We start from the raw sequence: 72089 nt of genomic DNA on the forward strand, positions 1-72089 counted from the left end.
AGCCCTACGCAAATAAGTGGGGAGCTAAGAAGAACTTTTTGTATATGTTTTTGAAAACTCGAAAACTTACAGGCATCATGTTTGATGTACTTAGTATGGACCATAGTAATTAATTTAAGTGCTTATGAACCCAAACTATTGAATTGCCTCGCCTACTGTCCCAAATAAATCCCATAGCACCTGTCACACATAAGTGGTAAATCCTGTGCAAATAAGTGGGGAGCGGAGAATAGTTTTTTGTACAGGTAATCAAAAATTTCAAAAATTACGCACACCGTGTTTGATGTACTTGATTTCGACCATATAAACATTTATAGATATTTTAAATATAGAAAAATAGTGAAATTTTTAATAGAATTAAAAAAAAATAGAGAAAGTATAAAATATTGTTAAAAAATAAGTTGAAGATGAATACAAAGAAATGAACATGCATGCATTAAATACATTAAGTAATGGTACATGGAACACACTTTGTTAAATGAAACATAATTAACAGTGAGAAGTGGATGCCCCAACATTGTTCGAACATGCTCTTTTGGTGTGTCCTAGTGTTTAGTAGTATGAACAATTTTTGGATCGATCATGTTGCTCCCTTAAGTCTATCTCTGTTCTTATCCTACTTGACTTAGGTCTACCCTTTGATGTTCTTTTCAGTTGTGGATTTGGACGTAGTTTTTGGACAGTGTAAGGAGGCCAATAATCTTCATTTCTTAGTTCACCAAACAAGCCTTTGTATACTTGAGCCACTTGGTCCAATCAATACACAGGTGCAATGTACTTTTAAAAATCGTGGTGTGCATATTTGCATGCAACAAGCACATGTGAGCATGGTAAGTGTAGTTTTTGGAATTTACCACAGTACACCATAATTAATCTAAGCGGATTGTAAATCTTCCTTGGATGTTTCTACTATAAAAAATATGGTGCTCCTTCTGTCAAAAGAAAGCATTGTATGAGTGTTTGCCTTAGATTGTGCATCATCCAATGTCTATGCTACAACTATCATGGTTGTGACTTGTCTACCTCTATTGGTGAAGATTTTGTTGCAACGGGTGTATGTTGTGATCATAACCAACATTCCCAGATGTAGCTAATTATTATCATCCAGAACAACAACCACAAAGAACAAAAAAACCATCACCACAAACCACATTCACAGATGGAAGTAGTCATTATAATCCACACCATGAACAATACATGACACTTTAACACAACCTACGATGGCCAACCCAAGACAATTATTTACATCGAGTTCAATTGATTTCGTACGTAACTTGTTTGTTGTTGATCTTAACACCCCACCTTCTACCAACACTTACATGCAATATATGCATCCAACAAACTTTGATAATGGGGTTGGGAGTACGTATGTTCCATTTCAAACCACTTCACAACCATTGTATTTTTATAATGATGCAGGTTCATTATTTTATGCATATTAGGGTGAATAAGGTGAACAACAACAGGAACCACCTTCAGAGGAAGAAGCACAAACACACCTCAAACAAGGGAGGAACCCCACTCGAAACAGGCAGTGACCCCGATGTGGAACTGGACACCATTATTGGATTGAATTACAAACATTAAATTTTAGTGTTTAATGTTGTTATCTAGCCAATGATAGATGACTATCCCTAGATTCCATACAAGAAGAACTTGAAGATGAACCTTTACAATTCAAAGGACCCATGACACGGACAAGGAGCAAGAGATTGGAAAATCACATCTATTCAAGACTCTTGATACTACAAGCAACTGCAAGTGGAAATTCAAAGGATATGAAGATCATGGCTTGGAGCACTCTTGAAGGATAGTTATTAGGAAATTAATTTATATTTTTAAACTTTGGGTTTTCTTTTAGAAAATAAGTTATGTTTTTAGGCTTTGGGCTTTCTTTTATAAATTAGTTTATGTTTTGGTTTGGGCCTTCTTATAGGGTTCTTAGGTTTTCTTAAACTCATGTGCCTATATATAGAGGTACCAAAACCTATTGGAGACACTTTTAGTCATATATTGAATTTGATTTCATTAAAGAGAGGTTTCTCTTTGTTCTCGACTTAGGCCTTCGGTTCTTATCAAAGATTAACATCTTTGTGGCGAATCTTCACTTGACTTATCAATCTCCTAGATTGTGGCATCCTCCTTCTTTGTCTTATTCCACATTCTTCTCTGATTTATTCGTGTCGTGGCTCTTAAGGATTCAAATTCAGAAACGATCATACTCTTTCCTGGATAGGATCGTATCATCTGGTATCTAGAGCAAGGTTCTGGTTTGAATTTCCTCTTCTATGTTATTTTTCTGTCATATAAAAAAAATTAAATTACAATTTTTCTTTGTTTGCTTGTTCTATGTTTTGTTTTAAATTTTGTTGGTTTCATTTGTAAGGAGTAAAACCCTAAGATTGTTTCCATTTTGGTTGAATTTTGTTTTTCTTTGGCGTATTTTTTTTCTTCTTTTCTGCTCTTTGTTTAAATTGTGTATTTCTACATTTGATTCGTGGAAATTATTTGTTATTGTGTTTGGGATTTGCAAGTGCACTTAGTTTGATTTACATGAGTATGAGGGTTTGAATGATCAATTGTTAAGTTTGTTTTTGTGTTGAACTGCAAAAAAAAAAAAAACAAAAAACATATTGTGGATCAAGTACAAAGGAAACAAATATATATTAAAAAAAGTAATAAAAAAAGAAGGATCCAAAAAAAATGGAGGAGGAGTTCAACACAATTTTTATTGCAATTTAATTGTGGTTTATTGATATCTACTTGCAATCACTCTTTCTCTTAAAGTCTTCGTGTTGTCTCATTTAAATCTCTTTGGTAGTCCTATTATTTTCTAATTTTAATTTTCATATTTTGTGTTTTTAAAATTCCTTGAAGTTTTGTCTAGAGTTTTATATTTTATTTCACCTTTTGAGTCAAGACTTAGATCTCGCAATGCTTTTCACGTTTTTTGTTCACTCTCTGCTTAAGTTACTGGAGTTATTTGCCAAGGCCTAAAGGGAATTTAAGTGGTAAAAGACAAAAGAGTACGTTAAAGAAAAAGCATATATGTGTGATACACGAGTGGAAAATTGAGTGAAACACTTATTAGAGTGGTGAGGTCCAAAAAAAATATTATTGCTAACATTTGCTTGCAGGACATGACTTCTTCCCAGAATAGTGATCTTGTATCACCTAAGACTGCGACACTCATGGTTGCACTTGATAAGCTCACATTACAAATGAATGAAATGCAACAACACAATCAACAACAGTTCGAAAGGCTCCAAAAGTCTAATGAAGATGTGAGCGTGAGATTAGAGGGGGTGGAGAGAAGAAGAAGAAGGAGACATGATGATTCAGACCATTCTTCTCATAATGATGAAGCGAAACATATTGTTAGGCCACAGAGAGGCTAAAGACGAGAGGTATTTGGGAACCACATGCTTAGGAGGGATAATGATGAGGAGGAGCATGGTTTTAAGCCAAGGAAAGGCCAAAGACGAGAGGAGTTCGGGAACCACACACCTCGAAGAGATAAGCTGTGGAGGAAGATTATAATTCCTAAATTTAATGAAGCTAATGACCCGGAAGCCTACCTGGCATGGGAAATGAAGCTTCACCAAATCTTTAACTCTTACGATTATGAAGATGATGATAAGGTGCTTATGGCTTCCTTGGAGTTTGAAGGCTATGCTATGAATTGGTGGAATCAAATCACCATGGACATAACTAGAAGAAGGCGGTTGCCAATTTCTACATGGGAACAATTAAAGGTAGCTATGAAGGAAAGATTTGTGCCTCCTTATTATAAAGAAGTCATCTTCAACAAATTACAAAGACTTACACAGGGAAATAAGAGTGTTGAAGAGTATGTTCAAGAGATGGAGGTCACCTTGATGAAAACTGAAGTGGAAGAAACATATATGGCTACAATGGCTAGATTCTTGAATGGATTAAATAGGGAGATTCAAGATGTGGTGGAAATGCACCATTATGAGACCTTGAAGGATCTTATTCACCAAGCCACCAGAGTGGAACAACAACTCAAGAGAAGAAGTGCCTATAGGAAGTCATCCACCTCATGGAGAGATAAGGAGAAATATAAGAAGGAGGGAGTTACTTCTACCATTCCTAAATCTAAGGAGAAGGAGTCCCCAAATGGTAAAGTAACTTCTCAAGCTAGTAATGATGATTCTTGACGTTCTAGTGCAATAAAATGTTTTAAATGTTTGGGTAGAAGACATATCGTAGTTGAATGTCCCAACAGAAGAATTATGATGTTGTTGGCAAATGGTGAGTACATTAGTAAGCATTCCGCGGGTGAATCATCTAGTAGTGGTGAGGAGCAAAAGGAGTGTGAAGTCCCCACTTTGGAGGGAGATCTCTTGATGGTTAGGCGATTGTTGGGTAGTATGAATAAGGAGGAAGATGAAACTCAGAGAAGAAATATTTTTCATTCTTGATGTATGGTTATGGGAAAGATGTGTTCCCTCATCATTGATGAAGGTAGTTGTACAAATATAGCAAGTAAACGGCTCGTGGAGAAGCTCAATTTGATGACATTTATACACCTTAGTCCTTATGCTTTGTAATGGTTGAGTGAGGATGGAGAATTGGTGGTAGATAAGCAGGTGAGCATTGCTTTTTCTATCGGTAAATATGTTGATGAGGTAGTATGTGATGTGGTACCTATGGAGGCGAGTCACTTACTGTTGGGGAGGCCTTGGCAATATGATAGAAAGGTAACCCATGATGGTCTAGCCAATAAGTATTCTTTCCTGTTTAAGGGGCAAAAGGTGTCCCTAACACCTTTATCTCCTAGAGAGGTTTGTGAGGATCAACTTAAGATGCGAGTGAAAAGATAGCAAGAGCGAAAAGAAGGAAGAGAGAAAATTCCAGAAAAAGACAAAAAAAAGGAAAGTAAAAAAGTAAAGAGTGATAAAAGTCTTTTATTGAGAGAAAAAGAGCTCAACAGAGCATTGCTTTCAAAATAACCCTTATATTTGCTTATGCCTAACAATATTTGTTTGTCTTCTGTACAAGCTTCTTTGTCTTTAGGTATGGAACAACTTCTCAAAGAATATGATGATGTCTTTCCTCAAGACATCCCTCATGGTTTACCTCCTCATAGGGGTATTGAGCATAATATAGATCTCATTCCAGGTGCACCCCTTCTTAATAGGCCAACCTATAGGAGTAATCTAGAAGAAACCAAAGAGATACAAAAACAAGTGGAGAAACTTTTGGAAAAAGGATGGATTCAGGAAAGTTTGAGTCCCTATGCTATGCCAATAATTCTGGTACCTAAGAAAGATGGATCGTGGAGGATGTGTAGTGACTGTAGAGCCATCAACAATATCACTATAAGGTACCACCATCCTATCCCTAGACTTAATGACTTGCTTGATGAAATGCATGGTGCTTGTTATTTTTCCAAAATAGATTTAAAAAGCGGTTATCATCAAATAAAGATGAGAGCTGGAGATGAATGGGAAACTACTTTTAAAACTAAATTTGGCTTGTATGAATGGATGGTTATGCCTTTTGGGTTAACCAATGCACCTAGCACCTTTATGCGATTAATGAACCATGTGTTGAGGAATTTCATTGGTAAATTTGTGGTTGTATATTTTGATGATATTTTAATATATAGCAAAACACTTGATTCGCACATGGGCCACGTAAAGGAAGTTCTAGAAGTACTGAGGCGGGAGAAACTATATGCCAATAAGGATAAATGCATTTTTTTGTACACATGAATTGTTTTCCTGGGGTTTGTAGTTAGCTCAAAAGGGGTACAAGTTGATGAGGAAAAAGTCAAATCCATTAGGGACTGGCTCATTCCTAAGAATGCAAGTGAGGTACGAAGTTTTTATGGCTTGGCTAATTTCTATAGGAGGTTTGTCAAGGATTTTAGCACCATAGCATCTCCACTAAATGAACTTGTTAAGAAAGATGTGGGGTTTAAGTGGGGAAAGGAACAACAAGATGATTTTGATAGTCTCAAATACAAACTCACACATGTACCTATCTTAGCTTTACCAAATTTTGACAAATCCTTTGAGATAGAGTGTGATGCTTCAAACATGGGCATAGGCGATGTTCTCTAGTAGGAAGGGCATCCTATAGCCTATTTCAGTGAACGATTGAAAGGGGCGGTTGGAAACTATTCCACTTATGACAAAGAGTTATATGCCCTTGTTAGAGCTTTGCATACTTGGCTACATTATTTGCTTCCTAAGAAATTTGTAATTCATAGTGATCATGAATCCCTTAAATATCTTAAGAGCCAAGGTAAACTTAATAAAAGACATGCTAAATGGGTAGAATTTATTGAACAATTTCCTTATGTTGTTAAGCATAAATTAGGTAAGGCAAATGTTGTGGCTGATGCATTATCTAGGATGCATGCATTATTATCTATGCTTGAAACTAAAATCCTTGGTTTTGAACTATTTAAGGAATTGTATGTGGATGACCATGATTTTGGTGAGATCTATACAAGTTGTGAAAAAGGAGCTTTTAAATATTTTTTCAAGCATGATGCATTTCTTTTCAAAGGAACAAAGTTGTGTGTGCTTAAAGGGTCAATGAGGGAATTATTTGTAAAAGGAGCTCATGAAGGGGGCTTAATGCGACATTTTGGGGTACAAAAGACCTTAGACATGTTGCATGATCATTTCTTTTGGCCTCACATGAAACATGATGTGCACTCTTTTTATAATAAATATATCACTTGTAAGCGTGCTAAATCTAAGTCTATGCATCATGGGATGTTTATGCCCTTACCTGTTCCTAACTCTCCTTGGACCGATATTTCTATGGATTTTGTTTTGGGTCTCCCAAGGTCCAAAGGGGGAAAAGATTCTGTTTTTGTTGTGGTTGATAGGTTCTCAAAGATGGCCCACTTCATTCCTTGCCACAAGAGCGATGATGCCAATCATGTGGCCAATTTATTTTTCAAAGAAGTGGTAAGATTACATGGCCTTCCACGAAGCATTGTCTCAGATAGGGATGTCAAATTTGTTAGCTATTTTTGGAAGGTCTTGTGGGGTAAGTTAGGTACAAAGCTTCTATTTTGTACAACTTGTCATCCTCAAACAAATGGCTGGACAGAAGTGGTAAATAGAACTCTTTCGCAACTCCTTAGATGTTTTGTAAACAAAAATTTGAAAACTTGGGAGGAGTGGTTACCTCATGTGAAGTTTGCTTATAATAGGGTAGTTCATTCTACTACTCAGATGTCTCCTTTTGAGGTAGTATATGGTTTTAATCCTTTAACTCCATTAGATTTGTGACCTTAACCTGATATTGATTCTATGACTAACAAAGATGGACTTGCCAAAGCAACCTTTGTCAAGAACTTGCATAAAGAGGTAAAGGCCCAAATAGAAAAAAAGATGGAGAAGTTAGCCTCTAAGGCTAACCACGGGAGGAAGCAGATCAAGTTTGAACCTGGCGATTGGGTGTGGGTTCACTTTAGGAAGGAGAGATTTCCTTCTAAAAGGAAATCTAAACTTTTACCAAGAGGAGATGGACCATTTCAAGTTCTTAAAAGAATCAATGACAATGCATATGTTGTTGATCTACTTGAAGATTATGGGGTAAGCTTTAGTTTCAATATTAATGATTTGTCTCCATTTGATGTAGGTCCGAAATTGAGGACAACTTCAATTCAAGAAGGAGGGAATGATAGAGGACTATCCCTAAATTCCATACAAGAAGAACATGAAGATGAACCTTTACAATTCAAAGGACCTATGATCAGGGCAAGAAGCAAGAGATTGGAAAATCACATCTATTCAAGACTCTTGATACTACAAGCAACTGCAAGTGGAAATTCAAAGGATATGAAGATCATGACTTGGAGCACTCTTGAAGGATAGTTATTAGGAAATTAATTTATATTTTTAAATTTTGGGTTTTCTTTTAGAAAATAAGTTATGTTTTTGGGCTTTGGGATTTTTTTTTTATAAATTAGTTTATGTTTTGGTTTGGGCCTTCTTGTAGGGTTCTTAGGTTTTCTTAAACTCATGTGCCTATATATAGAGGTACCAAAAACTATTAGAGACACTTTTAGTCATATATTGAATTTGATTTCATTAAAGAGAGGTTTCTCTTTGTTCTTGGCTTAGGCCTTCGGTTCTTATCAAAGATTAACATCTTTGTGGCAAATCTTCACTTGACTTATCAATTTGCTAGATTGTGGCGTCCTCCTTCTCTGTCTTATTCCACGTTCTTCTCTGATTTATTCGTGTCGTGCCTCTTGAGGATTCAAATTCAGAAACGATCATACTCTTTCCTGGATAGGATCGTATCAGCCAAGATATTTTCTATATGCAATGAATGTTAAACTTTGTTTGATAAATAAAAAACTTTCTTTTAATATATGTGGATTATTTGTTCACTGTTAAGTAAGGTTGTTGGTGGTGTTTTTTACTAACTTTTGTAACACCTAACTTATAAAGTATGCCTTTTGAAGTGATTATATTGCGTTTAGTGGAAAAAAAATACTTGACAAAAGAATGCCTATCATATTTTTGTAATATTCACAACAGCCCAATAAAGGTGCAAAATTCATAGCATTGCACTATTTTCACCCTGAAGTAAGGTTCTTAGTGGTGTTTTTTACTACCTTTCATAACTCCTAACTTATTTTGTATGCTTTTTGAAGTGATTCTATTACATTCAGTGGAAAAAAATACTTAAAAAAACAATGATTATCATATTTTTATAACATTTAGAATAGGCTAATAAGGGTGCAAAGTTCATAGTGGTGTCATTAAGAAAGTTGTCTGCAATGAAGATTTTTTGGACCACTAATGGTATTTAGTTCTTATCTAGCACATATGTCACTAAAATTTGTAAATAACAACATTAACTAATGTCATTGGGTCACTAATTCGTAAAAAAGAATGCTTATCAGGTTTGTTACATAACTGGTAAACATTGCACAAATAATTGGGGAGCAACTCAAGAGTTTTTGTACAAATTAAATAAACATGTGTCCAATAAAGGTTATTTGGACCACTAATGGTTTGTAGTTCTTATCTACCACATATGTGACTACAATTAACAAATAACAAGGTTAACTACTTCCATTAGGTTACTTGGTTTGCGAAAAAAGATGCTTATCACATATGTGTGACAAGTGCTATGGGGGTTATTTGGGACAATAAACAAGATCATTCAATAGTTTGGGTTCGTAAACACTTCAATGTAATTACTATGGTTCATACTAAGTACATCAAACATGATGTATATCACTTTCTGAGTTTTCGAAAACTTGTACAACAAGTATTTCCCTAGCTCCTCACTTATTTGCGCAGGGGTTACCATATATGGGTGAGAGGTGATGTGCCATTTATTTGGGAAAATAGGCAAAACAATTCAACATTTTGGGTTCATAAACACTTCAATGTAATTATTATGGTCCATACTAAGTACATCAAATATGTTGTCGGTAAGTTTCTGAGTTTTCGAAAACTTCTACAAAATAAACTTTCTTAGCTCCCTACTTATTTGTGCAAGGATTACCATATATGGGTGAGAGGTGGTATGTCATTTCGGGGATAATAGGCAAGACAATTCAATAGTTTGGGTTCCTAAGAGCTTCAATGTAATTACTATGATTCATACCATGTACATCAAGCATGGTATGTGTTATTTTCCAAGTTTTCGAAAACTTGAACAAAAAGTCCTTTTCAACTCACCACTTATTTGCACAAGACTTACTAGATATGTGTAACAAGTGTTGTACCATTATTTTGGGACAAAAGGCAAGACAATTCATTTGTTTGGGTTCATAAACACTTCAATATAATTATTATAATCCATACCAAGTACATCTATATTTTTCTATATTTAAAATCTCTATAAAAATTAATTTTTGTACTATATAACTTAAAATTTTTATTTTTGTACTTTCTATAAATATTTTTTTATAAATAAATCTAATTTTTTTACATATTCATATTACCTCATTTTTAACTTTACATTAATTTTATTTTTCAATATTTAATTTCATTTTTCTAACTAATTACACATGAAATTTTATTACATATATTTCTTTAATCAAATAAATATACATCTCTCAAATTTAATTTTACATAAAACAATCATGTAATATATTATTCTCATAATTTTCCTATTATCATAATTACCATATATATTTAAATTATCTTATTTAATACTTTTACTCTTCAATTGTTTACTCCTTATACTTATTTATAAAAAATAAATCAAATATATCCTTTTAGTTTCAAATTCACCTCATAATAACAAAATTTTAAATTTATAAGAAACTACTTACTACTTTTAATAAACAAAAAGTTTTAAAAATTTGATAAGCAAAAATTATGAATAATTTGTAAATTATTCATAATATCTGAAATATGATTAGACCTAATCATAAAATAGTCACTTATCATATGGAATAAGCGATCATGAATTAATATAATTAACTTATCTTTAATACCTGAGTGATTTGGTATCTAACTATAATAGTATATCATTATTAATGTGACTAATTATATAAAAATATAAGTTTTTTTATAAAATTCTTATAATTTTTCAAAATCAATATATTTTGAAAATAGAGTAAAAGAACCTAAGAGAAAATCTAATATCAATTATGGTTACTTTTAGTTATTGAAATATCCAACGTGGTTAAAGTGATTTTAGTTAATATTAATTACAATAACAATTTTGTATTATTATATTAACTTTTTTTTGTGAAATAAAATTATTGAGGTTTATAATAGTAGCATTTGGTGGTAAAAAGAAAATAGTACAATATGGTACGAAATACTTTATGTGTAAAGGTGTCACGAATGACATTTTAACCAATAAAAGGACGGTCATATGAATGGAGAGAGAAAATAAATTGTTCCATAAGAAGACAAAATGACCTTCTGGCATTATTTTTTTTAGATATAATTATTGATTTGGTTTTTTAATGTTTTTTTAGTTTAATTTAGTTTTTATATTATTGATTGGTTCAATTTAATATTTCAACTATTAAAGAGGATTCAATTTGTTCTCTATGTTAAGTTAAGTTAGAATAAACACCATATTCGTATCGGACATGTGTAAAACCATAAAATTTTTTATTTTTTTATTTTGTTTTAATTTTAAATTTTTTTTTTCTAAAAATTTATAAACTGTCATTGTCAGGTTATTGTCGTGCCATGTGCCAGTTTACAGTCATGACTAGGGATGACAAAAATATCCGCGTCCGTATATATCCGCGGATAAAATCTGTGGCGGATACTTGCTACCCACGAATATTTATTACCCACAGGTAGCAGGTATTTTAATACCCGCTTATAAACGGGTCGGGTACGGGTATCATACTATCCGTACCCGCGAGTACCCGTTACCTGTAAAAAATTAAAATTAAAATTTAATTTATATTTTACTAAGTTAAATTTAATTAAAATTAAAATTAACAGTATATTTTATTATGTCAAATTTAATTATAATTAAAATTTAATTTAATTTATATTTTATTTTTATAACTTTATATTAAAAAATTTATAAAATATATATTTTTTAAAATATTTACGGGTATCAGGTATCCACGGGTACCCGCGGGTTTTAAAAATATCCGCGGATATATTTTAAGCGGATACCCGGCGGATAAACGGGTGGGTAGCGAGCGGATTTTTTTTTGGCGGGTCGGGTTGCGGGTAGGCACTATCCGTGCCTGACCCGATCCGTTGTCATCCCTAGTCATGACACGTAACAGTGGTAATAATTGTTTTCAATTTAGTACTTTATTTAAATTTTTTATTCAATTTAGTATCCCAATTCTTTAAAACAATCAAATTTTGTCCTTTCCAATTTGAGAGAAAATTAGTAAATAAATTTAATTATAACTTATATCTACATGTTAAAATAATTGGGTTTAATCATGCCTTTGGTCCCCATTTTGGAGGCAAAATCTCAATTTAGTACCCTTATTTATAGAAGTCTCAATTTGGTCCCTTTTTTTATTAAAATGTCTCAAATGTGCTATTTCTGTTAAGTTGGACTAGACGCCGTTAACTGAACAGTGACGTGGCAATGTTGACCAGTGGTGGAACTGTGACAAGGAACAATGACGTGGAAGGGGATTTTTTTAAAAAAAATAATAGTGAAATAAAATTAGAATTAGGGTTTCCTTCAACCTCCATCACACATTTCTCTCTCTCCCACACTCTCTCTACGTACTGAATTGGGGAATCTGGGGAAAATGTTCGTGGTATGGTACTGTGTTTAATTGTTTATGCATAATAATTTCATTTTTCTGATATACTCCACTGTTAATCTCTCCCTACATAAACACTCAAAACACTTCATCACCTTTCTCTAAATCTTCACTTTTTCTCCACTTTTCTCTCATTTCTAATCTGCACTTTCTCTCTTCTTCTCCTTCTTTATTTACTTCTTTTATTCTTTTCTGTTTCCATGTTTTTTCCACTCCTATTTTTCTTCTTTGCTTCATGTTAAATTCCTCTCAAATTCATTAATAGATTCTACATATGAACAACTTCACAAACATTAACCTGAAGCCAAGGGCGAATGAATTAACACATCGGGTACATATCAAAATTGTTTAATTTTCAAAATGAACTATTTGTACCTGTGAAAGAAGAGTACTTTGAATCGCCACCACCATCCTCCTCATCGTCGCCAACGTTTCAAACAGGAGGTGATGAGTCAGTAGTGGTTTCTCTTCTGAGAGCCATGGTTGCAGCGATTTAAGCAAAGATGTTGCTGGTCCATGGTTGATAGAGATTTGCACAGTGGCTGCAAGGTGCTGCTGGTGTTGCAATGGGTCTATAGTGATCCAACTTCATTCTTGCAACCAGATTCGTCGATGGAGAAGGTGGAGATTAGCAAATTTTTTCAATTCCCAATTTCTCCTACCTTTTAAAACCCTAATTCTAATTTAATTTCACTTTATTATTTTTTTTAAATTCCCCTTGCACGTCATTGTTCCGTGTCGCAGTTCCACCACTGGTCAACCTTGCCATGTCATTGTTCAGCTAACGACGTCTAGTCCAATTTAACAGAAAGGGTACATTTGAGACATTTTAACAAAAAAAGGGACCAAATTTAGATTTTGCCTCCAAATGGAGACCAAGGACATAATTAAACCAAATAATTGTTTTAAATTTATACATCAAATCACTAAACCTAAATATTCAAATTATTTTATTTTTGACAAGTGTAAAAAATTTCATGTATAAAAAATTACAAAGTTAAAAATGTAAATACATATTTGAGTATTTAGGTGAAGTGATTTGATGTATATATTAAAAAAATTATTGTAACATGTATATATGAGTTTTAATTAAGCTTGTTTACTAATTTGATCTCAAATTGAAGAGGACAAAATTAGATTGTTTTAAAAAATACGGGTACTAAATTGAACCAAAAATTTAAATAGAGGACTAAATTGAAAACAACTATTACCACTATCACGTGCCATGATTGTAAACTGCCATATGACACAATGATAACCTGCCACGTGGCATATTATAAATTTAAAAAAAAAATTAAAATTAAAAAATTTCACAGCTTAACACGTGTCCTGTACGGACACGGTGTTAACTCCAACTTATCGGAGATGACCAAATTGAACCCTTTTAAATAATTGGGGGTACTAAATTGAACCAATAAATAATATGGGGACCAAATTGAACTAAACCAAAAAATTAGGGAACCAAATCAGTAATTATACTTTTTTTATAATGACCGAAATAGATAGATTTGGAAAAATAATTAGCAATATAGGTAAATTGGATCAGGTTTGGAGGCTAATCCGTCAACCTGTTCCAAAAAAATGGGTCGAGATATCTGTTAGTTTGTTTAAACTTGATTCGACCAATACGTTAGTCCGTCAGGCTAGCTTGCGACCCATTTAACAATTAAAAAACATGTGCATTGTTTGTTTTCAACATCACTCTCGTGTCTCAATCTCTCGTCTCTCTAACTTGTCTCACTCTCGCACCACCACTAACTCTATCATCTTACACATTCGATGAAGCCAACCACCGCACCACCACGAGGTTGTGACACAACCACCCATCACGCGACCACTCCACCACGAGACCACTCCACCACGAGAACACCACCATGACAGGACTTGAAGGCGACCATATCAACAAAGAAATGTGACACGCGAGGAGGCTCACGTTGCAACCGATAACGACACTTCCAATGAAGCGGCGACCACCACGAACAAGTTCATCCCTAATTTGTGATTTCCAACCCTAAATTACGATTTTTCTTAACCTAATTTGCGATTTTCCTTACCCTAATTGTGATTTGCCCTAATTGTGATCTGCCCTAATTGGTGTTGAAGGTGTTGTTGTGATTGATCGGTAATTGCTACTGCCCTAATTTTTGGTCAAGGTATTTTTTTCTCTGATTGAATGTTGGTGCCCTGATTTTTCATGATAGTATAAGAGTTTGAGTTGTTTTACATGTGGTATTTGTCTATTTACACTATTTGGAACTTATCAAAGAAGAATCATGTTGTTTGTATTATTACCGATTGTCTAATGACACTATTTGGAACTTATCAAAGACGTATCATGTTGCTTGTGTTATTACGGGTTGTCTATTTGCACTATCTAGAATTTATCAAAGGAGTATCATGTTGTTTGTATTATTACTTATTTATGTGATTCCATTTGTGTTATTACTGATTAAGATTTTGATTCATTTTGAATTGGCTAGGATTTAATAAACCTGAGATGGTTAGTAACTTATAATGGATGAGTCAATTACTAATCATCCTCTGAATGTTGATGTCAATGACAAAGTGGATGATGAAACTAAGAATGCGGATGCAGTTGAAGAAGATATTGAGAATGAGAGTGTTCAACTTAATAAGAAAAAGGATAAGTCAACAACTTTTGTTTGTTGGAAATACTTTACTAGATTGGGGTTGGTGATGATGGAAAGGAGATGGCAAGGTGTAATGGTTGCAACCAAAAATATGTTATTGGTAGTAAAAAATATAGCACTTCCCATTTGAAGCGTAACATTGAAAAATGTAGTAAACTTAAATGTGAAGATGTAAGGCAAATGATAGTGGATGAACAAGGAAAGTTAAAAGCAAAAAAAAAAGGATCAAATTATTTCTTGTGAGATGTGTGCCAATTTAATTATCTAGCATGATTTGTCATTCAACTTTGTTGAACATGAAGCACTTAGAACTTTGATAACTTATCTAAATCCTTATGTATGTTTAGTTTCTAGAAATAGAATAAAAAGTGATGTTTTGAAAATACATATGAAATAAAAAATATGCTAAAGGAAGAGTTCAGGAAAATTAAAAATAAGATTTATTTAACATCTGATTTGTGGACGTCTTTAACTGGTGAGGGTTATATTGCTTTGACAACACATTATGTGCACACAAATTGGAAATTGTGCAGTAAAATTCTAAACTTTTGTCACTTCCCTCCACCTCACACTGTATTTTAGCTGCAAAGAAGATAAATGGATTTTTGCATGACTAAGGAATTGAGAAAAGAATATTTTCTTTAACTTTGGATAATGATTCTACTAATGATGTTCTAGTCAAAACTTTAATAAGTGAGCTTGTTTTGCAAACTTCTTTTGCTTGTGATGGTGAGTTTTTGCATGTGCGTTGTTGTGCACACATTTTAAACTTGATTGTACAAGAAGGATTGAAAGCTACTGATGCTTATTTAGATCATATTAGGGAAAGCATAAAGTATAATGATGAAATTAAACAATGTAATAAAAAATAGGGGACATTGATGTCAAGACTGCTTTGTATATAAATGTTCTTACAAGGTGGAACTTTACTCTTATTATGCTTCAAATTGCCCTTAAATATCAACGAGTTTTTGCAAGTTCACCCTTAGTTGACAATGTCTAAGGAGAAATGGAAAAGAGTAAAATAAAATTGTGTTTTCTTGTCACCATTTTATGAAATTACAAATATGATTTTTGCCTCAAGTTATCCCACATCGAACTTGTACTTTTTACAAGTTTGGAACATCCAAGCCCTTTTAATGGAAAGTTTAAAAGATGAAGATGAAGTTATTAGTATATGGTTGGAAGGATAATGGTAAAGTTTGATAAATACTAGGATGAATATGACATTATCCTTGCATTTGGGCCAATTTGAGACCCAATGATGAAGTTGGAAACATTGGGATAGTACTATGAGAAGATAGATCATTTAACATGGGAAGTAAAGTTAGAGAACATGAAGGAAAAATTGTACAAGCTTTTCTCTGAATATTGTTCTAGGAATGAGACTTCTCTTAGTCTCAAGTGTAAGCATAATGATTTGTCAACAACGTCATTCTGAATTGCTTCAATCAAGTCAACCGCTCTTGATGTAAATCATATTACTTTCTTTTGATGTAATTACTATTATTATACATATAAATTAAACTATGATTTTTGTTATGTTAGGAAATAAAACAACACAAGCTTCAGGTTGTTGCTAAAATGGGAAGGAACCAACATGATATATACTTGGATGAGCTAACATTGGATGTTGATATTATTGAATGTATGGATGCTCTTAAATGGTGGAAGAGTAATATTCAATGTTTTTCGGATTTGTCAGTCATGGCTAGAGACTTGTATAGTATCCCCATTATTATGGTTACATCTGAATTTGCTTTCAGCATTGGTTCAAGGATTTTGAATAAGTATAAAAGTCATATATTGTAAAAACTTGTTGAAGCAATAATTTGTACTTAGAGTTGGAAGCATGAGTTTTGTGTATATGGTAACTTCTCTAGTTTATATTCTAACAGAATATTTTCATAAATAATTTTTATATTCTAACTTCTTGTTTTTCAATTCCATTCCATATCTTATTAAGATCATGATGTTGATTAAGATGGAAGAGTGAATAGGAGTTGTTATAAGGGTGCATCTAATAACCCCAAAAAGGAAATTTATGAAGATTGAAAGAATAAATACTTTGTTATGTATAATTTTGAATACATTTTGTATTTTGTTATGTATTTTGTACTTTGTTACTTTTTTGTGATTGTGTAAGGCATTTAAGACAATTAAGTAGTAGAATATTGGAATTCATTGCATGATGGATCTTTATTGTTGCTTTGCTTAAAGTCTTAAGTATTAGAGCTTGAGGCCTTGTCGGACAAACATCAAGGTGAGGCATTGAGCTTTTGTGATTATATTTCCTTCACTGGTCTGCACTGAAATATATGCAGCCATAAATTCAAGCAATGAAATATTACAAGTGATGTAATTGGTCTCAGTTTGGCATTATACTAGATACCTCTAAATTATTATACTATGTATATGTAGTACAACCATTGCCCCACCATGTTGCATGTGCCCAAAACAAAATCAGAGAAAAAAAAATCAAATTGGGCATCTAGTATGAAATCAGAAAAAAAAAGGTTGGCAACCCAGCCCACCCTACTACGGACCACGTTGTAACTTCCAACCCATTTTCACATGGTAGATCAGCCCAGCTCGGTCCATTTTAGACAGGCGAAAACGGGCCGGGTTTGCTCATTTTTCCACCACTATTTGAAACTATTTTATTGAGAAGAAGTAGTGCTTGGATGACATGATTTTGTACTAGTGAAAAAAATAACTTTTTACAACAATTTTGTATACCATGTATAATTCATCCGATATAATAAGTGGTAGGGTGACATAATTTTAATAAGATAAGAGTTCCTACACTGGTTATAGTTATAACCCATGGATAATGCAGGTTCGAGTCAGGTTAAGTGAGTTGAACTACTGATAATTGACATTATCATGTTTGATTTTTTTTTGTTTATTTTTATCTTTTATTGTTATTTTATTATTATCTTTTCAGATATTTCAGTTTATTTACTAAATTTGGAAAAGATAGATACTTGGTTTATATTTTGTAGATAAGTGGAAATCTCATATATTTAAGAAGATTATCAACAGAATCAATGAAGATTATTAAATATTAAAAGAATATATCAACAAAATCAGTTATCCACCAAGTTGGTTACTTCAATTACAAATCTTCAGGTCCAGTCCAATTCGAAAAATCTATAAATAATGGGCTTGCAGAAGTAAAAAACAAAAAAAAAAAAAAAACCTTTCATGCATAAAAGGAACCCCTTTTGGGGAAAAAAAATCCCTTTTAGAGAGAGAGAAAAAGAAGATAGAGGCGAATTCCTAAGGCCGAAGGTATTCATCTTCATCATTATGTTGGTACTCATAATGTTAAGGAGTAGCTAACTCCCTTATTCTCGAGGGTTGGGTGTAAATTATTCTTAACTCTGTGAATTTCACTATCCAATATAATTATTTTTTCATCACTATTGTGTTCTATTCTTGTTTTAGCTACATAATAACTATTGATTGCATATTTGTGGATCTCTAATTATTGGACATGATATTAGAACCTATACTAGAGATAACTAATTGATTGTGTATTTAAACATAGAGTATATCATTGCTCATTCATAACATCAGAGTTTTGATCATTAATGTAAATTTAAAATAAAAATTGCTAAGGAATTAGGGTTTTATTCGTCAAGTTTAGACTTGTCACTAAGACATTAGGGCTTGTTACATAAGGTGTGAATGCTAGAGTAAGAATTAGAAAAATATCGTTTGGTGTTTTATCTTAGAATTGGAACATGAAACCCAATCCTAGTGAAACCTTGATCATATATTGTTGCACACCATATGTTTGTAAAATTTGTTGTCTAATTGAGTTATGAATTGCAACAGTTATCAAGTATTTCACAAGTCTGTTGAGAAACAATAACAATACTTGGACTTTCAACTTCATTACTTATGCAATTTAGTACACTTGTCAATCCTTTAACACCCACCAACCCACCTAAATTTTAAAATCCCCTAATTTGAATTTAAATAACAAATAACTTAAATTGAATATGAAAACTTTTGTATTCTGTCCAAAGAGTTATCTATCCTCCTTGAAATGATAAGAGCAAAATTAGCATTAAAAGTGGAAAAAAGAAAAAAAAATCTGAATATTTAAAAATGACAAAAAAAATTATTTTTCATTTGATTTGAAGTGAGTTGTAAAGTTTCTGACTCACCATAAAGTGAGCTAGGTTAGGTTCACTCATTTTTAAGCCAACTCAGGTAAGTCGGATTAACTCACTTTAACACCCGTAACTGCCAAAAGTGAAGGAGAACAAGACATTGATAGGACAAACTGATGCAATTCAACCTCTAATGAGTCTTCGAACATGGTAGACAAGTCGTGGACAACATCGTCTATTGTGGGAATAGTCATCGACTATGCTGACATTCCCCTTTTTCTCTTCCACACGAGGTCTTCTTCTTTTAGATCTCCACACGCACCACCAAAACTTGCCCTATACATAAACTAATTTATACACATAACATCTATGAAATAATTATTTTAAATTCTTTATTAATTAAAATTAATTTATAAAACAACTCATTTTATTTTATTAGTTTAGAAAGAAAGATATGATAGTTTACGTTTTATTGAAATGTTACTATACACCTTTCTCTTTCTCTCCACTCAAGAATTATGAACATTTTTCCGTAAACACTTCTAGAAAAAAATAAAAATAAAAAGAAAAATTAAAATAAATTTCTCAATAGAACTTTTATAAAACACTCATTTTATTTTTTTAAAAGTGTTTGTGAAAAAGAAAAAAGCTCATCTATATTAGAAAACGAGTTGTACTTGACTAAAGAAGCATAGGGTTGTGCTTGTGTACAATTTAACCATACCAGACACATAATCCATTTTCAATTTTCAATTCCCCAATAAAGAAAAAGGTACATGCATGGTTAAATAATAACTAGCACATGGAAGTGGCCCAAATATTAAACATAAACGACCATCGATAATAATTGACGAGATTTGAATATGATGAATTATAAGTTAATTTATATAATAAATATATCATCTTTAACGTAAAACCTATTTAAATAAATTTACGGATTTTTTTATATAATGTTCATCTCACTCTTTTTTACTTGATGTAAAATTCTTACCACCACACTTAAGTTCTTTATATCTTTTATATTTATTTGAATTATTGTTTTTCGTATCTTCTAGTTTGATTTACAATTAATATTGTAGCAATTCTTTCATTGTTCTTGAATTAGTTCAACATTTGATAAAAATAGAAGATGTTTGTGGTACATAGTTTAACTTCAACACATTTTTTCAGTGACTATTAAATCAAAATCAAAATCAAAATCAAACTTATAATTATTCTACCCAGTTAATTAATTTTTTTCTTATTTACTATATCTATTTTCTATTTTTAATCTAAATCAAACAATTCTTATTTTCACCTATATACTTTTCTCCATCGTCTACAAACACAACATTAAAGTTGAAATCATTTTCTTAACTAAAAGGAATCATTTTTGTGAGGTAACTTAAATACTCACATTGTATAAAAAAGTTCTCTCTGAGTGGGAAAATTTTTCATATATGAAACTTATATCTGAGATCTCATTTTAAAAATATAAATAAAACTGTAGTACTTCAAAGAAAAACTAGGAGAATTAATTGTGCAGAACGAAGAAGTTCACAAGAACTTGAGTAAATTTGATTACTTTCACATTCCTTATATACATCAGGCACACACAAATAAACAACTGATATGTTAACTGTTGTTACACAAGCATCTCTCTGCATGAACATTGGAATTTTGATCCCAATAAATGCAACTTCAATGTTCTTAGTTTCAGCCCAAAAATATTGATTAGTTGTTGGCTTTTCCATAGCTTCTTGGAAAAGGGATAACGTCCCTAACATTTGCAAGCCCAGTTGCAAAGAGAACCATAAGATCAAACCTTAGGGTGAACCCAGAGTTCATCACTGTTCCATTTATACGAAGGTCTAGGTACCATTCATACTTCTCTTTTCCCAACCCTAATTCATCAATCCTGCCATTTGAAATGAAAGAAAAGAAAAAACTTTACCAAATATCACTTCTAGAATTTTTGCTATTTTTCTTACAAATTTTAATTGACAGGTAATTTCTCCGTAGGTACTTATTTCTTGTAAAATTATAAAATTTGTAAGTATTTTTTATTAAATGTTCTGCGAAAAACGTTTTGTGCAAAATATTTTGTAAAAGAATTGGTAATAAATTCTTATAAACCATTATTCATAACAAAATTTGGAAACATTTCGTAAGAAAAAAACTTCAAAAGACACTACTAACAAAATTCATATTTTCTGCCAATTTTGTTTTGAAAATTTTTCCGTAGGAAATATTTACAAATTTTGTTGAGAAAAAAAAATTGTAAGAAATTGCTACCAATTTTCTTGCAAGATATTTTGTGTAAAACACTTCTCACAACAAATTCTGTAGGAAAGACTCCAATTTTTATAATTTTGTAAGAAATGATTACCCACCAAAAAATTACCTGTCAATTAAAATTTTAAGAAAAAATAACAGAAAAAAATATTTTCTTAGCAAATTTTTTTAACAAATCTACGAGAAAAATCACATATAAGAATTTCTAATAGTGAGAAAATTGACAGGAAATCGTGTTTTTTAGCAGTATAGGTCGTTAACCAGAAGAACACAATATTTATGATCCTCACTAATTACACAAGCAGTACCTGGAGCTTATCATGTTAAGACGTTCCTCGTTTTGGCTACCAGAAATTACTGTTCCAAGCTGCAAAAATTTTCCAACAACTTCAACACACAAAAATGTGCCAAACAATCAACACATAGTGCAGTATTAGTTGTAGTCACATTTGGACATACCTTTGGGACAACCAACTCAAATGCAGCAACAGTTCCATCATCATTCTGGCGAACGTAAAATGGCTTAGCCTCTTTTGGATAATTGTATATTATAATCGGATTCTTGAAGATGGCTTCGGCCAGAAAGCTATCAAGAAACAAATAGAACCATAAGCAAACTGATAATGGTGAAGGAAATACTTCATCTCTTAGTTAGAATTAGAAATCAGCAAATTCAGAATATGATGAAAGTTTCAATATACCTTGTATGCTCTGAAGTGAGTACAAAACCTGATTCAAAGTTTGTTTCATATTTCTTATCTTCAGTCTGAGAAGATGACTGATTAACATTACAAAGGGAAAAAAAAAGTTTAATATCTCTCTGAAAAGAAAGATCATAATGGAAGAAGTCAAATTGAGATTTTTTTATAGGATTTCGTAGTGCTGTCTATACCTTTTTAAGAATTTCTATAGCTTCATGGTAGGTCAACATTTTAGGAGAACCTGCTATAATCTGCTGAAGACGATTGACACAGGTTGTGTCAATTCTTTTTGCAACAAAGTTCATTTCTTCGGAGCAATGTTCAAGAACCCAGTTGCAGAGGTACTTGAAAAGGTCATTTGCACAGTTCATGGAATCCTGCATGTAAGATAAAGTGCATCATGCTACTAAATGATACAAAACAACAAGCATTTCCATACCAAAGTGTTAATATGGAACATGCTGGTTCTACTAAAAAGGGTTGTGGAACCAAAGAGAACATAAGAGAATAGAATGTTTCATTTTGTTATCCATGCATCAAAAACTACCTGAAGGAACGTTGAACAAAGTTTAAGTAACAATCCTAAATAAAATTGAGCCAAATGTTCTATTGGAGTAGAAATCAATGATAAAACTCAACTCACGCTTAGAGAGACGGTTAGGAATCCAAATATGTGTTGTTTCTCGAAGTAAATATTCACGACAAGTAAAGTGAAAAAACAAAACAACATACGAAAAATAGTTGTTTAGGAGTTGTTACACAACTCAATAGGTCTTTGGTGTATGGGAGACTAGGATAATTGTATATTATGGAAGGATTTGAAGTTTTGTCCACCAAAATTTACGACAAGAAAGATTTACAATTTAATTTAAAAAAATTGCACATATTTATAGTTTTGTCCAGTAAAAATTGTACAAAGGTTTGCAATGGAAAGAAGTGATACCTTTAAGTGAGAAAAAGCCATTTCCACCTCAACCATCCACATTTCTGCAGCAAGTTTAGCAGAATCAGCTTTATCTGCAAGAAATCTAGGTCCAAAAGAGTAGACATTTCCAAGAGCACAAGCATAACTCTCCAGATGCAAGCGACCAGAGACAGTCAAATAAGTTTGGAAAGGGAAAAAGTCCACTTTATCATCCTTAAAAGATGTTCCTAACTTTCTCTTTTCTCTTGCTTCCAACTGTGATGCCAGGTCATTTGTTTTCTTCAGATCCTGAACTGCAGCAGCCAGTGCTTCTCTATTGCTCTCAGTTCTCTGCAAATGCTCAACTATGTTGCTTTTCTCTTTTGCAGCAGCCTTCACATGTTCAAGACTAACACCTTCATTCTCATAAATGGTGTCTAGTTTCTCCTTCTTCTCTGCTTTCTGATTCTGATCCAGTGTGGTAACCTTGAACATGTTGCTGAATCCTTCTGAGTCTATGGTAGTTATGGTGGGTACTTGCACATCAATAAATTCATGTTTGTTGAAAAATGTGTGGGTTGCAAAAGAGAGAGCACTACGAATCCGCATCACAGTTGCCACCTACAAACAGATCAAACTTAATCTTCACATCATACAAAACTCTGATATGTTAACAAGCAAAAATTCTAGGTATGTAAAATGAACAAGACAGTATAATCTGAAATTGAATTTCACCGTGGTAGTTCGAGGGCGAAAGTGGGAGTAATCTCTCAATGTATCTAATGGAATTCGTTTCTTTGATAATGGGTATTTGTCAAAATCAACTGTCCCAATGTGAAGAACTTTTTCAGCTTTAAGCTCAATAACATGCTTCCCTTCTGATGCACGTTCTAGTTGACCTTCCACTAATAGACATGTTCCAGTACTCATAACCCTGTTTGGGCTTGCTATAGAGGAATCCACAACAACCTAAAAGTGTTTGTATAACAACAAAAAAAAACACATTGAAGAATAATTCAATTAAAACATATACAGCAAAAGTGTTTCATGGTTATGAGATTTTGACAAGTTACTTTGCTACTTTGCTTTGTAAAAGGTTTGAGAGCCATCAGTTTGTGACTTTAGTTTAGGCACATAAATAAGCCATAAAATTCCCTACTTAATTATTTAACTTCAAATAAGGAAATTTAGGTGTAGAAGTTAAGCATATATATATAATATGTCACATCGAACAAATTCTCTAAATTTTGTTTTTTCTTTTATGTTTTGAGATGATGATGATAAGAAACCAAAGGCCTTCTTCACTTTCAAGGAAATTTATATGCTTCTTTTAATTACTGATTTTGTTCGATAGGTCTATTTATTTTATGGTCTTTTGTAAGGAAAAAATGGCTTTTCAACTAAAACAATGCAAAAGAAATATAAATAATTTATAAAAAAAATGGATAATAAAAACAATTTTACTATTAACATACTTTGAAAAATTATATCATATTTTTTTTCGATTTTTTTTTCAACAAGTCCTTATGTTATGCAAAATCAATACATGAATTTAGACAGGCTTTGTTATGTTTTTTATTCATTTTAAAAGTTGCCTTATTTATGCAACTATGAATATTCTAAAAGAATGATTAACTCACATAAATCTAATTAACTCTTCAAAATAAGGTTACACAAAATAAAATTTTCATTCGACAAACTTTTTAATTCAACTTCAACACAGTGACTCTAACTACATTTTCATCCAATAAAAATTCATTACCAGATTGTTAAAATTGTTAGTTTTCATAATAATGAATTTTGATTATTTAACTACCTAAATATTTTAATCAATGGAGTGTTCGTTTATGTTCATATTGTATACTTTCAAAACGCATTCTAAAAACAAAACAAAACCTCAGAGCCAAACAGAGCACTAAACCTGGAGGCTTGAAACGCATGACCCATCCGTGAGAAGCAAATACGCAACAGAAGCTTTTGGAGGCAAAACCGTTGCATGATTGGGCTCAGTCACAACAGACTCACGTTTCTTGCGCTGAACGTAACCGCTTCCTCCGAACACATCTAATATGCTCCTTATCAACGGTATCTTCGATTGCAGAATCTCCACACACGACACATCCTTGCCTTTACCGTGTCCGGCTGGGTCATTAGTTGTCGTGGATAACGACAACGAATATGGCGCAGCCGGCTTCGCAACTTCCTTAGCAGATTTTACCCATCCGCCGACAGTTACGTGTTGTCCCACTATAGTTTCGGATCGATCCAGCAAAGTCTTGATTTGGACTCGGTCCGAATATTGTAATAGTGGAACATGCGATGACTCGAGGTGCAGGGGAACCAAGGAAGTTTGCTGATTTGTTGTTGTTGTTGACATGGTGGTGAGGAAAGCTTGAGGAGTAAGGATTTGTTGTTGGTGTGAGTGGAGGAGAAGAAGAAGGCATGGTGATGATATAGAGAGAGAAAGATGCTTTGCTTAGAGAGGGTTTTGAGGTTTGAGGGAGAAGGAAAGGGATTGTTTCTATTTCGGAGTTAGACGAGGTTGTGTTGTGTGGTTTTTTTGTTGTGTTGGGTTTTGGGTTTGGTATTCTTTGGTGTTCGGTAATTGGGCGGGAAGTAGTGTATTCTGTTTGCCTACCTTTGTAGAGTGGAAAGCAAATGTCAAAATCTAGTTATCAAGACTTCCACTTAACGTCACGTGAATTATTAAGAAAAATATATAATAAAAAAGTTCTTTTAATTTTTAATTAAGTTTTTTTTCTTTATAAATTTAAATACTTTTTTAATGAAGCTTTTACTGTAATTCTTGTTTATTGAATGTTTTAATTTTTTCTTTTGCTTTTATTTAAGTATTGTGTGACTTAATTTTATTTTCAAAAGATATTATTATTTTCATCTTTTCTTCCTCTAACTTATCCTCTTCATTTTTTAATTCATTTGTTGTTAAAGTTTTAATTTTTTTTTTTTGTATTTTTGTGAAATTTTGTTTTTTGATTACTTTTCTATCCTTTACATGACACATTGAATCTTAGCAAAACATCCGAAGGAAGAAATTGCAAAGATTTTATTTAAAAAGCATCATTATTTAATTAAAATAAAATTATTTATATTATTTATAAATAATTAAAATATTTAATGCATAAAATCAATCTAAAGTATATATATCTTCATAAGAGCCCTACAACAATTTTAAATATTAACATTTATTATTTACTTGGTATAAAATAAAATATGATAGAACCTAATTTTGGCAACCTACTCTTTCTAGCCTTTCACCTTAGCAATGCCTATATTCTCCTCTCATATGGTTTAACAGTGTAGTGAATCAAAAACTAAAATCTTCTGGTTTAATTCTCACTATACAGTGAGCAAAGCATTTACTATGAATCAAAAACTAAAAATTTTCTAAGAGTTATTACTATGAAAGTGTCTTCTCTAATCAGAACTATTTGCTGTAGTGCATCTATCAAAGAAACTTCTCAGCTGACCAGAATTGAGTATAATGTGCAACAAGATGTTGGATAAATAGTTTAGCATGTTCTGTCTTTATACATGTAACCATTGTTGGATCTATCAATACATGGCAGAAGCTAACTAAAGCAGTGAAAATGAAATCAACTAAAGCAGTGAAAATGAAATCTAATGCAGATAACAAACTTTGAAACTTATTCATTCTAGTGGGAGAAACATTTATTAGTGTGATATGAACAAACAAAAGACTGAAATGATTTTTTATTACATGAAAAAAAAAAAAATCAGAGCAATACAGAACACTATTCAACTGAAAGTTAAACATCCATAGCCGAAGAACACTACAATTATACCCTAGTAGAAATGAAAGAATAATATCCCAAGCCTAGTCAATTGAAATCCTTTAGTCTCTTTTTGAGAACTTCCATTGATTTCTTCTTAGCAGTTTGCTTTGTGTTCTTATTTGAAAGACTTCCAAAGATTCCATCTGCAGAATCCTTGAACTTTTCACAAATGTATGCTACCCTTTTGTAATCAAGAGCATAGTAATTTCTCTCCCTTATCACAGGATTCATGAAATTCTCTGGCTGGCTACTTGACAGAAGATTGATCAACTGTCGTGCTTCTATCAGACAGCCCTTGAAACCACCTCCTGGATAAACTTCACACAAACCAGAAGAATAAAACCTGTCATCTGCAAAACTCTCCAACATCTTAAGATCAATGTTGATGTTCATAACTGCATTTGCATTAAACCTTTTCAAATTATCACTAAGAAATGCTCCCACAATTGTGTTGGAAATATGCTCAAGTGTGCTGGTTCCAACCTTATAGGTAGCATCCAAGGGTAAAATTTGTTGTGCTGTGGACATTAGTGAATCTAGGTAAAATATCACTTCATTCATGTATTCATTACCAGTTGTCTTTGTCTCCTCTGTAGTCCAGTTGATACCATCTATAAGATTCATATACTCATCTAACTTTGCGTTTACCAAACTCAGCAGAGCAATATAAGCTGCATCCCTTGAAGTTTTCAGCAATACCTTAGCAGTCAAAGAACCTTGAGGCTTCTCAGCTGCTCTAACGGGTATGCAGCACTGGTGAGCAGCATGACGAAGGAAAAAATCACAAGCTCTTTCAAGAACAGTTATGTTTGCTGCAAGCTGCATGGCCTGAGAAACACTGATGCTTGAACTGTTGATGATGTCAAGCAAAGATTCATTCAACACTTCAATCAAAAACTTGTCCAAATACTTCCTCACAACATCAAACAAACCGCTGCGTACACCATAGGACAAGTAATCAACAGAGCCTTTGATGAAGGCTCTCACAATGCGACAAGCATCAGGTACCATGGAGGAGAATGATGCAACATATGGAAAAGCAGGCATGATTTCTGATGTTTGAAGATTATATGACAGAACATGGTTCTCATAATCAGAATCCTTTTTTATCACCATCTGCTCGTATGTGTCACTGCCAAGAACATCAACGATTTGGTTCCTACATTCTTCCAAAAGAAGCCTGTGGTATTTGTCACGGGTGTTGTCAAGCACATCATGGAGTTGGCCAATGTCATATCCGTATTGTCTAAGAGTAGAACCAAGAAGTGCAACATAATCCTTAACCAGGAGAAGATGTGTGGCAGATTTCATCTGGGGTAAGTGCACTTCTAACATTGATGTTATCTTTGCCAAAGCAGTTTCCCACATAGTTTCAACCTGATCAGGTTCTAGGAGTCCATTACCTGTCCTCAGGACCCTATCCTCCACTATGAAGTACCCAGCAATTTGAGCCAAAAATGTCTGATAATACTCGATAAAAGGTTGCATTGAAGATATCTCCAAATCCGAATTCAGTTGTAACAATCTATTCTTGTAGTAATATTCATGAAACTGCTCTAGAATCCCAAGGCAACTATGAATATGACAAGCACGATATAAGGGTGTGAGATCAAATTTCATGGCAGAATCTTCATCTTCTTCAACCACCAAACTATAAGCTCGATCCTCACCTCCTGAAATGTTCAATCCGTCAGACTTTCTCTTCCTCTCCAGCATTTCCTCATCCCTCTGGCGATTCGATGCAGCACGACCAATTGCCGTTTGCCCGATTATTTTACAAGAACTTCGTATCTGCACCATCCATTCATTAACCTGGCTGCATACTTTCTTCTCTATGTGTGATTTTATGGAAGGAATTCTCTTCTCTATCACCCTTTTGAGGGCCTTGGCAGGAATGTTCTCTATGTAAGTTTTCTCAAGCAAATCAACAGTTTTCAACGCAGGGTAAAACTCCCCTTCAGAAATATGATTGTTGCACTTCACACACAGCTCCAACACTTTCATACAGTTCTTCGACATTTTTATAGCTTCTGTCACGTTCTTCTTCACTGTATATGACACAAAAAGCTCCTCAAGCTTGATAAGAAGGGTGCTGCCAACCTGCTGCAACTTGAAATTGTCACTTTGGAGTTCACTCTTGAGCTCTTCAGCATCAACCAACACACCACGAAGTTCATCAACTGCAAGGATGAATTCCTCGTAATGTGTCTTGCACATTGCCTCAATTTCAGCTTCCTTTTTCTTCACCACAAAATCCAGTTGGCGAAGGAGCCCCATGGGGCGCCCCATTTCGAAGGCATGCCTCACAAGAGGACTAATGTCATCTCCATTGGCAACAAGAGTTGCCAGAACCAAGTCTTCTCCTTCATCACCAATTTCTACATCAGCTCTTCTTTTTGTTCTTATTACTTCCATTGCCCCTTAAACTCCCTCAATCAATCTGAAAACACATTTCTTGTCACAAACCAAACCTAACACAAACTTTTCATACTACCCCCAATAACCAATCAAGAAATATTAGAACAAATGTTAGGTTTAGGAATCAAATTGGCCGAAATAAAAGGTATGCAAAATTGAGGATTTGACTAAAATTACAAATTTTGGCAATGCCCTATGAAATTTATTGGAATTATTTGTTACCCAAATTCTCATCAACGTCAAATTTTAGCTGCAATCGGAGAACAGCATCTGTTATGTATATGAATATGAATGATAAGTGGATGATGAGAGATTGTTAAAAAGGAGATTTTGAAAAGGTGAAGAGAAAAGGAGAAATTGGTGTACCTGATGGCGGTGACCAAGAAAATGACAGGAGAAGTGGAGTGGGTCGTGGGAAAAGAAAGGAGACAGTCGGGTGAGGTTAGCAGCATACGTAACAGTCTCTTTGTGTTTGCATTCATGCATGGCAATGCAACCGATCCAGTCTTAGGTTACGATTAAGTTTTAACCTTTTTTAGAGACGGTTTTCCATGATAAGCGTAAGAGAGAGAAAAATTTTAAGAAAATAATATTTGCCGAAATTATTATTATTACTTAGTTAAGAATGATGCAAATATCAATTTTTTTGGAAGTATAAGTCGTTGATAATGTATATATATCTTATTGTCTTAATTCATTAACGTATGATACTTTACATATTTTTAAATGGGAATATTATTCTAATGAATTTAAGTTCGAAATATTATTGTAAAAAATTAAAAATAAATTAATTTAAGATGTTGCTTAAAAAATGGAGGGATAGTACTATTAATTATCTTAAAACATGAACGTTGGAAAATGTATACGATTGGAGTATTCAAATATTCAGAGGAAAGTTATAGGTGGGAAACTGTAGTGAGGAGCAATAGAATAGTAATGAAATGGTGTGATTTATCATCACATGGTTTGTCAAAAAGAAAGCTTTAGATAATCTTCTTTTTTATTTTATATTTTGAGTAGAAATGTCTTACAAGTGTATTTAATTGATATAAATGTTCATATCTTAAGTGGAATGTAGTATAGTACCAAAATGAATGCGGAAACTTTGTCTAAATTTGTAGAATATTATCTAATATTGATTCTTGTGAATATTTGTTAGGGTGTTTAATTGATTAATATTTAAGTTACGTAGTGAATTTTAGTTTCACACTTGGCATTTAATAAAATGATTGATAAAGAATTAATCATTTTGTTAATTATGAAAATTAAATTCTTGTCATAAATCAGATAAAATTTAGATTCTGTATTTCATAATGATCTTGAAGCAGTAAGTACTTCTGTATCACTCAGAAATACTATTAAAATTTAGAGCTGTCAAAACGGGTAACTCGGCTCGACCCACCACGGGTTGATGATTTAGTGAGTCAACTCAACCTGACTCACTTTTTAGCGAGCTAACAAAATTTGAACCTGGCTTGGCTCACGGGTTCACTTAATTAAAAAAAATATATTATTTTTTTTATTTTTTTCCGTCAAAACTAAATTGTAATTCTACTTAAAATCTAAATAAACTTTAATAAATCCAAATACAAACCAAAATAATAAAATACAAATTATTTATGTGTTGGATAAAAAAACATGACCCAAATATAAAGCCCAACTTAATAAAAATAAATAAAAACACTTGTGTGAGTCTTTTATTTGCGGGTTGGTGAGCCAACCCGGCTCATCACGGGTTCAACCCGGATGAGCCGGGTCAAAAATCAACCCATATTGAAATTTGTAAAAAAATTTCAACCCAACCCGGCCCGAACCCGTGGTGAGCCGGGTTGGCTCGCGGGTTCCAACCCATTTTGACAGTTCTATTAAAATTTTGTGAAATTTAATAAATTAAACTTAATTAGTTAAATCTTTTTATGAGATGTATAAAATTGTTTTGATACACTACAAGAAAATATTTTATTAGTAACCAAATTTAGGGATAAAAATAATTAGTCATTATAGTACACAATTTGTTTCTTTAGTGATCAATTTAGATACAAATTTAGAGACTAATTCTTTTGGTAATTGAAACTTTGGTAGCTAATACTAATGATCAATTTAAAAAAATTTCACTATAGTGGCCAATTTAGAGACCACTTTAGAAACTATTTTAGTTACAAATAATTTTTAGTTAATAAATTGATATTTAGATTGGACAATGATATTTTGAGCACCAAATTTTGACAACTTCCTCTTACAACTTGAGGTGACATCTTTTAAGTGGTTTTGGAATATAGAAGAATAAAAAAACAAAAAACAATGGGTAGCCAATTAGGAGATGTCACTTCATGTTAAGAGAAAGTTGTCTAAATTTAGTTATCAAAAAATCATTTCCATTTAAATTAGTCATTATAGTGACTATTTATTTGTTGTCACTAAAATTGGTTACTAATAAGATATTTTTTTGTAGTGATTAATTTGTCTCTTGAAGCAATGTCATTGAAATATTAACTTTTGCATAAAATATAAAAAACTTGCATAAAAAATACATAAAAGATAACTTATAAGTAAAAAATTATGAAAGAATGATAGTAGAGTAATAAAATGTATAACTAGGTGAAAAATATTGATTATATTATCGATTAGTTTTTTTAATCATCAAAAAAATTAAATAAATAATGTGGAACATTTTGGGTGTCTTAACCCTTATAAAAAACTTGCATAAACAAGTATATACTAGTAGAGTTTGCAGTAGACTCTTTATCTGACAATGATATTGTTAATTGCAATAGACTCCTTTGGTTGAGAAATAATAATAATGAGGCATCTAGGTTGTGGGAATTAGGAAAACAAAATAGGAGTTATATTTGAGGGAATGAGAATGAGATTGTTAAAGAGGTTCGAAAGATGGAAGACAGAGACAACATGGAAAAACATGATAGGAACGACAGGAAAGTAAAAGATAAAAAATGAACATAGCAACCTTATACATGCAAGGCGTGTATTCAAGAAATAAAGTTAGAATCAATTTATAAAGAAAAATGTGTTGTTGTTTGGGGGGATGGTGAATAGAGCGGCTACATATTTCTGGGAAAATAATGCAGGGGGTATTAACGATATGGATCAAAAAACAATTTATTTTGGAAATATCAATAACTAAAATGGGGTTCATTTTCACCGAGGGTTGTTGGGGTCATAGGTTTTCCAAGTTAGTATTATTAACGGGGATTTTTGTATTTTAGGGTCTCTTTTAAGTTAAATTTGTAAAAATGGATCAGTTGATTTTCTTTTTTTATAAACTAGAGTCAAGTTGTCAGGACACAAGACACATTATAGATGAAGTCGTCTTGTATCCTAACGGTTTCGTTTACTTTTTTTTTTTTAAAAAGCAAAGTCATCCTGTACTAAAACGGTTTTAGTGTAATAAAAAAGGTGAAGTCGTCCTGTGTGATGTCGACTTTATTTTCAATTTTTTTTCCTTCTTAACGTAATTAATTTTTTTTTTATTTCTCCTTGTAACCAATACACAAACACAATACTCCATTAAAAGAAGCACTATAATAGTTCAAACATGATTTGATTGACGGTGTACTTTTCACTCCAACATTTAAAAAGAAAAAAATTTAACTTAAATTTTATCATTCAAACATGATTTAATTAATGGCGTACTTTCCACTGTAATATTTCAGGAAAAAAAAAAATTGAAAGTGAAGTCGTCTTCATAAAGGACGACTTCACTTTTTTCATTGCACTGAAACCGTTACCGTTCTGATACAGGACGACTTTGTTTTTTTTTAAAAAAAAAAAAAAAGAAACCGTTAAGATACAAGACGACTTCATCTATAATGTCGTCTTATATCCTGACAACTTGACCTTAATTTAAAAAAAAAAATCAACCGACCCATTTTTATAAATTTAACTTGAAAGAGACCCCAAAATACAAAAATGTCATTATTAATGTGTATTCACCCTATGAGTCATGACATCAATGAAAAAAAGGAGCATCTGGGAAGAGATAATTAAGTGCAAGGAGGTAGAGGGAGGTGGAATGTGGTGTCTAGTAGTAGGAGACTCTAATGCAGTCAGGAGTTGTAAGGAAAGGTTTATGATGTTAACAATACAACAAATAACAGAAAAAAGGGAAATACAAGGTTTCAATGAATTTATAGATAAGTTAGAAGTTATAAATGTACTTATGTTAGGTAGGAAATCTTAAACAAGAGGTTTTAGAGAAACAAAAATTTAGAGTTAAATGATCGAAGAAAAGTGATTTGAATACCAGGTTCTTTTACATGACAACTAATTAGATAAAGGCAAAGAATTTGATCAAAGGTACATTCAAGGAGAATGGTGTGAGGGACCAAGGTGGTCAAAGAAGAGATAAAGGAATGTTTCGAGGACAAGCTTAAAGTAAAAGCATATTTTAATATTAGCCTCGATAATGTTGAGTTCAACCAAATAGATGAAGAGGATAATCTGAAATTAATTAATAAGTTTATTGAAGAGGAAGTTGGGCGTGTAGTGTGGGATTGTGAGAGCAGCAAGTGTCGGACTCACAGATGGTTTCAACTTTAACTTCATAAAGAAATTTTGGGAGACAATTAAAGGTGACATTCTAAAAGCGATGATTTCTATAGTTTAGAAAAATTTAGGGAAGTATAGGCCTATTTCCGTATTAGATTGTGTTTATATGATTATATCCAAAACCCTATCTTTGAGATTTAAAAGGATATTACATAAGGTTATAGATTACTCCCAATCCGGGTTTTTAAAAGGCAGAGACTTGCTTGATAGTATAGATGAAATAAAAAGAAAAAAAGAAAAGAAGTTTAATTGTTAAGGTTGGCTACGAGAAAGCCTATGACTGAATCAGATGGCAGTTCCAATTCTATATGATGGTAAGGATGCGGTTTACAAACTTATCGATCGATTGGATAAAAGCATATTTGAGTCTCCATGATTTCAGTCCTAGTAAATTGTAGTCCAATAAAAGAGTTTAGCCCATCAAAAGGTCTTAGGCAGGAGACCCTTTACCAGTGCCTTTTTTTGTTAATTATTGTGACAGCAAAGAAAGATTTACTACAAAGAATTAATGTAGAGGATAGAGAGGTGTTAATGAATATGCTACAATTTGTAGATGATGCCTTATTTCTATGTCAGGATAACACACAAAATGTTATGGTTATTAAGATCACTTTAAGGTCTTTTGACCTAGCCTCCGAACTTACGGTAAACATTTATAAGTCAAAAGGGGAGGGAGGATTAGGTATTGAAAACTTAAAAATGTTCAGAGGAAGGACTATGGAAATTAATTTTGAAATCTAAATATGGAGGAAGGTTGCTCTCTGTTGGTGGTCCAAAGCAGGGAGCAGAGTTTGTTTCTGTGAGGGCAGAGGTGCAAAGATTGTTCATGTAGGAAGATGGAGCAGGAAGATCGGTTAGAACATCCCAAGTGTTGTATTTTAAATTTATTTATTTATCCGCTACAATGACTTTTTCATTATAGAATTCAAAAACAACTTTTTCTTTATGAAAAAATTACTTTTGGATTATGTAATTCAAAAGGCACATCAGATTGCACAGTACAAAATGTTTCGGAATTACAAAATTTGAAAAGAAAACATAAAACCAGAAGAGGGTAGTAGAGATTTTCCTATTTACGAAGCTGCAAAAGGAAAGTATGTAGGTGAAAAAAGAAATTCGCCCTCTATATTCTTTTGAAGCCACTTTTTATCCACTTTTGTAACAATCATTTGTAAAGAATAAATGATGAATATTAAGGGAGAATCACTAAGTTTTGTCCCATTGGTCATTAGTTGCTGACATTGGACTCTGAAATAAATATGGATGATGATGCATTGACCATTTAGCTCAATCGGTACAATTTCAATGGACTCCAATCTAGTGGCATTTTTACCAAGCCTGACGATATAGCAAACTCAAAATTCAAGAAATTTAAAATAATTCAATAAATAAATGAGTGAAATATGCTGCTAACTTGACAAATAAATTAAAACTCGCCTTCGTATACTTTTCTTCTACCTATATATCTATTATCTAGGAAAAGAATGAAATCCTAATAACAAAAATTATATGAGCACCGGGAAGACAGGATCCAACTTCCGTTGAGCGAGCCCCGGGTCCATTATAAGGAAAATTTGGTCCTTAGGGCTTCCTGAGGGCAGATGCTGCACCCATTACAATTGCTAGGACAAGGCCAAGACCAGCACCAACAGATGCTCCCACAGCAGCAGAATTCAATGAATTTGCCTTTGCTCGAGCATCTCTCCTTGCTTCAATTGACATTGCTTGTTCTCGTGCCAACTCCATCGTAAGCCTATCTCTTGCAAATTCCTGAGATCAAATCATTAATAACAAATAGAATTTGTTAGTATGCACCGTTATACAAAAATAATCACGCTGCGCAATGAAAAAAATTTGGTATCATTAATGTTGGAAATCCAATCAACAGTCATGGAACCAAAACAATGTGTACGAATGGAGAACAGTCCTTCCTTATCACAAGTAGATTTTATAAGGTTTTGTTAGGTACCAAACCTAAATTCTAAAATAATATTAGAATTTATCCTATCGATTATTGCTTTATTTATCAGGCTGTTATCAAACTCAGATGTAAATATTTAATCCCGACAACTTTCAGTCATTGACATGAAAAAGTATATTGGAGATCCCACATTCACTATTATTATGACCAAATTAGTATATACAAGTGAAGAACAATTCTCAACATACAGGTTAGTTTTTTAATATTGAATTAGATCTGAAGTGTACATGTCAATATTTAACTAAGCTTCATCTGAAACAAGGAATCTTGAGCATAACAGATTGAACTTCTAACCCAATAGCTCAGCTGGTTTAGCAATAACTGAAATTCTATCATTTTCTTGATGTAGAATGTCTAAATGAGAGGGATCCTAATAACTAAACTTCTATTTAACCAGGTTTCCATCTTTTATCTTTAGTGAAGTATATAAAGAACTGCATTACAAGATTCACACACATTGTTTAGTGGAAGAACCTCACGGAAAAAGGGCACCACACACCCTTAAGTGCAAAGCAAGGGTCATCATAACATCATGAGTAGAATCTGAAGATGCTTTACACCCTTGTTTGGCAGCCAAAGTTTCAGTTTTCACTATGCAGAAAACTAAATAGCATGAATTATTCCAGACAAACAGGGCACGGAACTGTCGCAATTCAGAACACAAGAAAAAAAAAAAAAAGTGGACTCCAAGGTCATGGTTAGTAAAAAGAAATGGGATAAAATCTGCTCTGATGCCAAACATGCGCCAATGGCTTGAGCCAACACGAAAGTTCTTTTAGGGAGGGCCTCCATAAGTACCTCAACGAGGATACCTCGTCACAAAAAACGTATGTTTATACAGGTAACTATTGACTATATCACTCATAAGACAGGTAATTTATCTCCTATGATAAAGTGTTGTCACGACAACCTTATTTTACGAGCTACTTTTCCTGATTTCAGAGAAAAAGAAAAAACTCTAAAATTCTTGTTGGGGGCTTTTGCTCCCTAACAATTTCTGGAAAACCCGTCCAATTATCATAACTGTTTTCTATATTAAATTATAAGTCATTTTCTTAAAAAATACAAAAAAAAAGGATAACTCTACATGAATATTTTAACTGCCAATATATTTAAGTGTAGCTGATGGGCTCAAAACACAAGGGAGTAGGTACTGAAAAGCACTGGAAATCTCAAGTAAATTACATGAGCACATACTTCCAGGAAAAGGATGACCTTTAACATTACATAACACTACCAAGGACGGAACCAAAAAAATTTTAAGCTGGCCAAAAATTTCACACATGGTAAAAGCAATGTGAGACAGAACTTGGAGCATTAAACTTAAAACACTTGAAGTTAAAACAATACTTTCTATAAAACTACAAGGTGAAAAATTAAAATTGGGTGTTAAAAGAAGAAAAAATAAAGGTATATGTAAATTTATATTCTACAGGACAGGCATTCCTTTGAGTGAAAATATGCACCTTTCCATTTAAGTCAACCCAGTAAATTTCTTTTCCAGTATTAATTTGACGAGGGATAACACCATTATTTGACACCTCTTACACCTAAATTGGTACCAATGTAATGTTCATCTATGTCTCCGACACTACATACATGCCTTTCAAAATCAAACAACAAAAGTTGGTAAGTGAATAAGTAATGTATCATATAACCCACATCAAGGTTTACATGGGTTGACTTTTCCTCTTATAGTATTCTTAGTCAATGTTAGACAACTGGAATATTTGAGCATCTCTTATCAAAATAGTGTAGTAAGCTGGATATACTGTTTAGCTTTTTTGGTTTAAAATATATTTTGAAAGAATAAGAGATGTATTATGTGAAGGTGCTTCAACAACATTTTGGTCAGGAACTCTATATAGAGCAAAAATATAACAAAAATTCAAATATTAGCATTATATTAATCTTAGAAACAAACTAATAGCTTCCTAAATTTAGATTATAAAACCATATATTTTTCTTTCTCTGAACAATATTTTAAAATTTGAAACACAACAAAAACTCCTAAAAACTAAATCAAATTCAAATTACAAATATTTAGGCATATATTTTCAACATGCACCAAATGTGTTCAATTTTTTAGTTAGTATAAACTTCGACAACTTACTATCATGAGGAGGATCAAAAGTCATGGCTTATGGAACCTATAAAAAGGAATTCAATATAAATGCCCTAAATAATTGAGATACTTACCTAATAACCAACCTTTACTCTATACAAATACTACAACTACATCAAGACCCAAATACCTGTACCTTGGGTGCACCCTACCTGAGCAAGTATTACCTAGTCTACTATAGAGCTTTCCTAATCGTGCCTTATTCATGAGGGTTAACAATTGATTCTCCCATACTTTTAAGCTTTTAGCTGAAACATCACAAATAAAGCTTATTTTTTATAATCTATTGATTGAACTTAATTTTGAAGAGTGGGGACATTATTGCTTGGTCATCAAAGCTTTTCAAATATATCGATGACTAACTATGCTAAAAAAATTTAAGCACTTAGTGAAAGCTCAAGAATGAATATATAAAAGCATGTAACATACCATTCTATGATGATAATATTTAGAAAAAAAGCCACAATATAAGTGCTAGAAACATATCCTCTAATATCTTTTATTATTGATTGAAATTCATATGGGAATTAAGTCTTGTCAAATAGCAAAGAGGAATCTCAATAAATATTAATTAATAATAATAAAGTGTGTGTTATCCTAGCCATAACCACAGTTTAGAAGTGAAATATATGAAAAACAAAATTATGTACTAGTAAAATTATTCAAACAAGTACGAGATTTGATAGAATAAAGATTTTCCCACCTGAAAGGAAGAATCCTCACAACTTCGGAGTATTTGGTGAATTTGCTGACAGAGAGAATTTACTCCTTCTACTGGAAAAACAATCTCCCTTTTAAGGAAAGGCTTCCTAATGAAGTTAATAGGAGCAAATATAAACTTTTCAGCACCCACCCCTTTAGTAGAATTTGAATTGATTGCATCCAAAGAAATAGAAGCCCCAACAAATCCGGGCATAACATATGGACAAGAATTTATAACTTCAGCTGAGCCAGGTGATGCTTGGTATGCTGTCAAAGCAGCCTCAATTGCTGCCTTTTGATGGTGTGCACTAACAGCAAATTTGTTTGTGATTGCAAGAACCCAAGGAATTCCAAGCGTTTTAGCTTCATCTAAGAAAAGTGACAGGACTGGTCTTTGTTGATTATCATTTGAATTACAACATCGGGGTATGCTATGGGATAAGTTATGAACAAAAACAATCAAATCTGTCTTCTGACTTAGATCACGTATTCCAAGCCACAGTTTATCCCTGAAGCGAGAGGTTTCCACATTTAGTTCCTGCAAAACGATGTAAAAAAATTAATGTTTCTTTGCAATCTAACACATGAACAGAAACCTACTAGTGCTCATGGCCAAGCTCTTACAAGCAACCATAAATATGTGCCTCAAATGTTTGCTTAACTACAGTATTTGACAGCACTCGGTTGAAGGGATATTTTTCTACAAAATTAAACTGGGAAGAAACTATATCCAGCCCAAGTAGTTATGTAATAAGAACACTAAAACTGGCCAGTTTGCCTATCATATTAACTGTGATGACTAAAAAATTAATAATAATTCACTGAAACATATAATGCACGTAATAGGTTGATAACAACACCATTACCCTCTTGAATATAAAATAAATGTTATAGGACTGATTCAACACTTTGGTATCCATAAAAAGAGCACAGACCATTGCCATACCATTAAAGTAGAAAGCAAATATACAATGTAACTAGTACAAGCAACACTAGTACAAACAACAGACATTCAACTGGTTAACATTAGGTAGTTTGACCTATACAGCAGGCAAACTTCAGAAATGAAGAACATGCTTGTTCTTTTTTCTATAAATAATAATAATCTGACAAATAAAAATAATGGAAAATGGAAAACCTGCATATTTATTCCACTGGAGTCACAATAGCACAAACCATCAGCAATAACTTCCTCTGAAACAGCATCATCATTGGCAGCAGTATTTGGTTTACATTTATTCAAGACGGCCCTTAAAAGAGTAGTTTTACCAGCTCCCTGCACATAGCAAACTCAAGCAGGTCATTAGACAGATAATAAAAGGAGTCAAAGTGCTGCCCCTAAGAAAAATTGCCTATACCTCTAACCCAATTAATTGTACTCGGCGGGTCCTCACATGAACTTCTTTGGAAACAGTTGTAAAATCACTGGTGCAAAATATTACAAAGTTATTTAAACTTTCTGGACGGATGAATTTATCCTTGTCAACAGGTGCCGAACTGCTTGCAGTCTCAGAGTCAACAGAAGAAAAAGCAGGCATCAATGAGTCTAACACAGTTTGATGTTTTGGTGGACTTCTTAGTGGAGGACCAACTAATATTCTCAACCTCTGTATCTCAGGCTGGATTCCTTGATCTGAAGCATAGTTTGGTGGAGAAGGAAATGATTCAACCATAGTTGAGCACCTAATGAACATTAAACAAATATCACACACCTAGCGTATTGAATTTATTTTGCAGAAATAATATGCAATGAGAAACAACAGGAAAGGGGTGGCGTTTAACATATTTTAAGTACCATGTTGCATTACATTGCAAATATATTAGTTTTGTTCCATCCTCCTAGGTCACAAATAAAGGACTCTAGATTATAAACATTGTTTTTAGTAGAGAAGAGAGAAATAAGTAAGATGGAAACAAGTAGGTAGAATGAAAATAGATGAGAAATAAAGTGAAAAGCAAAAGTGTTTGGTTCAAGAGAAATAGAGAAGAAATGAAGAGAGAGGAGATACAGAGACAAGAAATAATAAAAATATGGGTCCCACCATTTTTTAAAATTGTTGCTTTCCTCTTTCACTCCTACCAAACATTCTATTTTATTTTCATCTTTACCCATCTACACAACCAACAAAGACTTTCAGATCAATAGGAAAAGCAAAAACCATACACATGTTCATTCAGGAACATCATCGTTTTAACAGAAGACAGAAGATAGCAAAACTTAGATAATATAATAAAACAAGGTCATCGACATCTCTAGAAACCACCTATACTCAAGCATCCATAATCTATACAGTCAAATATGTAACCAAAGCCTTACATGAACAAATGGAGAACATTTTTTATAATTTGTTCATGCAGAGAAACAGGAAGAAAGGGAATGGAATGTACTCCCACCCATTGAAATCCAATCCCCAGGATTTGTAATGATAATGAGTATCTTGAAATTTCAGGAATCCACTTCCCATCCCACTTACTATGAATCACTTAATCATATTGCATTAGAAATTTTACTTAGCATGTAAAATATATGTTTAACTGTTTCCCCATAATATTATCAAGCTGGTAATTAACAGCTGCACTTGGCCTTGAAAAAACTGCTTCTCCGAACACAAATTAATCATCTCCAAAAAAATGATTAAACACATTCAGATAAGATACGTAAATTTTCAAGACAACTATGACAAGGAGAGTTCAGAAGAGTGCTCATAAAATCATAACTTTAACAGAACAATATAAAAATGAAAAGCATTGACTCAACAACATTCAACTAATTCAGCTTAAAAACAAATTGTAAGTTTGTAACAAAACACATTATGCCCTTTAACAAAGAAAATAAGATGCTTTCATTTAAACCAAATATATTAGCAATCACAATAACCAATGGAGATGGAGTAACAAGACATATGCTACTGATAACCAAAATGTCAAAGAAATATTACATACTATTAGGAGAATTTAAGGATTAGCATTAGGTTATTGAACTTTAAGAGTGCACGGGATTTGTTAGGAACCTGAAGAAAGATAGTTAAAACCAAAGACAATCCAGGAAAGAGAGAGAATAATGGAAAAAATTGGAATATGCCCTTTACGATGAAAGAAAACATACAAACCATACAAAAGAGCAATCTCCTTTCACACAGGGAAGCCAAGTGCAAACAGTCTAATTACACAAGATTCCCCCTATTACACTTTAGAGAGTTCACCCATAAATTAGTTCTAACTATCTACTAGATACCCCCAGACAGAATGCTAACAAACAGTCTTGCGACAATTATTGGCCTTTTTCTTCCTATTGTGAGCTCACAAGACCTTTGCCTCGGGTTGTGAGTTATTTGCTTGGCAAACATGATTGGGTCAAGCCTGGGATTCTGCACTATATATAGTTAATCCGTTATGTATGACTCTCATACTCGTTTTACATGGTATAACAAACTTCCTGCGCCAGCAAGAGACTGCCAGAAGGGATTGTTCTTATGGATTCAAAACCATGTAAAACTCCATTGAGCCAGGCACGGAAATTATAACAGATCTCCTTCTGCAAGTAGGGTTGAGTGGTGGGCTGGTGACAATCTTCTTCACTCTTTCAATTAAAACTACTGAGCTTATTTTAAGTCAGAAAAACTTAAATAAGAAATAGGAAAAAAATCCTCTTTTTAGATGCGGTACACAATGACAGGCTGCCCTGTTTATTATGTTGAGAAAGCATGAATGTATGCTAGTTAATGTATTCCTTTTTCTCGTTCACCAATCACCTAGTAAAATCCTGAAAACCTTGATATTTTCTGGTACTTTAACAGTTTGTATTTCTGACCATTATAACTATCAATTATTTCTCAAACCTGGGCCTGCCCCCATTTCCGCCCATCAAATATCTAAACAGATCCAATTAGTATTGAGAAATTTTATAAAAAGAAAACTAAACCAATAAGTGATGATGTTTTATGGGGTAATGACAATACCAGTTACCATTCAGTTGAGCATGAACCAGTGTACATAAATGCAACCCATAACCAGCAATATCAACTTTCAGAGGTTCTCCATTTTTTGTTCCTGGCCCATCATTCCATCCCAAAGGAACAATTGAGGTTGCAGTTCGAATAACAGGGGACTCAACTATGTGACCAAGCTCCACAGTGCCAGCAGCTGTAAACCCAAGCCATTGCTTCAGATGAGGAAACTGATCAATCCCAGAGAAAGATGAGGAATCAACACTCATATAAAGGTCATAGATTCTGCAACCCAGGAAGGAAAAGCAGTATTATTCCTATATGAAACACCAATTAATGTAGAAAAGCATTATCAAAAACTTCAAACAATAATTAATTAGCCCATTAAATGAAATTCAAGAAGCTTAGAGGACATATCCTCAGAAATATTTACAGTAGATAAGATGATTTGGGCAAGATTCTTGGGATGATGTAAGCATATGATCATTTAGGTGTCTAATTTTGGAAACTATGAAAATTCAATTCTGTTAGTGTAACCTGATGAAAAAGATGGTTACCTCTGAAATCGAGATCGATATGACTTCATTGAATGCGATTGAAATCTTTCCCTCAATTCAGTAATCACAGATCTGACCTGAAAATGTCTTTGCCAAAGGAAAACTAAATGAGAGAACTTACACTACCATATTCACAAATATAAAGTTGGAAGATAAACCTTAAGCCTAAATTGGGACACTATCATAGATTGATAAGCAATGAAGAAAAGATCATACCGATGTCAACTTTGAGTACTCTGCACCTGATAGAGACTCTACAGCGGAATTTCCCAATAAATAAAGCTGTCTTACATGAAACAGGTTCCAATGAGATCAAAATTAATTAAAAGAAACATAGCATCCAGGGAAAATGAAAATTGGAAAATGTACACTAATTAAGGAAAAACAAAAGATATGGAATCATTTTACTCCTTTGCTTTTGATCCTGTACATTAAAAATTGATTTTGCATTTTCGTGTGCATAAAATTTAAAGCCTGGTTGATATTGGTTATAGAATCCAATGCCTTCAAACCACTGTAAAATGGTTGCTATAGCGGACAAAAGGCAGCAAGAAAACATAACAGAAGATAAATGTATGAAGAGAACAGAAGGGAAAGAAAGAAAGAAGCAAAAACTGGGAGAAACTTAGGAGAAACAAAAAAAAATCAGGACAAAAAAGCAGAAGACTGAAGCAAAAACGAAGTTCTTGAGATCAAGAATGAGACTGATAGAGATGGATCGTTTTTGGGCAGAAAAGAGGAGGCAAAAAATTGAGGGAAGCCCATGTTTGATACAGGGAAAACCAGGGACTAAGGGCAACAATGGAAGTTTTGGGTAACCATCAGCCCACCACAAAAGGACAAAGAGGTGAAGGATAATAATAGTTATCAGATAAAACCATGTGCAGTAGTACAGTTCTCAAAGGGAGCCATGGGATCTTAGTATAATTTCAGAGCCACTGATGCTCGGTTTTATGGGGCCAAAATACCATAGGAAACTCAAAACAGAGAACTGAACGAGTACAGGAGTACTCATATGTTTATGTTTGACCCAGGAGGATTGGAAATTATTCTTGTACTAAATGGTGGAATTGGTCAAGTCAACATGCTTCAATCAACTGAACAACAATTTCAAAATCCACAAGCTGTTTACCTAGGGCACCAAGTGATGTTAGGTGGAACTATCGACATGGGGAGTATTGACAGTTTTTTTATTTATGAAAAAAATAAGTCATTTGATTACAATGATTATGAAGAGGGGTGGAGAGGATAATCGAGTTAGTTGGTGAGAATTACAGTCCATTCTGCCATCATCTTACAGATTGGCAATTAAGGATTTGACAAAGAAAATCTAATTCCATTCTAGTTCTAATCTAGTTTTTTTCATCTTATTGGACAAATCAATCAATCTTTTGCATGCAAGTACAATAACATGCAAAAGCAGTACACCATGAAAAAGTAAGAAAGTAAAAACATATATAGAACCTGTGGTGACTCAAAGAAAACTGAATTAAATCATCAGTCCATAATATCTACCTGTCCAAATGGCACATATGAAGGCAAATAAGGCACTCTGCGCCACTTTTTTTCATCTCCAGTCATCACATTGTTCGTTGTATCTGTTTTCCCATTAATTGGAACCTCTAATGAATGTTTATCAGCTTCAGGTAAAGGCTTGAGTGATATGCCGTCAGAACCCTCTTGTATTTCAAGCAACTGCGGTGCAACAACTTCCTCCTCATTCAAAGTATTTGCAAGAGAATCAGACACTGAATTTCTCTCATTGGAACTGATCTGTCTTTCTCTGCCTGTACTAAACTGTCTCCGAAGACCTTCCAAAGGGACTAGCCTTGAGAGTCGCCAGAACGATCTCTGCACAGGCCCTACCCCCAAAACCAACTGCTCTGCGTTAAGCTTCCCTGACCCTTGCTTGTGTTTTCTCAATATTGAGCTGTTAGTTTCATTTTCAGAAGGCCCTGGCTGAGTCTGAGCATTATAATGGTGAAAATAAGCAGGAGATAAAATACGGGGAACCAAATCTTCTGGAATGCAGTAACTCTTAAAGTAATGCTGCCAACCTTTTCTATTAACATAGCTGCAAAGAAAAGAAAAAAAAGGAAATAAATAATTAATATTCTAGTTTTGCAGGTTTGAAAAAGAATCAGCAGCTAACCAATTTAGAAAGTGAGAAAAAAGAACAGGGAAAACATACTCCTTCAAAGCAGCATTTCCAACGGGAGGTTGAGAAAATGTAATGCATTTGATAGAGACTTTTTCATTTTCCTTTGATGAAGATGAAGATGAAGCAGCAATTACTCTCAAAATGGCAAGAGTAGCTAATGCAGCTACCTGTGTAGAATACAAGGAACTTCACATATGTAATTTGTTCAAACACCAATGATGTAATGCTTTAAAATCCAAATTGGATGGATCAAACTCACTGCTCCACCAAGTGAATGACCACATAGAACTAGCTTGCGTTTCTTCTTTTGAGCAAGCCTATATAATTCTAAAGCAGGTATTCCTTTAGCACGAGCCATGAAACCCTGAGATGTAATATGAATTATGAAGGAAATTATTGGAATCAGAAACATAACATTTACTCATATAGTACTGCTATATAACGATACCCAAAAACCAAGGTTGTGATTTTACTGTTAAATGAGATCCTAAGATTATAAAGAGTTTACGACTTGAAAAATTATAAAGCAGAATAGATAAGAAAACCATAGAAATTGACTATTATAAATTTACCATATAAAGAAGCAACAATCTACAAGAATTTGACAAAATAGTTAAATCAATCTTTAGGTCCCTTTATAATTTGGAAATTTTCAATCAAGTCGTTACATATGTATAAGGTCCCTAAAGATTAAAAATAACACTACTACTACTACTACTACTAATAATAATAATAATAATAATAATAATAATAATAATAAACAGACTGGATTCAAGGAACTCAATAAAAAAGGTTTATGAAACTATCAGGATACAGTCACCCTTTTAAACTATGAGCCCATTTAAAGATCTCCAGGTATAAGAGTCTGCAAGTTAATTTAATAAAAACATATTGGATAATAGTTATTTACCCTATGAGCTGCAGGTTTGTATTTCTTCTTCGGTTTCTTAGACTTGGACTGTAGAGGATTCCACATATACTCTTTTCCATTATGGCTTTCATCATTGTCAGATTCAGTTGATGCATTTTTTTCAGATTCCTCAAGAGCATCATCATGAAAGATGGCACCTTGAAGTATATTTGCATCAGCAATTACATCCCTTCATCAAAATAGAAACAGGTAAAGATTCTTGAAGTTAAAATGAATTTGGAAAGGCTTACACATGGAATCGTATGAAAAAACTCACTTGTACTGCTTTGTTCCTATAAAGGAAGCAAATAAAGTGTCTCCTGCCTCTGCCAACAAATACCTTCAAGACAATAACCAAATAAGTATGACACAACAGCAATAACATCCAAGTCGTATTCCACTAGTCGGGTTCAACTACATGGATCAAATTCCAAAATATTCTATCTATCATAGATCATGTATTCACGTCTATGGAGTATTGACAAATTGTTGACCACTCAATCTTCCATAATAGTTTCAATAATAATATTTCTCAGTGTCTCTTTATCACTAAGGATTGCTAATCTCCATCTCATCTATTTGAATTATAGCAGATCTTCTGCACACATGCCTACAAAAAGCATATAAGATGAGCTTCTACCATCTTTTGAAAAATACTGCCCGAACTTCTTCTCTAATGTATCTGTTCCTAATACTATCTTGTACGATTAGTGTAGTTTGTGCCTTCATATAATGCAACATTCTCATTCCTGCTACATTGAGTTTATTCTCTTGTCTGTTACTTTCCTTAATCATGAGCAACATCTTTCTGTTACGAATAACAGCCAAATCCCTCCTCTATTTCATCTACTGCATAAGTCAAATAAAAGAACCCTAAGGAAGACAGTCCATAAAATTTGAACCCAACGCTAAATTTAGAGCCCAAGAGAAGAAGAAGAAGAGACAAAATATTTCAACGCACAATTCTATTTTGAGAGAGAATGCAATAATATAAGTAGTTGCCAATAAGGTAAGTGAAACTATTAAAGTATTTCTTCTGGCAATTTAAACTGTCAAGAAATTCACATGCTAGGCTGTTAAAAAACACTAAACAGAACAAACCAAAGCCATGACATTAAAAAGCAATCATTAATAATAAAGATCACTACCAATTAATGTAAAAAACATCCAAATAGCCTATTTTTTACCCCCAATATACAATCCAAATATAGCCTCCTAATACCAAAATATATAATGGCATATTGGAATCTTTGCAAATAATGTAAGATTAGAAGAATTAAATTGTATAAAGAATGAATGAAAACCTATGAGGAACATGATCTGATGATGGTTGCACCCTCTCCAAAGCAACAACTTGTCCACCAAAATCTGCCTTAAATTTATTTACAGCTCGAATCATCTCAGCAGCAGGTCTCTATATAGTAAGTCAGAAATAACGAGTAATAAGTTTATTTAACTAACAAATATTCATACAATAATTCTCCCAAGAAAATCATATTAAAGTTACAAAGTTGCTATGAACACTTGTCTAAGACTGAGTCATATGCCTTGCAGTTGATTCAAAGATCATAGAAAACCATCACATTTCATAGCGCTTCTGTATTTGTAGCATTTAAATAAACACTAAAGAATATTAAAGCTCCAGGAATAATCCTAAAAAAGAATAGACAGAAATATTAGTATATAATAGCATATGGCCTATTCATTTCATGATTCTCATGAAAGAACACCAAACATCTAAAATATTCATCATATTCATTTATACTTTAGGAAAAAAAAAAAGTATTTCTGATTACTTTAAGAAGACAAGGTAAAATAAAGTATTCATCAAATTCATTCTTCCGCATATCGCCAAGGTAAAACTCCAATTCTAATTGAAAAGTAACACAAACAACATATATACAACTGTACGTAAATTTTGTCCAGCCTCAAATAGGACAAAGTTTACAAACACTTCTTTTATGTACTGTTTGTATTGTTCTCCGATTAGAATTAAAGATTCTTCTCAATAATACGCACTGATATTTACTACAAACCTTTGTTCACGTATTAACAACGTGAAACTCCAATTCTAACTAATAAGTACAAGCAACCGTATGCAAGTTGTGTACTATCACAAAAACCTTGACATTGCTGTCAATATCAAACTCACATACCATTTTTTACATGACAAACTTAGATATAGAATCAAATGTACAGTTCCATTCCACCTCGTAATTTACTTAAAAAAATATTTCATTAAACGTCAAACTTCAAAATCGATTGAAAAACAACACCGTGAATACAGTAAGAACAAATTGAAGTACACATTACTCCTCTCAAATCAGAATTATACACAACCCAATCCAGAAACATTTTACGATTCTTATTTAAATTTTAAGGACAGTGATAAATTAAAGCGAGGAAAGAGACCTTGTAGACGCACTCGGAGAGGACCATGCAGCAGAGGAGGTCCTGCAAATCGGAGACGGAGTCCGCCTTGAGGGCGCGGCAGAGGTTGGTGAGGCGGTGGTACTCCTCCTGGATCCGCTTCTTGTGCTCACGGTGGTAGGCCCACGGCCACTTCATCCGCCACTGGAGTGGGCCCCACGACACCTTGTCCTTCAGGCCCAACAGCTTCTCCCGCTGGTCCTTGATCCATGGCTCCACGCGGTTCTGTATGAACTCCATAACAGCCCTAACCAGACCCACTCCAAGAAGAGACGCAACAACGCGTTGCGTTTGTGTTGTGTGGTGTGGGAGGGAACTACAAGAACCAAACGGAGTCACTGATACGCTATTGCAGAATTTTATTTTCACTATTATTGATTTAAATAAACTCTTTCACAATTTATAGCAAAATATTTCATAATATAAAAGAAAATTAATGAATCATAAAATTCGGACGGATTACTTTACCCAAGATAAAAATTACTTAAACTTGTTTCAGCTGTATAATTAAACAAGTGAAAATTATTAAAACTATGTTAACTACTATTCTACCAAGAATATTTAATGTACTTGTTATGATTTTATTTGTAACAATCTATTACCTAATCACCCAAAATTAAGGAAAACAGTTAGATTCGATAATAACAATGATTCGAAAGATTGATTAAATTCAGGCGATTCTCACTATTAATAGTTATTTTGCAGCTAATGATTTTCCTTACTGTTAACATAATATCTCTTTTTTTTATAGTATTTTATTCTAAAGATAGTTAATGTGAAATTATTAAGAATTGGATTTTGTAAGAAAACAATTTTTTTTTTATACTGTGTTTGATAACAAAAACAGAATGTGATAAAAATGATATGAAATTCTTGTATTTTTGGGAGAAAATAAAATGTTATTGTGTTGATTTGATTTGATGTGGAAAAAACGAAAAGGAATAAGCGAGAGAATATCCACTATATTTTCTTTAGAAGTTGCATCCATCTATTGAAATATTCTTGTAGGGTTGCATTCATTCTTGTAAAAATAAAAATTGGGGAAAATAGTTTTCGTATCTGATGAGAATATTTGAGTTCAGCATTTGTGAATCTTTTCTAATGAAGGTTTTTTATTGCAAATTTTCTTCAACAAATAAGTATCTAATTATTGAATTTAGAGTGACATGATAAACAGATAATTATATCTTTTTGGAATGTAATTATGAAAAGGAAGTACTCACCGTGAAAAAAGTTATATTGTTATTATTATTAACTATAATATTCTATTATTAGAAGAAGCCGTTAAGTAATTGTTTGATATGGTGGTGCACAAATATTTTTCTTTTTATTATTATTAAGATTCAATCATCCTTTTACTTATACTTTCTTTTTGTTAAATTGTAAGAAAAATAATTTATAAACCACCTCTTTTTAAACATTTACTAAATATATCTTTTAATAATCAATTGTATCAATTACAATATAGGAAAAGTATTAGGAAAATCTTTCAAATGCTTGTACCTAAATTTTTGTCTTTTCACTTTTTTTTTCTTTAATACCCATTCTCAAGTTGCATCACCGGTTTATTTTGGAGTTTTATGGAATTTTATCATTGTATTTTTTTCACAAGTCTTCTCTACTTGAGTTTTCATTAATGTTTATGCGTTACTGGTTCATTTTGGAGTTTTTATGGAATTTTATCATTGTCTTTTTTTCACAAGCCTTTTCTACTCGAGTTTTCATTAATATTCATGCTCCTATCATGACTCACTTTCTTTAGGTTTTTTGTCATTTAATTAATTATTTCTTTGTTATGCATTGTTGTTTTAGTAGCTCCTGAGATGGAAAATGGTTAACTTGCCATTTTTTCTCCTCAATCGGTTGTATTCTTTTATTGTTATATTGTCTTTTTTCGGTTTTTGTTCTTTTTCTCTTTATTTGGCACAAACGCTATGTATGATTAAGACTGATGAAGAATACTTGAAATACTTTGCATTAATTGTTTTCATGTTACTTAAAAGGTTAACATTTAGATTTTACTTTGTTAGTTTGTTATTATGCTTCATTGTTGACGTATCATTATGATATAGGACTATTTCTTGAACTTCAAGTGGTAAGAATTTGAGGACAAATTTTCTTCAAGAAGGAGAATATGATAGAAAACTATCTCCTGAACATATATAAGAAGAACTTGAGGAAAAACATTTACAATTCAAAGGATATATGACAAGGTCAAAGATCAAAACATGTCTCCTTGAAGCTTATAATGTTCCATGAAGAAGAGAACTTAAAGAACATGAAAATCATAAGCACAATTGAAGAATAACTTAGGAAATTAAATAAATTGTAATCTCATTTTAATTTTGCAAAATGTTAGATTTGTTGGGCGAATAAATCTTGCTAGGGCGAGCCAGTTTGTGTTTGCTTGGTAAGCGAGCCTCACTAGACAAAAGTTTGCGTTTGTAATTTTCGTTTTCTTTTATTTTTATGTGTTTTGGGCTTTGAGCTTTCTTTTAGGGTTTATAGGTTTTTTTAAACTTATGTACGTATATATAGTGGTACCAAAAAATGTAAATACTTTTGAATCATATTATATATATATATATATATATATATATATATATATATATATATATATATATGCATTTGCATTCTTTGAGAGAGGATTGTCTTGGTCCTTGGATTAGAACTCTCATTTTTATCAAAGATTAACATCTTTTTTGGCGAATCTTCACTTGACTTATCAATTTGCTAACTTGTGGTGTCTCTCATAATTGTCTTATTTTGCATTCTTCTCTGATTTATTTTCATTGTGCCTCTTGAGGATTCAAATTTAGAAAGGGTTGTACTTTTTCTTAGATAGGATCATATCGCACTATTTTTGTCCTACTTAAATGTTTCGACGTTTTTTGAGTGTACTTTGATTGTACTCTGATTCCATATGTGTTTCAACTTTTCCATATATGTGTACTTTTGTTTAAACATTATAACATCAACTTAATTTTGCTCTAATTTATAGGGGGTTAGATTTCAAAAAAAAAAAAATTGTTGCATTTTGTTCTAGGATGCTTATCTCTCAATGTTAGGTTTGTTTTCAATATTTTAAGTTCAACTTTATTTTGCTTTGATCTTATATATGAATACCTTTCACTATAGTTTTGTGTTTTTGTTTTGCTTACACTTAAAACCATGATCAAAGTTATAAAGTTGTTATAAGCACTTGTCAAATAACTTAGAATCACTTTATGATAAATTCTCAAATATTTGTAATAATATGTCAAAATAAGTTTTTAATAAATTAAATTCAATGAAAGCTTTGAACTTCTTTATTTTTGATATGTTAAATGACGAGTTAATCAATCAATTTCACTAGTAAATGACGAAGTTTTAATTCATTAAAACAAACATATTAAAATCTATATAACATTGTCATTTCTAAACCATTTAACATGAGATCAAAGCCATACATGAGATTAAAGTCATACATGAGATTAAAGCCAAAGTTTCTGAAATCTTTTCTATTAGTGAGTGAGAGTTTAAAGTAAGTTTAAAATTGTTCTTGAAGTCTTTTTTTTTTTTTCAAATTTTGTATTCAATATTGTATTTGAAAGGAAGCGTGGAGTTTCACTTAATTATTTTCTATTGTGCTAAGTTTTATATAACTAACATTGTTTCATTTTCTCAATTCAATTTGTGTCTTCAAATTGTCTTCGGATAAGGTTTTTAAGTATTGTATTGAAATAAGGTGTTACTAGGTGTGTAAAATAATCTTATAAGGTTTAAGATTTGGTTTCTTAAGTTGTTTAAACGCTCATTATTTTAGTTGTGTGCATGTAAAAACTCTGATATTTTAGTATGAACTTTATTGGTATGATTGAGCAATTGACTGTAGCTTTTGGATAAAAGTGAACCAATATAAAAATTTGGTGTATACATATTTCTTTATCTCCTTTTTTATTTTTTGTTCTTGACATTATATGATTTTTTTATATGCATAAAATTGAAAGCAACTAAATCATGTAATCAATGACACTAATAAGGACTATGCATTTTGTGAAAAATTGAGATAGTTAAATTCACCCTCAACCCAAGTAACATTTTAGACAAAATCATATCTTCATTGTTTGATGAATTTAATATGTATTAAATGTTGAGTGGGGAATACTACTCTATTTTATAGAGGTGAAAATATAGGTCGATTTACCTTATTTTGGCTTACGCCATATTTGATCCATAAAAATATCTTAGGGTAGGTTGGTCGCATAAAATTTGTAGGTTAATTGATTTGGCATGTCATACATGATTGTTGATTAGTGGATGGATGAGTCAATTCACACAAATTTAAAAAAAATATTTGTAATTTTTAATTCCATTATAAATATCTTTTAAAAATAAATAGCTATTTTAAGTATAGAAATTATAAGAAAAATTTAAGATTAACTATTTACTATTTATTACAAATAAAATACTATAACAAAATATATTAAAGTTATCATTAAGTAAAATCTAGATGTGTAAATATTCATATAATATATTAATAAAATAATAAATAAAAATATAACCATATTCAATACACAATCAATACTATACACTAATAAAATATTAAATACAAAAAGAATTAATGTGGGTTGAAGGATACGATAAGTCCACGAGCACTTTAACCCACATGGATTATAAGGCATATACAAATTGATGTATTTAACGAAATTTCTTCACACACCCCCATATTTTGTTTCTGCACTTCATATTTTTTAAAATTCTAATTATATCTTTGTTGTAATTATAGTACTAGATTATGCAATATGCAAATATTTGAGATTGTACAGTTCGTAATGCAAAATTACATTCTAAATTATACAATTTGTAATGTAAATTTTTACATTTTGGATAGTATAATTCGTAATACAAATTTACATTATAGATCGTACAATCCACAATGTGAATTTACATTCCAGATTACAATTTGTAATGCAAACTTGGAAGTCAATATGGATTGTAAATTACATTTCGAATTGTACAATCCATAATGTAAGTTTGAAAAACAAATCATAATGCAAATTACATCCCGGATTGCGCAATCCCTAATAAAAAATTACATTTCAGATTATACAATCCGTAATGCAAAATTACATTCTTAATTATCCAATCCAAAATTAACACAAATAGTGGAATCTAGAACTTACATCCCACATTTGTCATCGTTGATTTTCATCTTCTTCCTTATATTTTATATTATTGTGATATATCCATTTGATTTAATGGACACTTGTGAATTTTTTTTAAGGTGGAGGTGGTAGAAGAAGATGGGGTGGAGGTGGAGATGTAGGTGGAGGAAGAAGATGGGATGAAGGTGAAAGAAGAATATTTTGTGGAGGTGGAGTTGGAAGAGAGGCTGGAGGTGGAGGTGGAAGAAGAAGATGGGTTAAGGTGGAGGAAAGTATAAAGGTGCAATAGGAAAGAATGGGAGAAAGAAGATGAAGGCAACTTTGACTTTTCACATTGTTTATGGGGGTGCAAGAAGAAAATATGGGGTGTAGGAAGCAATTTCCTGAATTTAAATATCCAACTTATCTCACAGATTTTCAAAGGCTATTTCTTCCTACACCCCCTTCTTTTCTTTCTACAACCTTATAGCCTAAAGTAAATGACTTAAATACTTTTAATTTAAAAATAATTGAACACAAAAATATAAAAATTACTTTCCCGTTTTTTGACCTAGACGTTGCAAATTTTCTCTATACAAAGTTTCTCCACCTCTATAACCTCTATACACATAGTTTTTTCACCTTCATACACAATTCATCATCATTGTCGTCAAAAGTCATAGCTACCACTCACACCACTGCACCTACCCGTTGCACCTCTATAACCATTTCCATTCCAATGTTATGCATCTCCATCGCAAGGTTATGTACCTCAATTACCTCAAGACTCTCTTGGTTCGTTTGTCCTTGTTGTGCATCCCTAAGAGTGCAAGGTAAGTAGTTTTACTGTCTTTGACATTACTGGTTGCTAGTTGGGGTGGGTTTGACGTTACTGTTGTTGGTTGGGATGGGGTGGGTGTGTTCGTTGGAAACCATGTCTGTGATGCAATTTTTTTTAATTATGAACAGATACTAAATTATGCAGTCCACCGCATCATTTCAGATCTGGAAGATTTTCGAATTGTACAATCTGGCACATACAAATACATATCGGGTTGTACAATCCGACAATCTTCTGAACCCGAAATGATGTGTCGAATTGTGCAATCCCGTATGTTAAAAATCCAAAAAGACATTACGAATTGTGTGATTCGATATGTGTAAATTTTTCATTATTTACTTAGCGAATTTTGTTTATAAATGTGTTGTCTAATATGTAGATGGTGAGGACAAGAGGAAGTTTATCTCAAGGAGGTGGTAGATAGAGGCCTATTGTGATGACATAATTTTATTTTATTATCTTTATTTTCTATGATATACTTATAAAAATTTGACACATAATTCTACAATAGCATATAACATACATAAAATATTCACATATAAATATATTTATATATTTTACAGTACAATACGTATATTATATTTACATCATTTGGTACATATTATATTTTCTATACCAGAAGAGGAAGGGGTATTATTTATTTATAGTCCCCCCTCATGTACTAGCCTCCAAGCATTTGGAGGAAAGATGTTATGGATAAGATTCACTTGGACTATTTAAGTAAAAAGTAACAATGATAATTGGTGCATTTGGTGCATAGAGGAAGGTGATAGAATTTTATGTTCCCTGAACTATGACAAAGTTATTCACCGCATTTGTTTACCATGCATTTCCCAAGAAGACCGCCACAATGTTGGCGAAGAAGGGGCTAGGCATATTAGGAGCACCCAAATATGATGAAATTATAAGATTTTGTTTTTTTATACACAATCACAAAATAGGGAAGTGAGACAAATATCATATAAATTACAACATATATTAATAAATAAAATGAAATGAAAACTCTTTCAAGTCCATAAAACTTTAATTTTTATCATACTTTATAAAAAATTATATTAATTTTGTAGTGATTAGACAAAATAAATGAGTCTCATAGTCAACAAAGTAACCTAAGAACATATCATCTTGAGTAATACTAACTCGTTTAAATACCCAAGGTCATACCTTCAACTACAAAAAATCAAATATTTATTTATCATAAATTTTATTTTGATATTAAACCATATAATTGTATAAATAAATAAATAAATGAGATCAGTGCCTAATCGAAAATAAATATAACTAAATAAAGAGGACCAACACATGACTAGAGATAAATATAAATAAATAAATGAAAGTAAATATAAATTAAATAAACAGGATCAATGTACAATTATAGATGAATAGGAAAAAATAAATAAGAACAGGAAGTACATATAAATTAAAATGAGGTTAGGGACACCTCACTTAAGGTAAATATAGAAATAAAAATAATTATGAATAAAGAAAAAGATAATAAAAGTAAAAGGATAATGTTTTCTCCCCTTACTTTAGTTATTGTGGAAAATACACCAAGGTTGTATTGAGACTTTGATGATATATAAATTTTTCTTCTTCTTTCCTACTACATGCCCTCACTCTCTTTTATCTTTTTTTTCACATCCCCTATTTAAATAGGTGAGGTAATCATTGCTTTTAATTCAAATTAAACTAGGCTTTGTGTTATGGTTTTTCATTTAATTACTTATGGATTACTTTTAAAAGATATTTTGTTTTTCTTTTTATCATTATAGTAACTTCCTCATGTGAGTAGATGTCTTGTTTCCTTAAATTAGTATTTATTAGTTTTTATTAACAATAAATAAAAATAATAATGGTTTACATGTATTGTAACTTGTAAGTACATATAAACCAATACATTAGTATTAAGATTTTTCAAGCAATATTATTATTATTTTTTATAGTTATTTTATATTACTTATTTTAGTAATATATATATTAACTGAAAAAAAATATTTTATTGTAGTTCATAGTATATTATGTTATAAGTATTATAACTTATTTTATTATTTGAAGTATATTATTTTATAGTAATATTTTCATTATAATTATTTTAATTGTAATTATTTAATCAATTTTTGATCCCTGAATATTTATAATCATTATATTTATATGTTCATAATTTATTAGACTAAATATAATATATATATATATATATATATATATATATATATATATATATATATATATATATATGAAAAGAAATGTATTATAAAATTTTATATATGAACGTATCGAAAATATTGTGATATAAATTTTGAGACGTTACATCTACTACATTTGGTCGTAAGAAAGATCATGAAGAAGTTTGGGCTAATGTCATTGAGCCCAGTGTCACTGATGCAAATGCAGGTGGAGTTGATGCGTAGGGTGGATTTTCAGGTGGACCTACTGATTGCTCCTTGTTAGTGAACTTTGCAAATCACGTTGCAGTCAAACTTTAGGAGGGTGAGGAGAGTAACAAAACCCCTATATTTAAGTTGTACATGTTTTTTACTATTAATCAATTGTCAGACTGAAAAATATTGTGTTAAAGGACTAGGAGAATTCAAGGTACTTTCTCATGGTCGTAAGCTGAATAAGCTAATGACACCTCATTCGCAAAGCTATAGTTGTTGATTTTAGATTGTTATCATTGAACAACGTTAGAAATAAATTTGTTGATAAAAATGTGATTTCAGCGTTTGTGGAAAGGTGGCAACAAGTTACAAACACATTTCAATACAAATCCCTAATTTCTCAAACCCTAAGTAGCAATTTGTTCTACTTCAAGATCAACGCGTGTATGCACGTGGATCGATGTTCTTGCCTCCACACGAAGTTGAGTATAAGCCCCACCAATTTTGCTCTCTAAACATGTACCAGAGCGCCCCTAAATGATAACTCCCAGCGTTGACACCCACGACCACCCATCAACCCTCGTAAGATCCATGACCACTTTTGGGACCTTTATAAGGATCTCTTCGAGGAGTTCTCCAAGTACAGTGAAATTAAAAGCATAAAGTTTGCGACAACCTTGTTTTTTCGATTGGATAATGATACAATGCCTCAGTTATTTGACTCCAATCTTACCCGCCTACGTGGCATCCATTATTTTAATATTTTTAAATGAAAGAGGAGCAGTGACACGTGAGAGAAGTTCGAGTGAATGTTGGGGTTGTGATACACGCGCACGTGAGGAAAAGTAAGAAAAAAAGAACTGAACGTTGCGGTTTAAACTAAAGGCGAGAGTGCGGTTTAGGGAAAAGCGACAGTGCTCTTTGGGAAAGAATAACAGAGGTGGATCACTGCCATAGCTTCGTGGACAATTGGAAGCCCTAATTTTGGTGTTCTTCTTCTGCAAAATATATTTCTTTTTGCAGGTTGTAAGTTTAATGGATATAACATTTTTTGGTGGATAGGACACTCTCCACATTGAAGTCCGATGACATTGAGAAACACATTCTAAGCTTTGTGGTTGTTGTTTGTCAATGACATTTGATGTTTTTTGCAATGAACAAAAAACCAGAATTATGTATTTGGTGCAGGAATTGCATTTCTTAGATTCAATATCTATGTTGTTCATCAACATTTTTTGAACAGAAAACATCTTAGTGCAGAAAGGCATATTGTGCATTTTTTGAAGTTATTGGCTCGCAAATGTGTGTTGTTTATGAACAATTTTTTAAGAGATGTTAGTGCAAAATAGGATATTCCAATTTTACCATACCCATTACTAGGAACAATGAACTTCTAACATTTCTGAACTTAATTGGAACTAATTGGAATTGAAGATTGAATTAAAAACCAACTTCTTTTCTGGTTCGAGAATGAAGTGTCCTTCTGTAATTCCATAAGTGTCTTTTCACGCTGAACTTTTTGTACAGGCAGTACTGGAACTGTTTTTCAAGTGTATTATTACATAATTTCTGGTTTGGACACAATCCAAAGGCCATACAAATATTTCGATCACTATGAATCATCACCACACATCTCAAACAAGTCATTGGAATTGAACATTGAAATATAAACCAACATTTCTGTTTCGAGAATCAAGTGTCCTTTTATAATTCCATAAGTGTCTTTTTACATTGAACTTTTTGTACAGGCAGTACTGCAACTGCTTTTCAAGTGTATTTTCACATGAAATCTGGTTTGGACACAAACAAAAGGCCATCCAAATAATTCCATCTCCATGAATCATCACCAAACAACTTAAATAACTATTTGGAATTGAAGACTGAATTAAAAACCAACTTTTCTGGTACAAGAATAAAGTGTCCTTTTCTGATTCCATAAGTGTCTTTTTACAATCAACTTTTTGCACAGGCACTACTGGAACTGCTTTTCAAGGGTATTTTTGCATGAAATTTGGTTTGGACACAATCCAAAGGGCATCCAAATAATTCCATCTCCATGAATCATCACCAAACAACTTAAATAACTAATTGGAACTGAAGATTGAATTAAAAACCAACTTTTCTGGTACAAGAATAAAGTGTCCTTTTCTGATTCCATAAGTATCTTTTTACACTCAACTTTTTGCACAGACACTACCGGAACTGCTTTTCAAGGGTATTTTTGCATGAAATCTTATTTGGACACAATCAAAAGGCCATCCAAATAATTCTATCTCCATGAATCATCACCAAACAACTTAAATAACTAATTGGAATTGAAGATTGAATTAAAAACCAACTTTTCTGGTACAAGAATAAAGTGTCATTTTCTGATTCCATAAGTGTCTTTTTACACTCAACTTTTTGCACAGGCACTACCGGAACTGCTTTTCAAGGGTATTTTTGCATGAAATCTGATTTGGACACAATCAAAAGGCCATCCAAATAATTCCATCTCCATGAATCATCACCAAACAACTTAAATAACTAATTAGAATTGAAGATTGAATTAAAAACCAACTTTTCTGGTACAAGAATAAAGTGTCATTTTCTGATTCCATACGTGTCTTTTTACACTCAACTTTTTGCACATGCACTACTGGAACTGCTTTTCAAGGGTATTTTTGCATGAAATCTGGTTTGGACACAATCCAAAGGGCATCCAAATAATTCCATCTCCTTGAATCATCACCAAACAACTTAAATAACTAATTGGAATTGAAGATTGAATTAAAAACCAACTTTTCTGGTACAAGAATCAAGTGTCCTTTTATGTCCATAAATGTATTTTTACATTGAACTTTTTGTACAGGCAGTACTGCAACTGCTTTTCAAGTGTATTATTACATAATTTGTGTTTTGGATACAATCCAAAGGCCATCCAAATAATTCCATGACCATGAATCATCACCACACAACTTAAATAACTAATTGCAATTGAAGATTGAATTGAAAACCAACCTTTCTGGTTCGATAATCAAGTGTCCTTTTATGATTCTATAAGTGTCTTTTTACATTGTATTTTTTGTACAGGCAGTACTGGAAGTGTTTTTCGAGTGTATTATTACATAATTTGTGGTTTGGATACAATCCAAAGGCCATCCAAATAATTCTATGACCATCAATCATCACCACACAACTTAAACAAGTTATTGGAACTGAAGATTGAAAATAAAAACCAATTTTTCTGGTACGATAATGAAGTCTACTTTTCTAATTCCATAACTGTCTTTTTATACTCAACATTTTGTACAGGGAGTACTGGGACACCTTTTGAAGTTTACTAATACAATCGAAAATAGCACAATTGCCTTCTCAAAATTAAGTATATTGATGGTTAAATTACCATCAAATCATGAATATATCTGTCAATGTACAAACTACATATTAACTCCAACAAATGATTCAACAATATATACAATTGTGCCAACATAAGTGACTTTTTCAATCACACTTTTACTTCTAAGACTGCATAACACATTGCAAGTTAAATAACATATTCCAATGTATCAGTTCATATTTCATCCAAGTTTCCAAAATACATATACAATGACTACATTCATTATCCTTCGTCTACCTCAATCTAACTATCTCTATCTAAAATTATCTCAAAAATCCTGTTATGGCATTCTAACTTCTACATTTACAGCAACTATTTCTTCAATAGCAGATCGTAGTGCTGAATAACTTCATCGCGTTGGACATTCAACCAATAAGCATTTCGGAACTAACCGCGTTCGAAAAGGGGTTTTGGACGATAACCTACCGGCCAAATCTTCGTTGTGTGAATGGCCTTTAATCAACCAACAATTACGCCAACAAGAGTGCGCCCAAGTAATGCACCGAACGGTACCCACCACTTTCCGCGGAACCCGCCACCTCCAACAACCCAAACCACTCTCGAGAACTCCGCTATCCGCTTCCACTGCGACCCACAACACCAACCTTTATGGAAGGATAGCCTTTTGGGAAAGAAAAAACTCTTGCGATACAAATGCCTCTGTGCTTGTGTGACCTGCTCGAAGAAGAAAGAAGAAACTTGCGGGGAAGAAACGAGGAAAAACGAACCAACGCACTGTGTTTTTTAAAAATGTTTCTCCAATTCACCGCATGTGTACATGACGCAAATTCACCTGGGATGCTGCCTCCAATTACCGTTTTATTTAAAATTATTAAAATAATGGATGTCACATAGGCGGGTAAGATTGGGGTCAAATAACTGAGGCATTGTATCATTATCTTTTTTGATTATCATTACAATTGAACGTTGTGATTTCCAGGTGGGGAATGTATAAGTTTAGAGAGGAGGGGAGCTTGCTGCCAATGTTGTTAGGAACCTCACTGGAAGGTTTTAAGTTGATTATTTATATTTTTTCTTTTGGTTCTTTGCAATTTCTCATTCATTCTGTAATTTTGAGGTGCATCAATGCACGCCATTATGTCTCCTTAGTCTGAATATTGAGTTGGCTTGGTGGCTTGCATGGGTGTAGGATGTTTAATGTGTAACCCAAAAAAGATATTTCAGAACAATGTGGAGGAACTCAAGAGCACGAGTCTTGAATATAGGAGAGGAAAAGTTGAAGTCAAGAAGACATCGTAGTCTAGTTAGAGACGTGTCAAGCATAGAAAATGGATGTGTTTATGTTAGTTTCAGAATTGGCATAAAATATATTTTTTTAACTGGCATAAAAAGTATTTGCTGAACTAACGAAAGAAAAAGTAATTATAACAATTTTGTTCTACTTTTTGTAAAAAGAAAATTATGTTTTGAACTAGTTGACCAGGTGAAAGTATTTGGTGGAAATGACTACAATCAACAATTTATTTGAGAGAAAAAAAAGAAAAATTGTTGATCTAATAGTGTAGTTAGTGTTAGATTATGAATTCAAAATAAATCATAAGAAGCATCAAATTATCGATATAATATATTATTGTAATATTAAGAGTAATTCCTAATAACAAGAGCAGTATGCGGAAGCGTACCTGATGATCAGTAATTAAGAACAATATAGATAAAAGTGATACCTGATCTTCCAAATCGAATCAATGAAAGATTAGAAATTATTTACGTGTGAGACTATACTGCTCTCTTTCTGGTAGGTTTTTCTAGAGCGCATCTTACAAATATATTCTGACGTCGTCTCATAAAAAACTGATTAATGGGTATCAGTTTTATAACCTTACCAACAGAGACCAGGGACCTCTCAACAAGTTCCTGAATACTTAAGTCCATCACAGACCGTTCATTGAACAATCCAACCCATCACGGATCGTTCCTCAGAAACCTAATATATATTATCCATAAATTAATAACAATTGTGCAATATAATTGATATTTATAAATAATATTATTTATTTATTAATGTTAATCCACAATAATAATAAAATAGAGAATAATAATTTTATATAATAAAATTATATAAAATATAACAATCTCCCACTTGGATAACATTAATAAATAAATTAATTATATCAATTACAACATAAACACAAATACCAATTAAGAAATATAAGCATGAATCACAAAGATAATATCCGATAGGGATACATATCATATGCTTAGATTTCAAAAATAATGGATAATAAATAAAATAAAATAAAAACAAACATAATAAATATGTGATCCCAAAATGGTTCATGCATTTTATATGCCGAAAGAGATGCGATGAACATAACATCATTAATAAATTTACATCTCATGAAAACCATAATAATATAGGGTGTACATCTCAGACTCCCACTAACCCAATACATCAAAAGACTTAACCACAGCTATATGAGTTACATGATTTTGAAAAAAACTCCAATAGCTAAGCCTTTAGTTAGTGGATATGCGAACATATCTTATGTAGCAATATGTTCAATCCGAGTCTAAAAATCTAAAACTTTCTCTCTAACAAACATAAATTTTATATCAAGATGCTTTGAGCATTAGAACGTATGTTGTTTTGAGAGAAATCCAAGGCAGTAGTATTTCCACAATATATTACAAGTAGCTTAGAAATACTTTCAACCATTTGAAAGTCAAAAAACAAATTTTAGGCCACATATTTTGACAAGTGCTTCATAACAAGCAACATACTGCCTTTAGGAGCAGCTATAAGAGTTTGGTTAACCCTCTTCCAAGAAATAGCTTCTCCTTCCATCATAAAACCAAAGCCGAAAATAGATTTTCGGTTGTCAGGGCAACCATCAAAACCAGAATCAGAATAACTAATGACCTGAAGTTGATCAGACTTCTTATAGGTCAACATGTGATCCTTGGTTCCCTGCAAATATTTAAAGACTTTTTAGCGGCTTTCTAATGACCCAAACCTGGGTCGCTCAAGTATCTCCCTACATCATTAACAGCAAAAGCAATATCGGGACGAATACAAACTTGAGCACACATTAAACTATCAATAGCGGAAGCAATTATGGAACTTTTTCCAAGTCAACTCTATCATTATCTATTTGAGGACATTGACATAAGGAGTAAGAATGCATGTTAAACTTTGAGTACTTTATCAATGTATCCTCTCTGAAACAATCCAAGAATGCCACGTGACCTATATAAAAATATGAATGCCTAGAACAACAAAGGCATAGGTCCATCGTATCAAAGTGGCTATTTAACATAAATTTTGTCTCAGTCAAAAGTTTAACCCTACTATAAGCAGGAAGAATATTATCAACATATAAGACAATAATGATGAATTGACTCCCACTAGCCTTCAAGTAAATGCAATGATTTGTGGTATTTTCCTTGAAGCCAAAAAGAAGTGACCATCCGGCCAAATATCAAATGTCATTGTTTATAAGTTTGTCTAAGTCATAAATAGACTTCTTCAACCTGCAAACTAAATGCTCTTTACCTTATTTAACAAAAGCCATCAGGTTGAACCATATAGACTTCCTTATAGTGTTTTTTCAACAACATTAAACACACTTTATTTTAGTGTTCCCATTTCTTACGAGAAGCTATCTTGATAGTAATGAACTTAATAGTAATTAAGAGTAAAAGTGGGAGGCTCTTCTTCTCTCAAACACAAGTTCAATGATTCTGTCTGGTCCTCAAAATTTGTCTTGTTCAAAGTTTTGACCGAAGTCAATTGCATGGGCAAAAATCGATATCAAAATGACAAAGAAACATCTAATATGCACAACTATTGTGCAATAAAATTTAATGTTTCTGAATACATAGTCAAACATGCCTAGAATACCAAATTTCTCATCCACTATGATCCCGCCTAAGGGTCCCGAATCATAATAAATAAGAAATATAATTAAGAAATAAAAGACAATGCACAACTCATGTCATAAAGAAATCTAATACTGATAGGGTACAAGACAAATAATTGACATAAGATAAAATTCAAAGTACATCATATCCTCAAGAATTAAAATAACATATGAGCATGATTGACATTAATGTAATATAAAATTAACTAACACAAATTTCATATAACTAACACAAAATTTCATATAATTGTACTCACGATAGGTAAGTTCACAATCATATAAAATTATATCACCCATGCTTAAAAAAATATAATAAAATTATATTATGCATGAACAACCCGTTAAATAATAACATTTCCAAATAAGGGTCAAAAAATTAATTTCAAGTATAATATCACGTCACCAAAATAGTAGAGAACTTGTACAAAAATTTCATACCCAAAAGTCGAGAATATAATATATAAACTTAAGTTTTATTCATGAAATAATTAAAATTAAATTATTTCATTCACACAAAATCTTATACAACTGTGCCCACGATAGGTGAGATCACAATCATATAAAATTATATTATTCATGCTTAACCAAATATAATAAAATTATATAATGCATGAAATAATAATATTTAAAAGAAATATTTCGGCAATTTATACAACATAGTGACACGATTTTTCGACCACATGATCACCATCATGTGACGGTCAAAATCCAAAACAATTAAAATTGAAATGCATGAATATACATAAACACAACTGTTTAACATTTTTTCCAAACCATCTACTTAAAAGATGTCACTTGGAATATAAGGTCATAAAATGCTAAACATTTAATTTGCTCATAAAACACTAAACTATCATGAAATTAAATATTTATTTATTTACCAAAACCAAATATTTTTATAATAATAAAATAAATTGTTTATGCAATTCACATTCACCTAAAATTGGACTTTTATTTTTCGATCAAACCACTCAATTAGCCATAAAGGAACCTAATACAAGACAAGTGAAAATTAAAATGTCCCTAATTGAATTCCATTTGAAAAATGAAATTCAAACTCATGCACGGACATCCAATTGAACACTGGAATCAAATTTTAATCAAAATAAAAAATGTGGCAATAGATTTTACTTATGGGCATTATTAATTGCATTACTTAATTCAAAGACATTGCAATACTGGTGTGCAGCCGCAACTTCCAATGCATGAATTAAGTGTACACCAATTATTACCAAATGCTATCCATCCAAAATAAGCCACGCAACGTTTCAATTTTCCGTTCTGTTCACGGCTTTCTCATCCCAATTCCAATAATTTTGTTACATGGGAATAGAATAATAAAAAAAATTTCAATTCAATGGTCATGATTCCAAATCCAAATTCACATATTTTGCTTCCTTTTGCACTCTTATTCACATAATACAATTAACACATGTATTATAAGCAATAATCCATGTATCCAACAACTATATGGCACTTTATTTTCAACTCCCAAACAACACGCATGCATCATTTTAGTGCATCCAAAATATACACGAAACATGAATTTTAATTCCAGTAACAGAATATGTGCATGGGTCATATGGATTGCAAACCACATCGATAATTGCATCGACAGTAAAAAGATTTTCCCAAAACAAAAGCCATTCAAATAAGCAATTAAGAAACTTAAATACCCTAAATCTTAAAATCAAAATAGCATCTGTTAATGACCCATAAAGCAATACATTTATATGCAATTCACATAAGTCATCCAATTCAATTGCATCAATTCTAATAAATTAGCTTGCAGCTAATAGTGGCAATTGTAATAAAAATTCAATTAAAACCACATCAACAAGTCCCTTTCTCTCTCTCTTCCGCGAGCCACCATTGACGGCAAAATCCAATGCAAAACCATTAGCACGAGGACGAAAGTCTTTCCAATCACATGTATTCATGCTATGATAAAACCAAATCACAGCTTTCGTAACATCATCCAAAAACAATTTCTTAGTCACCAGAAAACTGAATTAATGCATAAGGTTCAAAGAAAATGAAATCTCTAAAATTCCATAATTAGGATACTGGAATTGCCACAAATTGGTAACCCAAGATGGATCTACGATGGTTGCACGGTGGCAGCGATTCAGCGATTGCGCCAAAGAAGACGAAGGAGCAGCGCCACCAAAGCAAGAAGAAGGGTGCCTCCGAAACAAACCATCTTGCCGGAACAGAGAACCCAAATCGCAAACTCCGAACGTTCCAACGCTAGCCACCGCGCCACCAGACCCATCGTTCCAGAAAACGAACGAGGACTGACATGACAGAAGCGCTTCGAGTCGCTGTCACAAACGCGACCGTGAGCTCTCCTGCGTTCACACAGCGCCACCATAGGCGACATTTGTGGCAACCAGAACAGTCACCACCGCGAGAGCATCCTCCATCATCGCAGCAACAATTGCGCACCTCCACCTTCACCAACGCACCATCAACGACGAAAAACAGCGCTAAGGTTGGAAGCTCCATCACGAATAGTACCTCCAATGCACAAAGAAGAAAATGTTCGAGATTGAAGGAGAGTGGTTCGAACAGATTTGAGTTTTGCAGATAGGGGATTTTTCCCAAATTAGGGCTCGGAAATTTTTTTTTTTTTGGATTGCAGTGTTTGAAAACTCACGAAAAAAGATGAAAGACAAATTTGGGAATTTTACCACAAAGTTTCAGAACTTAATTCTCAAACAAGAGGCGTATAAAGTCTTGAGAAAAAACAAATTAGGGTTTGAAACCTTTTAATCGGGAATACTAATTGGGATGAAACCCCTAAATTTTGAATTAGGGTTCGTCACAAAATTGGGAAAAAAGTAGATTAAAGTTGATGCAATTGGATACCATAGGTAATCATAATTCTAACATGCTCTGATACCAATTGTTAGATTATGAATTCAAAATAAATCATAAGAAGCATCAAATTATCGATATAATATATTATTGTAATATTAAGAGTAATTCCTAATAACAAGAGCAGTATGCGGAAGCGTACCTGATGATCAGTAATTAAGAACAATATAGATAAAAGTGATACCTGATCTTCCAAATCGAATCAATGAAAGATTAGAAATTATTTACGTGTGAGACTATACTGCTCTCTTTCTGGTAGGTTTTTCTAGAGCGCATCTTACAAATATATTCTGACGTCGTCTCATAAAAAACTGATTAATGGGTATCAGTTTTATAACCTTACCAACAGAGACCAGGGACCTCTCAACAAGTTCCTGAATACTTAAGTCCATCACAGACCGTTCATTGAACAATCCAACCCATCACGGATCGTTCCTCAGAAACCTAATATATATTATCCATAAATTAATAACAATTGTGCAATATAATTGATATTTATAAATAATATTATTTATTTATTAATGTTAATCCACAATAATAATAAAATAGAGAATAATAATTTTATATAATAAAATTATATAAAATATAACAGTTAGAACTAAAAATAAAAGTGCAAGTGAGATATTATAAAAATAAATAAATAAATAAAAGTATATATTTACAAATTTAAATAAAATCAAAAATCTAAACAAAAATAAATAAATAGACATTATAAATGATTAAGGGTGTATATTTGTATTTTTGTTTGGGGTCCAAACCCCTGTTAATTCTGCATAATTTTATGTCAAATGACTTTTTTTTTATATTTTATTTGGTCCAAAACATTGATTAATTTTAAAACAATTTCAAAATATTTGTCCATTCAACTAGACTTTTCGTTCATTAAAAGAAACTTACTTTTTTTTAACTATAATCCAAATACACTATAAATAATTGTATGACACAGATCCTCAAATAACAATCTTATTGGTTTGATAATGTATTGAAAAGCGTAGCAATCTATTATACAAGTAATAAAGGGATAAAAGTTAAGTATCCAATCTTATTATTAGATGCAATTGTATACTTTTACTTTTTGTTTTTTAAATAGAATTAAATACGTTTAACCATTTAAACAATTCCTACTTAGATAAAAAGGAGTCTACCTAAACTTATAGTAAAATGATGATATATGCTAAAATAGACTAATATTTTAGAGGCTATATTTTAAAATCCTATAAATATAATCAAGAACAAAAATATTAAATGGGCTAACATTTAAAGCATTAAAGTAACTTTACACTCAACTAATTCTTATATTTATCTCAGCAGCACAATGACCGAAAAACATCATCTACAGCTCTGACCATCATGATTATCAATTTACTTTAACCTGAAGAAGAATTAACGATTTCATTAAATAATAATTTTATGAATAAACATCAAAGAATTAAAAACAGACAGCAAAAGCCGATAGCAATTAATCCGATTACTTTATAAAAGCAAACAATTTCAGAATCGGTAAAAGTCAGAAAAAAAATAGAAGCACAATTCTTAGTGATATTATCGAGATTGGAGCAAAAGATACTGATTTAATTGAAAAGTTAATTTTGATGATTCATAAGGAAGGTATGACATGAGAAGCATAAACGTTCTCGTGATCATAAGGTGACTTACTAAAACATTACTATAAAGGATTTGTAAAAGAAAAATCTAGTGAATAAACTTAAGAAATGAGTTATAGTGATTATATAATGAACTTAAATTAGGTGTTTTTATTTTCAATCAAACATAATTTAAGTTGTTATTTTACTTTTCTTTATATTCTTGTAATACGGTGTTATGTGGTTTGAGTGTTATGTGGTTTGGGTGTTATGTAGTTTGGGTTAAATCCTTCTTTGAAAAGTGCAAGTATATTTGAGGTTAAATGGTATGAGAGGATAGTTTATGTGTTGTACAAATTTTCACATAGTATTATTTTTAGTTTTCATTAGACAATTGTAGCAATTTTTCTTTGGTTTTGAGACTTTTACGTTATATTCTTGTGTTTCTTTTTTTTTTTTTATCTTATCTATTGTTAATAGGGTGATTTTGGGGTAAAGACAATAATGTTTTTCATTGATGATGTATTTTTTCCAATAGTAAGAATATTTGGTATCTCTTCAACAACCAACAAAACATTAGTAGTGACAATTAAATGAGGGAGTAGGAATGTCAACAAGGTGAGTAATGTACGGGTAGTAATTCTCTCGTACCCTAGCTATTGGATAAATATATGCCTCGTACATGTCCTCACTGCATGTATTTTTTTATGCGGGTACCCGCATATTTTTTTAATATCCACCAATATTTGCGGATACCCGTGGGTATTTAAGAAAAAAAAAATAATATTTAAAAATATATTTTAACCATAAATTCAAATAAAATAAAATACATAACATTCATACATTCAAACAAAGTCAAAATAACCTATTTAAATAGTGTTTAAATGACAATTTACAAAGAAAGAGAAGGTTAAATGACAATTTACAAATAAAAAAGGTTATATTTTAAAACCAATTAATAAAACTAACTCATTCAAAATCAATGTGTTAATATTTTAAACATGTTTTTTGCAAAAATTAGAGTATAACAGGTACGAGTATTCATGGGTATGAATACTATAATATCCGTACTCCTCCCGTTAACATGCGAGTATAAAAAATACCCGTACCCGTTACCTGTGAGTATCCATTTACAATACTCATTTCCTACTTGTTGCGGGTTTTATATGCAGGTACCATAAATACGAATTTTTTTGACATCCCTATGAGAGAGAATGTATTAGTCATGAGTAGGAATTCAACCTCAATTTGTTTAAAGCCTAAATCTTAAATCCTAAAATTCTAAATCTAAAATAATAAACTATCAGACATGAAGTATTTGTATAGTCATTCCCTATGATTTTAAGTACATTTCACAAATATCTTGATGCACTTTGAGTAGATTGTGTTGAACTTTCTCATCATCTAAATATTTAAATAAGGAGGAAAATCTCTTCTAAAGAGTTTTTCATTGAACAAGGTGAACAACTGATTTTTTATTTATATTCTTTTAGTTTTCGGTCAATTACTTGGTAATATGTTATTGGTTAGGTATTCAATGATGGGTGTCATCCATGCTTATCTGCCTAAATCAATTTGTAAACACTAGTGCAATTTTGCCATTTTAACTCGCATTATAGGCCTCGATTATCACTTAACTGAAGCATAAAATGGTGCAGTGACATTTTTGCAAATTTTTCCAACTTTTATGTCTCGGTTCAACATATACCTGAAGTAGAAAACAACTTTCTACTTCGATTCTCAGAAAATCGGTGCCAAAAGGTCTTATATGCCTCGGTTTTGAAGACCCGAAGCCTAAAAATTGGCTAATATTTCAAAAATGCCATTGGGGCAGTGATATTTGGCCTCGGGTGAAATTGGACCGGTGCCAAAAGTTGTTTTCTACCTCAGTTCAAAATTGAACCGAGGCTATAAGGTTCGTTAGGGTTCAAAAATCGCTAATCACTTTTCTTCTTCTTCTTCCTCGCAAGCCCATTCTCTCTTTGGAAAACAGTTTTGGCCACCCACCCACCCACCTCCTCTGTTGTTGTTGTTGCGCTCCAGCCACTCGCAAGTACTTGATGTTTGACTCATTTGCATTCTAGCTTGGTGAAGTGCGATTTGGGGCTTGCGAATTGGGAGTGAGTTCATTGTGTTGCAGGTGCGTGGTAGAATTGAGTTGTGCGTGGGTGGAGATCTATCGTTGATGATGGCAAGACGTGTAGGTGGCAGTAGCATGAAAAAACTCGTTGTTGCGATGAAGGTAGGTTCACGATTTGGGGGAGGAGGCATGATTTAGGGTTTGTTTTGTTCGCATTTTCATGCATGAATAACATGGAGGTTCCATGGTGGTGGCATAATTCATGAATTACTCTTATGGTGAAGGACAAGATTACAGTGGTTGCGGATCTTTGGTGGTGAGTTTTGGACATCGCGGTGGCTAACAGAGATGCGGTGGAACCATGGTGGTTGCCTAGGGTTTATGGTGGAGAAGATGGAATGCAAAAAGGCACATATGACCTCAGTTCTCAGCAGAACCGAGGTAGAATATGGAGTTTTTGCTTCAATTGAGACCCGAGGGAAAAAGTTGACCTTTTTTGGCCTCATCATAATATGTCTCAGTTTTAGAACCGGGACAAAATGACAAAAACAACCGTTGTCAAAAGCTTTTCTTGCCCTAGTGAAAATATTATTATGGTCTCAACTTGGTGACTAAACTTCTTTGATATTGTTAAAACTCCTCGTAGAGATGATTTCACATTTATCAATTAGTTTTTATTATATATTATGTTATCATAATATAATAAGAAGAAAAAAATCACTTACATAAAAAGCATATTTTTAGAATTTATCTTCATGTTATGTCTTCAAAACTTGACAAAAACTTTATCTATCGATTTAAGATAACCTTTAGTAATAGTTAATTTGATAATTATGTCGTTAACATAAACGTAAACTTTCATTATATTATTCATGGTACATAAAGACTTTGATTATATAAGTATAAATATGTTATCCTTAAATTTTATTAGTTTACATCTTTTAGTTTGAAAGGTGTAATTATGTACTAGTAATTAACTTGGCATGTGAATGTATATTTATACAATATTCTCTTAAATAAAAATGTGTATTTATATAACTTGCCAACCTCTATTATTAAAAGATAAATATAAAAAAATATCTTTACTACTTACTTGTTATTCTTTAAATTCACAAGTAATTATAATTAATTCTAAGTATATATACACAAAAAAAAAACTTTAAATAACAAGCAAAATCAATTTTAGATACTAGTAACTAATTTATATATCAATTCACTAGTGTAAAACAGACATTTTAGAACAAGATATTAAATTGATTGTATAGGAACCAATGTAATAAACAAGGCAGTGGCAATTTTATAAATATTGTGAAGTATATTAGATCGGTTGTGCTGAGAATCGATCTAATATTAGATCGATTATGTGGGGAATTGATCTAATATGTCATTTTTAAATTCAAAATTCAAAATCAAGATAACATATTAGATTGATTCCCCACATAA

At 32.3% G+C, this 72089-nt stretch overlaps 3 protein-coding genes across 4 annotated transcripts; all 3 read right to left on the reverse strand.

Annotated features, from left to right (window-relative positions):
• Window positions 1–20524: 20524 nt before the first annotated feature.
• Window positions 20525–25361, reverse strand: NS2 (asparaginyl-tRNA synthetase 2). Of its 2 annotated transcripts, none has more exons than XM_028050910.2 (8): window positions 24808–25361; window positions 23622–23855; window positions 22926–23507; window positions 22174–22359; window positions 21983–22047; window positions 21741–21867; window positions 21590–21648; window positions 20525–20904 (listed from the first exon to the last, which is right to left on the reverse strand). In XM_028050910.2, exons 1-8 carry the CDS (start codon window positions 25261–25263, stop codon window positions 20721–20723), a joined length of 1893 nt encoding a protein of 630 aa, XP_027906711.1. In that variant the 5' UTR covers window positions 25264–25361; the 3' UTR covers window positions 20525–20720. The 2 variants fall into 2 exon arrangements, with proteins under 2 accessions (XP_027906711.1, XP_027906710.1); XM_028050909.2 differs by having other exon boundaries at window positions 21983–22059; window positions 24808–25355.
• Window positions 25362–26580: 1219 nt separating this feature from the next.
• On the reverse strand, window positions 26581–29382 carry LOC114165044 (exocyst complex component SEC15A-like). The gene has a single exon (XM_028049675.2). The coding sequence runs from the start codon at window positions 29114–29116 to the stop codon at window positions 26747–26749; it is 2370 nt and encodes a 789-aa protein (XP_027905476.1). The 5' UTR covers window positions 29117–29382; the 3' UTR covers window positions 26581–26746.
• A 5552-nt stretch (window positions 29383–34934) lies between these two features.
• On the reverse strand, window positions 34935–48851 carry LOC114166836 (lipase class 3 family protein). Its single transcript, XM_028051699.2, has 14 exons — window positions 48481–48851; window positions 47373–47482; window positions 46346–46408; window positions 46069–46258; window positions 45418–45522; window positions 45189–45325; window positions 44513–45071; window positions 43214–43279; window positions 42998–43074; window positions 42453–42725; window positions 39852–40176; window positions 39632–39769; window positions 38495–39031; window positions 34935–35455 (listed from the first exon to the last, which is right to left on the reverse strand). Exons 1-14 carry the CDS (start codon window positions 48736–48738, stop codon window positions 35267–35269), a joined length of 3027 nt encoding a protein of 1008 aa, XP_027907500.1. The 5' UTR covers window positions 48739–48851; the 3' UTR covers window positions 34935–35266.
• Between the last annotated feature and the right edge of the window lie 23238 nt (window positions 48852–72089).

Source organism: Vigna unguiculata, chromosome 10 (genome assembly GCF_037176805.1).
Source record: "Vigna unguiculata cultivar grain cowpea cultivar isolate G323 ecotype 2 chromosome 10, ASM3717680v1, whole genome shotgun sequence".
NCBI classification, from domain to species: Eukaryota; Viridiplantae; Streptophyta; class Magnoliopsida; order Fabales; family Fabaceae; genus Vigna; species Vigna unguiculata.

What these genes read in the sequence shown, in the direction of transcription:
- NS2 (XM_028050909.2), bottom strand. Translation starts at nt 25,263, where the DNA reads ATGTCAACAACAACAACAAATCAGCAAACTTCCTTGGTTCCCCTGCAC. An exon ending in CATGCGTTTCAAGCCTCCAG is followed by an intron (nt 23,856 to 24,807) that starts GTTTAGTGCTCT and finishes AAACACTTTTAG; the next exon opens with GTTGTTGTGGATTCCTCTAT. An exon ending in TTGAGTTGGTTGTCCCAAAG is followed by an intron (nt 21,649 to 21,740) that starts GTATGTCCAAAT and finishes AAATTTTTGCAG; the next exon opens with CTTGGAACAGTAATTTCTGG.
- LOC114165044 (XM_028049675.2), bottom strand. Translation starts at nt 29,116, where the DNA reads ATGGAAGTAATAAGAACAAAAAGAAGAGCTGATGTAGAAATTGGTGAT.
- LOC114166836 (XM_028051699.2), bottom strand. Translation starts at nt 48,738, where the DNA reads ATGGAGTTCATACAGAACCGCGTGGAGCCATGGATCAAGGACCAGCGG. An exon ending in TCTCCGAGTGCGTCTACAAG is followed by an intron (nt 47,483 to 48,480) that starts GTCTCTTTCCTC and finishes CTTACTATATAG; the next exon opens with AGACCTGCTGCTGAGATGAT. An exon ending in ACAAACCTGCAGCTCATAGG is followed by an intron (nt 45,523 to 46,068) that starts GTAAATAACTAT and finishes ATTACATCTCAG; the next exon opens with GGTTTCATGGCTCGTGCTAA.